Genomic DNA, 72,089 nt, shown 5'->3' with positions numbered 1-72,089 from the left:
CACTAGTTATGCCAATTGGAAATGCTTCGTGCAGGCTGATGACAGCTTTGTGTGAATGTTCTTGTATCTTTTGAAACATTGAAGGCAACCAGCATGCTTTTCTGAAAAGTCCCATTTATAAGAAAATAGCTCCAGTTCTTTCGGTCATATGATAGACTTTGCAGTTCCTCTCGTCATTATGTATAATTTTTTGACACCCCCCTGAATTTTAAGGTCTCTATAATTTCTTCTACTACAACCACCTGAGGGGTGTGGCTCAAGCCATCACTTACATTGAGCTTGCCCACCCCCGTCACTCATTAACCCCTCCCTTGCCAAGCTGCCATGTTCTTAGCTCCTGGAACATACCAAGATTATTCCAAGGTCAAAGCCTCTGTCATCTGTCGTGTAGATTTGGAATGTCCCTTGTCTCGCCTCTTCAGGGTGGCATTCACAGATCTCTAAGAGCCTGCCTACCATGGCTCCTACGTCTTGCAATCCTCTCTTTCTTAATCATTTTGATAACATTAGGTCCATGGCTTTCTTTTCTGTCTGCCTCCTCACTAATTTGCAATGTTTCTGTGAATGTAGGGTCTATCACTGCATCAAAATCATCTTTAACTGGGGTATGGTAGCTGCTCAATTAATATCTGTTGGATGAATTAACAGAATACGAATGGGATAATTAAATGTGTTCATTTTTAACTCTGTTAAAAACAACTTTTTTACCAATGAGAATATATGATATACCCTAAGCTCTAAATATGGGCATAGATCATCTGTTCTTTAGTTCTCTCGTACTTAAGTATTCATCTGGTGCCTTTGAATCATTCATTAATAAAGAAGAATGTATATTTTAATTTAGAATTAAATTGCCCACCTGGATCAGCATACAAGCTCCTGATTCTATGAACTACATATAATTTCAGAAGAGACAACATTGTTAAAAATAGGCTTTAATTTCCTTATTCTTGACCATTATTAGTAAAACTGAAGTTGATTCTTCTTGCTGTGGGGCTGTGCCAAGATTAGAAGTGATGATTTTCATCTTTGCCTCGTAAGCCTCACCGACTCAAGCTAACCCATACAAATTCAGCCTTGAATATTTATACATTACCTGAAGCTATGTGTGGGAGTCGGGGTTTGAGTTTGGCTCTCTGAACTTGTGACGGGAATACGTTATGTCAGATGGGAAATGTACAGACTTTTGTAGATATATATATATATATATATATATATATATATATATATATAAGCTTGTAGGTTTCTCTTTAAATAGTACTTCTCATATCCGAAGAAATGCATGACCTAGTAATTTGAGGTAGTGTCTGCTTTGTGATGCAAATGACAAAATGAAAATGGAAGTCTCGCTGAAATCAGAGGTGTGAGGCATGTGACCGCGGTAGAGGGGTGTACGTGCTGACCAGGGACACACTGCTGGAGGACAGGTAGGGAGTCCCTTAATTTGAGCAAAGTGAAAGCACACAATCAAAACATAGCAGGCTGAGCCTGACCAGGTGGCTCAGTGGATAGATCGTCAGACTGGGACACAGAGAACCCATATTCAAAACCCAAAGGTCTCCAGCTTGAGCGCAGGCTCACCAGCTTGAGTGCAGGGTCGCTGGCTTGAGTGTGGGAACTTAGACATGACCCCATGGGTGCTAGCTTGAAACCCAAGGTCACTGGCTTGAGTAAGGGGTCAATCATTTTGCTATAGCCCTCGGTCAAGGCACATATGAGAAAGGAATCAATGAACAACTAAGGTGCTGCAATGAAGAATTGATGCTTCTCATCTCTCTCTCTCTTCCTGTCTGTCTGTCCCTGTCTGTCCCTTTCTCTGTGTAAAAAAAAAGAAAAGAAAATGTTCTAATGCTCCAGCACTCCTGGAGCTGATCTTATTTCGGATAAAGGACTCAAGTACATCAATATCACACACAGAAGAAATGTAAAAAAATAACCTCATCATCCAAGCCATGTTTGCTGCAACTCCCCAACCCCCTAACCCCCAGACAAGACCCATTTAAAGTTCTATAGCTCGTCCCTGGTAAGACCTATTTAAAGTTCTATAGCTCGTCCACCTCTCAGGGTAAAAATCTGAGCTCGGCATTTGACTCCTGCCAATTCTGCTCTGTTCTTTTCCTGTTTACCCTCCATGCTCCTAGCAGCTGTACCTAACTGATACAACCCTCCCAAGTAGTTCAGTTATCAACATCTCTTTGTATCATTAAGTGATGTGGGGCTTATGTAATAATCTCTATCCACTGCTTGATACTTTTTAATTCAGTAACAAGAGTGAAAGTTTTAAAGCCTTGAAACAGAGTAATGACATGGAAACAGTCACTCTTTTCTTTTATCACCACGAACCTTCAGCCTTTAAAAGGAGACTAAGGGCTTTGTAGGTCACAATGGTTTGTTTGCAAGTTCTCATGAAGGAATGTGATATGATTCATTCCTTCCGAGAGAGGTATCACATCACATACACAAAATGAGACCATCATGGAGAATGATTTCCTGAGCAGACCTGCTCCATCTCCTTTGATCACATATTTGAAATCCTGCATGCAGAAATGGGGCCGGTGCTCTCTGGGGCAGGTCCTGCAGGACTCAGGACTGGCAGGCGGTGGTAATATGGAGCTGTAGCCAGGAAAAATCACATCATACGAAATGAGTTCATTCAGAGCATCGCCAATACTTCACCCCATGTGACTCACTCGCGCAGTCCTGTCCCCATAGAGTTTCCTCCTGTGGAGAAAGGCTGCCATGACTCCGTGCCTGGTGTTGCAGTCCCGGGCCCTGGGCCCTCTCTTGGTGCTGACACAGGCAAAGCCCCAGTGACTTCCTAGATGTCGAAAATAGACTAGTTCAGGACCAAGCACAGAATGAACTAAGATGCACACCAACTTATGATTATTAAAATAATTTTATTGTGAGAAATAAGAGCTTATTTTAAAAAAAGAAAAACAGGAGAGACAAGATGGCGATGGAGGAGGCGGACGTACCAACTTACACCTCCCAGAACCAAAGTGGATTACAAACTAATTTTAAGAACTATCATCTGGAAAAACCAACATTGGACTAAACTAAGAGGACTCTTCAACCAAGGAACACTGAAGAACCCTCACTGAGACTGGTAGGAAAAGCGGAAACGCGGACAGGGTTGCCCAGCTCCCCAGAGAAAACAGCAGCCGGGAGAGACTTGCCTGGTGGGAAGTGAGTTTAGCAGAGAGGAGTTCTCTCTCTGTCCTGAGTCCAGGAACAAAGCCCCAGCCTGCAGCACCAGAGCCTGGAAGAGGCGTATGGACAGTATTTAGCTGGAAACAAGACAGGATACTGTTTGTGAAATAGAAACTGATTTCTCAGACCCAGGATTCTTCTTAAAGGGTGTGCACAGAACACCTCTCTCACAACCACTCACCCAGTGCTTCAGGGGACAGGGAGAGAGGAGAGGACCAGAGTAACAGGAAGAGAGTGTCATCTAGGAGGCACAGAGAGAAACATTTTGAGAGACAGCCACCCTAACCTCTGGGATGAGTCACTCCCCAAATCTGAAGCAAATATTTCCCCTGGAAACAGCAATACCAGAAAAGGGAAGCAGGATACCCACCAAACAAGCTTTCCCGCGGCACTCAGAGCAGAGTCGCTTAGAAGGAGGGAGCCTTCCGGACTGCAGTAGTGAGTGTTAGGGTCTGAACTGCAGCACCCCTACCCACACGGCTGAGGGCTCACCTGAGGGCAGGCGGCGGCGGGACACAGAAGCATGGTTCTGTCATCAAGGGCAGAAGCAGGCTGGCCACCACTGAGGCCCAGGTGTGAGCTCAGTCTTGCATGGCTGGGGAGGAGGGGGTATGCAAAAGCAGTCAAGCCCAGCTGCGGGCCGTCTGTAATCCAGCCTGTGGGGGAAGAGCAGGAGCCCCAGAAGGGGCGGAGACCTGCCCTTGAGCAAGGGTGCAGGAGCACAGCCTTGCCCCCCCCCCCGCAGAACCAACACTTGTGGCCTGACTTGGGAGCTGACTCCTCCTGCAGGGGTGGAGCCAAAAGCACAGAACAGGCAAAGTCCCACTACTGAGCATGGGCAAGCAGTCCCACCTGACCTGTGGAGCCAAGGCTTGCAGTCGTCCCACAAGTGGGCTCCTCCTGCAAGGGCAGGGCAAAAGCCCGGAATCAGGTGGAGACTCGCAGCTGAGCGAAAGTGCTCACCCCTGCCCTCAGGGCCAAGCATAAACCCACCCGCAGGGGCAGGTGAAGGCCAAGGCTGTGGCTGTACACCCGAGCACGTGATCATAGCCACTCCAAGGAAGGAGAGGTGGAGACCACAGCAACAGCCCCACTGGGCAGGCACTGGCAACACCCATAACCAACCACCCTAGGCAGCAGCAGCAGAGGGAATGGCGGGCCTGCAAACAGACCACACCTAGGGAACACAGAGGGCACAAACAGTGGCCTCTAGTAGCCAAAACCTTCTTTTACACAGACAGAATGAGAAGGCAGAGAAATGCAACACAAATGAAACAAGAGAAATCCCCAGAAAAGGACCTAAATGAGTCAGATATAACCAAATTACCAGATGCAGAGTTTAAAATAACGATTGTTAGGATGCTCAAAGATATTAGAACAACAATAGATGGTCATTATGAACACCTAAATAAAGAGATAGTAAATATAAAAAAGGACATTGAAATAATAAAAAAGAATGAATCAGAAATGACAAATACAATATCTGAAATGAAGAACACAATGGAAGGAATTAAAAGCAGGATGGATGAAGCTGAGAATCGAATCAACAAGTTAGAGGACAAGATAAATAAAGGCATGGAAGCAGAGCAGACATAAGAAAAGAGACTCAAAAAGTCTAAGGAAACTCTAAGAGAGCTCTGTGACAACATGAAGAGAAATAACATCTGCATCATAGGGGTTCCTAAAGAAGAAGAGAAAGAACAAGGGAAGGAGACTCTGTTCAAACATATCATAGCTGAAAACTTTCCTCAATTAAGGCAGGAAAACATCTCACAAGTTCAAGAAGCACAGAGAACTCCATTAAAGAGAAACCCAAAGAAATCAACACCAAGACACATCATAATTAAAATACCAAAGCTAAGTGATAAAGAGAAAATATTAAAAGCTGCTAGAGAAAAAAAGACTATCACCTACAAAGGAGACCCCATAAAGATGACTTCCGACTTCTCAACAAAAACATTTGAAGCTAGAAAAAAATGACAAGAAATATTCAAAGTAATGCAGAACAAGAGCCTACAACCAAGACTACTTTATCCACCAAGGCTATCGTTTAAAATTAAAGGAGAAATAAAAAGCTTTCCAGACAAAAAAAAAAAAAAACTGAAGGAATTCACTACAACCAAACCAAGGCTGCAAGAAATGCTAAGGGGCCTGTTGTAAACAGATCAAAGGAGAAAAAGAATATAGCACAAGAGGAATACAGTTTTAAAGAATAAAATGGAATAAACAATTACATATCAATAATAACCTTTGCAGCATGCGTGGATATGGAGCTTCTGTTCTCCTCTGCCTGGAGAGTTGAGACCAGGTTGCTTTTCCCTGGAGCTCTGTGACTGTGGCATGGTAAAGAGAACCTTGGGATACACTAAGCTGGGTGGCAAAGGTAAATTCATAATACAAGTTGGCAAAAGGAGGAAAGAGAGCTCTAAATTAATAGTAGGTCCCAGCCTGAAATATGAGTGGGGCATTGAGGTAGGAGGAATAAAGGAATCACTATATATTAAGCAAAGCAGCAGAAAATAGGACTATCAACACCCACAACAGAGATCTTTGAGGGAAGAATAAAGAACCTGACTATTCAGGCAAAACATAGTTAAGTGGCCCTTGTGCAAATGAGATCAGTTTACCTGCTTCTTGGAAGAAATACCCTAGGCTCGTCCACAGTGTCGTAGATGGGGTCGACGGCCCTGGGCACCTTCAGCCTTCAGTGGCAAACCCCAGCATTCTGGGCAAGGTTAGGTCATAGGTGGCTGGAGCAGGCCTGGAAGAGACTGAACCCTCCCTTAGAGGAGCGAGGGGGAAGCCCACCTTCCAGTGTCCCTGTTTCCTCACAGCAGAGGTGTGTAAGCCTGGCAGGCTTTAGCTCAATGACCTTCCTTTCCACTATTGAAGCAAGACCCAGATGGCATCCTATGAGACACCTTTGGGGTGCTGGAGCCTTTAAGGGTGTATCCTAAAAGCTGGTAGTTCCCCCTGATCTCTATTGGGCTTTTTCTGCCTCTAGGTATCTTAAAAGCCATTCTCAGAAGATCTCGCTGAGGGGTTTGAGGATCCCCATCCGCCTATATAAATCTTTTCCATATATCTGGAGCTATTTGGAAAAAAGACAGAACAGTGTTATTAGCTAGATCTAATAAAGAAGGTAGATTTGGTGTCTCCTGTTCATCAGCTTTCAAAAGAAATGCTGCAAATGGCTTTTTCCAGTCTACCTGAATCATTACCAGCTAGAAGCAGCGGTCACTGGGACTTGGACATAAGCTGCAAAGTATAGAATGGTGACAACAATTCCAGTGCCATACGGACTTTTCCTGTGGGGAACTTTCCTGGACTCCTGCTCCCTGTGACAGCTCCTAACAGACTGAACTGTGGTTGGGTTGCATTTTTCAGGGATTTGGCATGGTGAGGGGGCCAACTTGGACTTGGGGAACATGTTAAGGACACTACTCATTTATGGATTCTTGCTGTATTGGCCAAGAGTTTGCTTAAAGGCATTTAATCACTGTAAAAAAAAATAGAGGACTAGATGAAGAAGATGGGGCACACATACACCATGGTATATTATTCAGCTAGGAGAAATGATGACATTGGATCACTTATAGCGGAATGGTGGAGTCTTGGTAGCATTGTGCGGAGTGAAATAAGCGAATCAGAAAAAAACAGGAACTGCAGGATTCCATACATTAGTGGGACATAAAAGCGAGACTGAGAGGCATGAACAGGAGTGTGGTGGCTAAGGGGGGTGGGGGGAGGGAAGGAGGGAGAGGGGGAGGGGAGGGGGAGGGGTACAGAGAGAACTGGATGGAGGATGGCAGAGGACGATCTCTCTTTGGGTGATGGGTATGCAACATAACTAAATGACAAGATAACCTGGAAATGTTTTCTTTGAATGTATGTACCCTGATTTATTGATGTCACCCCATTAAAATAAAAATTTATTTATATAAAAAAAAAAATAATAATAATAACCTTAAATGTAAATGGATTAAATGATCCAATCAAAAGACATAGGGTAGCTGTGTGGATAAGAAAACAGGACCCATACATATGCTGTCTACAATAGATACACCTTAAAACAAAAGATGCATATAGATGGAAGATAAAAGGATGGAATAAAATTTTTACGCAAATGAAAATGAAAAAAAACCTGGGGTAGCAATACTTATATCAGCCTTACCAGGCGGTGCCGCAGTAGATAGAGCAGTGTTTCCCAACCTTTTTTGTGCCATGCCCCACCTTAACCTTTCTAAAATTTTTATGTCCCCCCCATGTAACATACATAATTTTTAACATTAAAAAATTGATTTGTTCACTTAATAAACATAAATGATAGGTTCTAGGAAGAAATCACTATGAAATTGTTAACAAAACACAGTAAGTAAAATCTCAAAACATATAATGAAAAACAGAAATTTAAATTCCAAATAATTTTAATACAGATTTTTCTATATTAATTTATTATTTTAATTTAGTGTGATCCTTGCGCTTGATGCTTGCTGCACAGAGATTTTATATTAGGTTCCAATTTGGTTAGCTTTAGTCTCAAGTCTCCACGTTGTGTTATATCCAGCCAATTTCTTTTTTTTACCAGTAAATCATTTACAGCACTAAATCCACATTCAGCTAAAAATGAAGATGGAAACGGTAGCAATAGTTTTCTTGCACATTTGGTTGAATTTGGGTGTTTGATTTCTGTTTCCTCACAAAGCCATGCCATCGCTCCTTTGATATTAAATAAAGCTTTAACTGACGCATTATTTTGCAATTCTGCGAGTTCTTCTTGATACTGCATATTTGATATATCAGAAAAATCCACTAACATTGGCTGCATCATCCATGTTGGGAAATCAATTTATTTTAAATCAGAAAATCTTTCTTTTAAATCAGCCGATAGAATATTCAAATGATTGACAATAACAAGTAAAGCGGTATCAGTTACTTCACATTTTTGGAGCCAATGAAACTGTTTAAAGTTTTTGTTGTTAATATGTTTCTGACATAACTCAATATTGGTAATGAAACCAAATATCTTTGCTTTTGCATCCACAAGAGTTTTATTTGTTCCTTGAAGTTGCTTATTTAATATATTTAGTTTTTCAAAGATATCGGCTAAATAACTCACAAATGCTTTACCATCTATTGTTAACAGATACTTCATTTCAGGTTTGTCACTTAAAAAATCACTAAGAGTATCAAATAGTTCCATAAATCTTTTCAAACAGTTTCCTTTAGATAGCCATCTTACTTCAGTATGAAGTAAAAGTCTCACATGGTCTTCATTTTGTTCTTCACAAAATAGCTTGAAAAGATGCTCACATTTGGCACTAGCTTTAATAGCATTGACACACTTTATTACTGTATGTAATACTTCACTCAGAACAGGCGAGATGTTTTTAGCTACCAAGTTTTCCCTATGAATAACACAATGCACAAGAATCATTTCTGGATTCGCATCTTTCATCAATTTTAAGCAGCCATTTTTCTTGCCCATCATATTGGGAGCACCATCTGCAGCACAAGATGTTATATTTTTCATTGGTATATCATTGACATCTAAGTAGTTTTTTAGCTTATTATATATATATTTTTGGAGGTAGTGGTGCTTTCTAATCTTTTACAGAACAACATTTCTTCAGCAAAATGTCCCTTATCTATATATCTTACGTAAGTTATCAATATTGCCTCACTGTCTCTCAAAGTTGATTCATCCATTTGCAAGGAGAATTTTCTTGTTTTCAGCTTTTCAATAAGTTGTTTTTCAATATCCTCACTCATTTTGTCTATTCTTCTGCTAACAGAATTGTTACTGAGTGGCATAGCTTTTACATCTTTGTCATCTTTTTCAAGAACCGTTTTAAGAAATGCTGATATTGACGGTTTTATTAAATTCTCTCCTATAGTGTGATTTTCTCCAGTTTTAGCAATGAATAAAGAAATTTGATAACTAGCCTCAAGAACACGATTATTAGTTGAAGTATGAGCAGTAAATAGAGACTTTAATGTTGTTCTTTTTTCAAAATTTTTTCTTTAAAGTTTTAAAGTAACTCAAATCTGAATTAATATGAGCACTATGTTTCGCCTTCAAATGCGCCTCAAGACGACCTCGTTTCATTAATTCATTGGTCAAGCATTGCTGGCATAAAAGACAAAAAGGAATCCGCTCATTGTGAACAGTGGGTATGAACCCAAATTTTAAATATTCCTTTGAATATTGACGAGTTTTTTTCTTGCTTGCACCACTCATTTTATTATGGGCTATAATAAAAATAAGATCAATTAAAAACTAATATTAAAATATGTGTTAAAATATATTCAATGTGACATAGAGTAAACGTATACTAAAAATTCATATTTATTTAAATGTATATAACACATTTACTACACTACCACCGCAAATCAAAAGGTATCTACATTTTTTCCACTTGACAAAATTTTCTGGAAAGTTATGCTTCTAAAATTAAAATTGTCATGCATGCACTCTTATAGCCCCAATAATATTTATAAAATATTATTGCTTTCTAGCCCCAATGCAAGAAGTACTTAATAAAGAGTTTAATATTGATAAAACTAAAATCAAATACTTACCAATTATATCTGTACAATATATATATGTATATTTATTAAATCAATGAGCTTTTACAAGTTTTGACTGACACTTATTTCAAATTAACACCAACTGAATGATGTGAAACACTACAGAAGTTGCGATGGGCCAATTAGGTGAGAATACCTGCGTTATTTAGTGAGTTTTTAAAACGTCCGGGGTTCCCTGAGGCAGACGGCATGCTCCGCGGTGAACCCAGGACGAAGTTTACTTGACAACACCAATCACCCAGTTGATATTTTGGTCTCGTCAAACGAAATTATACTTAATAATTATTTACCGCAATTATTTAAGAATTGCATTTTTTGTTAAATTTGGCACTGATATCTAGCATTGCATTTAAATGTCCCAGGGCGAAAGAGTTAAAGTCATGTCGAGTCCATTTTCAAATTGCCCCCCTTAACTATCGAATTTCCTCCTGTGGGGCATGGGCCCCACGGTGGGAAACACTGGGATAGAGTGTCAGACTGGGATGCAGAGGACCCAGGTTTGAGACACCAAGGTCACCAGCTTGAGAACAGGCTCATCTGGTTTGAGAAAAAAGTTAACCAGCTTGAACCCAAGGTCGCTGGCACCAGCAAGGGGTTACTCGGTCTGCTGAAGGCCCGCAGTAAAGGCACATATGAGAAAGCAATCAATGAACAACTAAGGTGTTGCAATGTGCAATGAAAAACTAATGATTGATGCTTCTCATCTTTCTTTGTCCTGTCTGTCTGTCCCTGTCTATCCCCCTCTCTAACTCACTCTCTGTCTCTGTAAAAAAAAAAAAAATACTTATATCAGACAAAATGGACTTTAAAACAAAGACTATAGTAAGAAATAAAGAAGGTCACTACATAATGATAAAGGGAGCAATCCAACAGGAAGATATAACCGTTATAAATATCTACACACCTAATATAGGAACACCTAGGCACCTAAATATATAAAGCAGACTTTGATGGATTTAAAGGGTGAGATCAACAGCAATACTCTAGTAGTAGGGGATTTCAATACCCCATTAACATCACTTGATAGATCCTCAAGAAAGAAAATTAACAAAGAAACAGCAGACTTAAAGGACATACTAGATCAGCTCGATTTAATAGATATCTTCAGAACCTTTCATCCTAAAGTAGCAGAATATTCATTCTTTTCAAGTGCTCATGGTACATTCTCTATGATAGACAACATGTTAGGGCACAAAAGCGGTCTCAACAAATTTAAGAAGATTTAAATCATATCGAGCACTTTCTCTGATCACAATGGCATGAAATTAGAAATCAACCACAACAGAAAAACTGAAAAATATTCAAACACTTGGAAACTAGATAGCATGTTATTAAATAACGAATGGGTTCACAATAACATCAAAGAAGAAATTTAAAAATTCCTAGAAATGAATGATAATGAGTGTAAATCAACTCAAAATTTATGGGACACAGCAAAAACAGTTCTGAGAGGGAAGTTCATAGCATTACAGGCATACCTCAAGAAGCTAGAAAAAGCTCAAATAAACAACTTGACCCTGCATCTAAAAGAACTAGAAACAGAACAGCAGGGAAAGCCCAGAGCTACTAGAAGGAAGGAAATTATAAAGATCAGAGCAGAAATAAATGACAGAGGCTAAAGAAATACAGAGGATCAATGAAACCAGGAGCTGGTTCTTTGAAAAAGTAAACAAGATCGAAGAACCTTTAACGAGACTCACCAAGAAAAAAAGAGAGAGGACTCAAAATATATAAAATTAGAAATGAGAATGGAGAAATAACAACTGTCACAACAGAAATACAAAATATTGTAAGAAAATACTATGAAGAACTGTACGCCAAAAAACTAGACAACCTAGATGAAATGGACAAATTCCTTGAAACATATAATCTTCTAAAACTTAATCTGGAAGAATCAGAAAACCTAAACAGACCGATTACAACAAATGATATTGAAACAGCTATAAAAAAACTCCAAAAAAGAAAAGTCCTGGGCCTGATGGCTTTACAAGTGAATTCTACCAACTATTCAAAGAAGAACTAACTCCTATCCTTCTTAAGCTATTTCAAAAATTCAAGAGGAAGGAAGACTTCAAGCTCCTTTTATGAGGCGAGTATAATTCTGATTCCAAAACCAGGCAAAGACAACACAAAGAAAGAAAATTATAGGCCAATATCCCTGATGAATTTAGATGCTAAAATCCTCAACAAAATATTAGCAAACCAGATCCAGCAATATATGAGAAAAATCATATACCATGATCAAGTGGGATTTATTCTTGGGAGGCAAGGCTGGTACAATATTCACAAATCAATCAATGTGATTCATCACATAAACAAAAGGAAGAAGAAAAACCACATGATAATTTCAATAGATGCAGAAAAAGCATTTGATAAAATCTAGTACCCATTCATGATCAAAACTCTCACCAAAGTGGAAATACAGGGAACATACCTCAACATGATAAAGGCCATCTATGACAAACCCACAGCCAACATCATACTCAATGGGTAAAATTTAAAAGCAATCCCCTTAAGATCAGGAACAAGGCAGGGGTTTCCCCTTTCACCACTTTTATTCAACATAGTTCTGGAAGTCCTAGTCACAGCATTCAGACAAGAAAAGGAAATAAAAGGCATCCAAATTGGAAAAGAAGAAGCAAACTATCATTATTTGCAGATGATATGATATTGTATATAAAAAACCCTAAAGTCTCAGTCAAAAAACTACTGGACCTGGTAAATGAATTCAGCAAGGTGGCAGGATATAAAATTAATACTCAGAAATCAGAGGCATTTTTATACACTAACAATCAACTGACAGAAAGAGAACTTAAGGAAGCAATCCCCTTTACCATTGCAAACAAAAAAATAAAGTACCTAGGAATAAATTTAAACAGGAAAATTAAAGTCTTATACTCAGAAAATTATAAAACATTGATAATAGAAATCAGGGAAGATACAAACAAGTGGAATCATATACCAAGCTCATGGTTAGGAAGAGTAAACATCATTAAAATGTCTATATTACCCAAAGCAATTTATAAATTCAATGCAATACTGATTAAAATACCAATGACATACTTCAAAGATATAGAACACATATTCCAAAAATGTATATGGAACCAAAAGAGAACACGAATAGCCTCAGCAATCTTGAAAAGGAAGAATAAAGTGGAATGTATCACACTTCTGGACATCAAGTTATACTACAAGGCCATTATACTCAAAACAGCCTGGTACTGGCATAAGAACAGGCAGATAGATCAATGGAACAGAACTGAGAACCCAGAAATGAACCCACACTTTTATGTCCAACTGATATTTGACAAAGGAGGCAAGAGCATATATTGGTGTAAAGACAGCCTCTTCAACAAATGGTGTTGGGAAAATTGGACAGCTACCTGAAAAAAAATGAAACTAGACCACCAACTTACACCATTCACAAAAATAAACTCAAAATGGATAAAAGACTTAAATGTAAGCCTTGAAACCATAAGCAGCTTAGAAGAAAACATAGGCAGTAAGCTCTCTGACATCTCTCGCAGCAATATATTTGCCGATTTGTCTCCACAGGCAAGTGAAATAAAAGACAGGATAAACAAATGGGACTTTATCAAACTAAAAAGCTTCTGCACAGCTAAAGACAAACTACACAGTGGGAGAACATATTTGACAATACGTCTGATAAGGGGTTAATAACCAAAATTTATAAAGAACTTGTAAAACTCAATACCAGGAAGACAAACAATCCAATCAAAAAATGGGCAAAAGAAATGAATAAACAGTTCTCAAAAGAGGACATACAAATGGCCAATAAGCATATGAAAAAATGCTCAACATCGCTAATCATTAGAGAAATGCAAATTACTTATTTACTTTTTTTAGATTTTATTTATTCATTTTTATTAGAGAGAGAGGGGAGAGAGAGAGAGAGAGAGAGAGAGAGAGAGAGAACAGGGGGAGGAGCTGGAAGCATCAACTCCCATATGTGCCTTGACCAGGCAAGCCCAGGGTTTCGAACCGGCGACCTCAGCATTTCCAGGTCGACGCTTTATCCACTGTGCCACCACAGGTCAGGCTAGAGAAATGCAAATTAAAACCACAATGAGATATCACCTCACATCAGTCAGAATGGCACTCATCAACAAAACAACATAGAATAAGTGCTGGCGAGGATGTGAAGAAAAGGGAACCCTCCTGCACTGCTGGTGGGAATGCAGACTGGTGCAGCCACTGTGGAAAACAATATGGAGATTCCTCAAGAAATTAAAAATCAAACTGCCTTTTGACCCAGCTATACCACTTTTAGGAATATACCTCAAGAACAGCATAGCACTTTTCAAAAGGAGAAATGCACCATGTTTATGGCAGCATTGTTCACAATAGCGAAGATCTGGAAACAGCCCAAGTGTCTGTCAGTGGACGACTGGATTAAAAAGCTTTGGTACATATATACTATGGAATACTACTCAGCCATAAGAAATTATGACATCGGATCATTTACAACATGGATGGACCTTGATAACAGTATACTGAGCGAAATAAGTAAATCAGAAAAAACTAAGAACTATATAATTCCATACATAGGTGGGACATAAAAATGAGACTCAGAGACATGGACAAGATTGTGATGGTATGGAGGGGGTGGGAGGGATGGGTGGGAAGGAGAGAGAGGTGGTGGGGAAGGGGAGGGGCACAAAGAAAACCAGACAGAAGGTGACGGGAGATGATTTGACTTTGGGTGAGAGGTATACAGCATAATCAAATATCAAAATAATCTGGAGATGTTTTCTCTCAACATATGTACCCTGATTTATCAATGTCACTGCAGTAAATTTAATTTTAAAAAATCTTAAAAAAAAACCACATTATACTGAGCGAAGTAAGTAAATCAGAAAAAACTAAGAACTATATAATTCCATACATAGGTTGGACATAAAAATGAGACTCAGAGACATGAACAAGTGTGTGGGGGTTATGGGGAGGGGGGAGGAGTGGGAGAGGGCTGGGGGAGGGGAGAGGCACAAAGAAAACCAGTTAGAGGGTGAAGGAAGACAATTGGACTTTGGGTGATGGGAATGCAGCATAATCAAATGTTAAAATAACCTAGAGATGTTTTCTCTGAACATATGTACCCTGATTTATCAATATCACCCCATTAAAATTAATAATAAATAAATAAATAAAAGAAAAACAGACTTGCACAAAATAAAGGGTGAAATATTCCAACTCACTCCTGGGGCGCTCACTCACTGGGGGTGACCACCATGTAGCGGCTTGCCTGGTACTATTCCAGATGATACTACACATTTACATATGCACATGTGTGTGAACTGTTTAAAGGTTATTCTTACAGCAGAATCCTAAACAAATGCTGTAAGGAATAATTTATTTAATCGGTCCTCTACTGGTGGATGTTTAAATTATTTCCAGCATTTTTTTATTTATAAATAGCAGTATATAATGAATACACGTACTTGTGTGAGCTTAACTGCAGAAATGTAAGGTGAGCATATAAGATGTATCCTGGGGCAGGCTCAGGAGAATCAGGTGTGTGTTCACCTAAAATGGAACTTCAGGGTCAAAAGTAGAACTGAAAATGCTGGGCTCACCCAACAGCCTTGGTCAGACCAATTTATAATCCACCAACACAGAAGAGCTCCTGTTTTTTTCAAACTCACAATACTGAGCATTATACTAGTAATTGTCCTTGACTTGGCATAAAATTATTTGTACAAATATATATGTATGCGTCACACTTCCTGACCTCACAAGGATGCGATCTGGTCATGCCTAGCAGTGAGCTGAGCTACAGTCAGTAAACCGATGGGCCAGAGGGTGGGCCTAACACTCATTGTGATTTGCGTGCCCGCTTTCTGCCTTCGTTTCTCATCTGTGCCTGAAGAAAGATCATTCCTGAGCTGGGCAGAAATGCCATGAGGTCCATTTCTGATTTTTAATACTAACGGAAGGAAGGGATGGTATGAATTTTATAGAGTGGCAAGTGGTCCAGCTTGTCACGGGCTGGCACGTATTTGGCGGCGGGCTGTTCCTCAGACTCCGAGATGTTGTCCTCTGCTCTGTCGGCCCCTCAGCACCCAGGCCAGTGTGCATGGCTCGTCCCTGCCGTCTGTCCCTCTTTCCGCGGCTGTCCTCCCTGTTCCTGAACATGCAGTGTTCCTCATCTAGCATAGGTCCTGGTGGTCAAAATTAAAACAAAACTCAGTTTACTTTTATTTTCCTGAAAACACCCTATTTTATTCTCAAGATTTAATGACAGTTTTTTATCTAGAATTTCAGTTGAGTGTCACTCTATTTCCCTTCTACACTTCAGAATTTCATAAAAGTTTTCTGCTTGCTTTCCGACCATCATTTCTGTTTAAAAGAGGACAAGGAAGACTGATGTTGGCTCACTTTTTAAGAAAATATACCTTTGTTTTCTAGTAGCTTGTCATTTGGGGGGGGGGGAGCTTTTATAATTTGATTAAAACTGTGGTAGAAATTTTTTTTTTTTTTTCATTTTTCTGAAGCTGGAAACAGGGAGAGACAGTCAGAAAGACTCCCGCATGCGCCCGACCGGGATCCACCTGGCACGCCCACCAGGGGCGACGCTCTGCCCACCAGGGGGCGATGCTCTGCCCATCCTGGGCGTCGCCATGTTGCAACCAGAGCCACTCTAGCGCCTGGGGCAGAGGCCACAGAGCCATCCCCAGCGCCCGGGCCATCTTTGCTCCAATGGAGCCTTGGCTGCGGGAGGGGACGAGAGAGACAGAGAGGAAAGCGCGGCGGAGGGGTGGAGAAGCAAATGGGCGCTTCTCCTGTGTGCCCTGGCCAGGAATCGAACCCGTGTGGTAGAAATTTTTAATGTTTTTGTTAGATATTCCAGAAGCAGCATTAATTTACTAATATATATATACATTATTGAGTTCTTAGTACCAGGTATTAGATTTTCCATTCTCAGATTTTAGCACTTATAATCTAGAAAAAAATGATACTGAAATTTTCCATACTTCTATGTATTTTTCTCATTCATTTTTTTATTTCCTTGAATGTATTAACCATTATTTTGAAGTTTCTGCATTATTCACAGTTATTGTTGTTTTATGCATTTGGTTTGCTTTATGGCTAGACAGTCTAAAACGGAGAGAAGTTATAAGATCCCAAGGTGATAAGATTTCTGTACTTTAAATAAAAGTGCCTGAAGCACTGTCACTATTTCTGGACTTTTCAGGTAGGTGAGGGAAAACAGTGACTATGCATTTCCTGTCTGCTGATGCATTGTGGGAGGGACGTTACAGCAGGATTAAGGCCAGATGGGTGTTGAACGTAAAGGGAAGGAACAGAACCAAGCTACCCTAGGGGAAAGTGCTGGTGTTCGGGCGACTCCCAACCCAGGACATGCTGGGTGAGAAGCAGGACAAGACATGTCTTCTTCTCACTGCATATTTTAGGGACATCAACCAGACGGTGGCCGGGCAGGGCACCAAGATCCCGTGGAGGGTGAGGGACACTGTGGTTTCTAATTCACATCCAACAGCCTAAACCCAGGTGGTGTCGCAGAAGGGTGCACATGTTATCCACCAGACAGGACTTTGACAATTTGCTCTAAAACGAGACTATGACAGGCACTTTTACCTTAGAGGAAAATTGAGACATTATGGGCCCCATACACAGCCTTGTCACCAATATCTACTATCTCATTACATGGGCTCACCTCCCGGGAGCGCGTTGGAAGCTTGTGTTTACGTTACAGGTCATTGCCAGACACCTGGCTCCGCCTCAGTATCATTCCAGCCAAGTTGAAACAAAAATGCTTTTCTCTTTCATTTCCTGCTGACCGTGTCTGCGTTTATAACACCAGACAGGTGGACCCAGTGAGCAGAGATTCCTTCTTAGGAGAAGCTACTGTTATACAGGCCACTGTGGCCCCAGGATTTCTGGAGGGGAATTTAAACTAGGAGTATGATCATCTTGTGAGTCTGTTCAATTTTCCAGAACTGAGAAACATTTCTAATTTTCCTGGAAGGCAAGTTTGGCATTCAATTACAGTCCTTTTTACATTTTTCTGCCCTGGTGGTATATACACATTTCACCAGCTTCTAAAGAAAAAATTTAGCCAAAACGAGTACTTGGCCAGAGTGGGGGGGAAGTTGCAGACAGCAGATATATGCCCTTTCTGTACATCTCTAAGCTCGCTAAGGGTTGCCTCATTAGCCCCTTTTTAAATTTGTCAATAGGGGGACAAATATATTTCTGCAGAAGCCTGGCAATAAAAGGAATTTGTATATTTAAAGCTCCATGATTTTTATATTCGATTACGCTACCACAAGGCACCCTGCTGAGACAGCGAGTCTCACTCGAGGCTCTGGCACTCAGTGGACCGTGACTGGGACCCAGCCACTAAAGCTCACTCTCAACTCTAAGATGGATATTATACCTCAGGAAATAAATATGTACATTCATTGTATTAGACCTTATTTTAAGGAAAGTTATTTGTTCTAGTTAGAATTTTATCTAGTCTTTGAATACAACAGCCACATATCAGAGGCAATTACTAAAACAAGCTCAGTTATCTTTATTGGCAATAGATATCAGAGGCCTTTCTGTTGAAGGTAAGAAATACTCACATTTACACTTTCATTGGTGAAATCAGAAACTAATTTATTTGCCGAATGAATGATAAAATGATGTCTTATGAATAAAATCAGCAGTAGTCATAATCTGTAGATTGACTAGATTAGATTGGCATCACTCCTTGGACTTCAGATCACACAGTAAGCTCTGTAGTTGTATGCCTTGGCAGGCCAAAGCTTGCATCTTCCACAGTCCTGTGTCTATCGGGTGGGAGAAACACTGACGGGGTCAGGCAATGGAATCCTGCCTCTTCGGAACTGTGTCTTCTTATTAAGCAAACAGTTTAGCTGACTTGGACATCTAGCTCTCCTGGACCAGAGGGCTGGCAACTCTTCTGTGTCTGACTACTGAATGCATGTACTGTAGAAGCTAAAACTTTTAGAGCACATACATTTAACGAAAAATAAATAGTTTACAGATTTGTGCTTAAAGATTGTGCTTATCATGTTGTTTTAGTTTAAAGATTGTGCTTATCATGTTGTTTTAGTTCAGTTAAAAACAATAGCTAGTCCAAAATTCCTTATTTCATATGGTGGGACTAAGTAAGATTGAGTCCTTCACAGGGTGTGAATGCATGGTCCAGAATTGAATTAGAAGATGGGTTGTTCGTTGCATTGTCACGTCTGGAAACTGAGGCTGGATAGGCAAAAATCAAGGAAGGAATTGGGACAGGTGAAGTTAGCTGAGGATAGCATTAGAACAACTTTGATTCATTCCCTGGCCTCCTGAGAATAGCATCTGTAAGAGATCCCTTGAGTAAAGCTGTCAACTTATCTGGGGTATTTCAAAATGCTATAGAAGGTTACGGAGCCCATTGTCCTTGGGTGGGGTAGGGCGTTATGCATACGCCAAGGATTTCCTCCTCTGGTTGACAATCAGCTTGTCTTTTCAGCTTAATAAGAGAGCACAAAAAACTAATTAGGGAAAAATTGGCATCAGTAAAGGAGAAATACCTTATCTTCTCTTTCCTGGGTTAATGGAGTAGCTAAGTGGAGGGGTTTGAAGGGCTCCTCGAATGTTCGAAGGCCAGCTATTGACTGGAATTCCTGCTCTCTTCACACTGGCAGTGTCGGGTCAGCAGCGGGGCCACACGGCCGCCTGCACAGGGGTGTAGTTCCTCAGCTCTTCTCTCATGAGCATTATTCTTGGTTTAAGTCCATTAGGGTCTAGAAGGACAGAGGAGAATCTCAAGTTTGAGTTTAGAAAATAGATCGCTATATACTCCTTGCAGAGCCTACCAGAGTTTTCAGCATTAAGAAATTAAGTAATTATTCCACACACATGTTAACATTAATGAACGTGTACATTCAAAAGTGTTGCAATTTGTGAAACGTAATTAGGATATGTTAGTCTTATAAAAATCCCATTAGTTTGTATGTATGTTATTGGCTTTGAACATAAATATTTAAATGAAACACTCTGTTGAAGTAAGTGCTTGAATCTATATGCTTGAATATGTTAACAGAACCAGGAATTTAAAATACAGATCCATTTTTTTTTTCTGGCTGTATTTGAAATTCAGAAAAGGTGGTAAAAATTTGTTGTTTTTTTGAACCACCGCCTGATTTCAAAATCCCTTTGACTATGTCAGTAAGAAGTTTAAACATTGTTTCCTTGATAAAACTTCAGAAATTGCTCCCTCCTAAAATACCTCTAGCAGGATAAGTAGCAAGTGTTTATCAGACAATTGCCCATAGTCATTCCTTACTTGAAAATGCAGAGGCAGAAAGGCCCCAAGAACCACATCTAGATGCTGCACCTGAGACATCCCACTCTGTCCCCCACCTCTCACAGCCGCACACCCTGTGGCTGAGCCAGCGGAGTCAGATGGCCCTCTAGTGTCAATCCCCTCACAGATGTGGCCTGGGCAATTTCTCGTTTCCTTTTGTGCCTCTAGAAGAATTAAAAAGTTGATAGATACTCAGTGAGCGAGAATATGTATATACTGATTAGTATTACTCTCTATATGGTTAGAGTGGTTAAAGTGGAATGTGTCTCTTCTGAATGAATGACTTCTCTCTCTCTAGAAAACATGTACTTTTATTCTAAACCCCATCATAGAAAGCTGAATTAAATTTAGTGGAAGTCCTGGAGAAGGATACTGACGGAACTCAGATTCAGAACCCTCCTCAGGGCGGTGGGCATAAACTGCGTACTAAACGCAAGGTTATGTCAGACAGATTCATGACAGCTAATGATACTTGAAAATAAACCAGTAACAGCTGATGGTCCTATTATACTGATCGGCTATTTCATAGGCTTGACAGGTTTTATTGATGTTTCAGATTCTTTTGACTTGTAAGATTGGGTAGTGAAGTCCATGGGGTAAGCAGATGACAGTGTCTGAAAGGCCACAAGCAATTGAGTGCACTGTGAATCTGGGTACGTAGCTGGTTCACCTTATTTTCCAAAAACTTGACCCTGTTTAAAAGTTGCCTCTCTGAGTTCTAGAGAAGGTCTAGGAGGCAGAGAAAAGGGGCCCCAGGATGTGTGGATAGCTAAAATGCAGGTGAATTTTTAAAGACACTTACCTCATATTCTATGGATTTATCTTAAAAACAACAAAACAGGAAACAGATTTGCCTTTAAGTTTTGATTCTAAGAATGTCTACTACATGCTAATCATTGGATCTGGGTAATCAAGCCTAATAAGGTGAGAAATCATATGCTATAGATAGGCAAGAGAAACGATACGCTATAGAAAGCAAGAATTCTAGATTATTCCAAGTGTAGAATTTTTGCATTTAAAATTTTTCAACAGGAGTGACGTCACGGAAATGGCACCGTGAGCAGCGCGTCCGACAGATCTCCCCAAAATCTCAACAAATTTATCAACTAGAAACAGAGAAATTTATCCTCGGAGCATTCCGGAGTTCCACACACACACTGAAAGCAAAAGGACTGTTGCTGAGGAGAGAGTACACCTGTGGTGAGTCAACCCACACGTGCAGCTGCCCGCCCACACTCGGGGACGGCAGCCTGGGCGCTGGCGGCCGCCCCAGCATACCCTGAGAAACCGCGCACGCGCCTCGTGCCGTGGTCCCCGGCCACTGGCGTGTGGAGAAAACCCGCGTGCGCCCCATGCCGAGGTCCCCATCCACTGGCGTGCTGAGAAACCGCGCTCGCGCCCAGTGCCGCGGTCCCCGGACACCGGTGTGCGGAGAAACCCCGCGCGCGCCCCGTGCCACGGTCCCGTCCACTGGCGTGCTGAGAAACCACGCGCACCCCCCCCCCCCAGCCACGGTCCGGGAGGGGCGCCAAGGCTGTCTTTCCTAGTCAGGAGATTCTCTCCGTGGGCGGGGCACCTCACCCAGCCATTCAAGCTAACAATCAAGCGCTGGGGGGAGGGGCGCGCAGACAGCCTGAAATACTTTCTGGAGCACAGCTGCTGATCCAAACACTGAAATTAGCTTAACCCACGAAATCTACACATCCATGGGGCTCTAATTGATAAGATCTCTCCCAGTTCAGCACCCAAGACAAGAGGCGTGATATTTTTCAGTGCCTTTCGCTAAAGGGGCGGGGGCAACTTCTGATTGACAGAGCCTCCATATTCAGGGATATACCTAACAAGAGGGACTTGGCAGATATTAAGATCCATAAAGCAAACAGCGACTAGTGCTTCTTCTTCCCAGCCAAAACAGGCTACCAAGTGTGGAAAGCCTGGGTTGAGTGGTCCAACTGAATGATAGGCGCTGAACAGTCACCTTGACAACAATTGACTCCCAGCCCCACCTGATTACGCTGGAGGCTCTGACTGCCAGAGCCTTACCCAGAGCCTTGCGCTGAGTGAGGATAGAGTGGGGATTTCCCAGCTATTTGAGCCTCTTACTCCCCAGACAGAAGCAGTGGCAGCATCATAGCTGGATCACCAGGCTGCTAATTCAGGAAGGGGAGACTAGGAAAGAGACTCCAGGAAAGCAAACTATCTCATTGTTGGACTTTGCAAACGCCAACAAGCCTTGACTACCAGCGAGACTAAAGCCAATTATATGGCATTGCCATAGAATACCATCAACTGCAAATTCCTACCTAAGAGTGACACAGGGGCAGAACCTGGGGTACAGAGTCACCTACCAGGAAGAGGGGGAGAAAAGAAAAAAGGAAGAAGTTAACCTCTCAAAATCAAGAAAAATCCACAGACTTTATAATTTGTTCCACTAATTCTTTGTTGTTGTTGTTTCTTTCTTCTATCTTATTGCCTTTATTATTATTTCTATTTCTTCCACCTTGGTCCTTTTACTCTCTGCCCATCTTATGCTACCCTTTTCTTGAACTACACTACCCATGAGTGTTACATTTTATTTCTTTTCTTCATCCTAACTCTCCTTTAGGGTTACACTCCAAAACCCTTAACTCTCACTCTCTCCCCTTTTGGTTTTTTTTCCTTTCCTTTTTTTTCTTCCTTCGTTTATCTCTTACTCTTATTTTTTCCTTTCTATTCATTTCTTCTTTTCTCCTTTTACTTTTCCTCCCACTTAAGCCTCAATCATGAACAAATTATTTAATTTGGGACTCAAGTTTTTGTGGGGTTTTTTTTGTTGTTGTTCTTTTTTTTTCTTCTTCTGCTTTTGTTCTTGGTTTTCCTCTATTTGTTTGTTTTTGTGGCACTTTGGGCACTTTTTACATTGCTTTTTAACTCACTAGCATTCCTCGCAACCCAAAGTCTCCATTGTATTTAGTCTTCGCTCCACTTAATACAACAGATTTTTACTTATTTTTATTTTTATTTTGTCTTTTTTAATTATTGTTTTTTCTCTCCTTTTTTCTGTTTCCCTCTCATCCCTCTCATTATATCTCTTAGTCGACCATCACTTACAAGCAAATCATTTTATGCTTGTCTAAGATATTCTACCGCCCCCCTTTTTTTTTTTTTGTATTTAGTAGGTCCCTACTCCCTTTTTTGCCCCTTGAACTCTTCACCCCAAATTAGGCCCTCCATTATAGGCAGTTTTTGTTCCATTTAGCATAATATAATTCACAGGTCACCACGATATTGCCCTAAAGAGGTGAGAGGAGGGGAAGAGAAGAAAGAAAAAAGGGGGAAATAATAAATTATTACTTTTTTTGTGGAGTGTTTTCCTTTTTCTTTTTTTTTCTTTTTATTTTATATTAATTCCAATTAACACTATCATCAAGAACACCTTCAGATGCCAATAAGAAAAAGGAAATCGAACATTATGGATACAAAAGACAGAGAGGTAACACAAATAGATGTGGAAAAATCTATGGAGAAAAGATTTAACATATTGGAAGCCTTGGAGCCAAATGACAGAGAATTTACAATAGAAATCTTAAAAATACTCAAAGATATACAAGAAAACACAGAAAGGCAATTTAGGGAAATCAGAAAACAACTCAATGATCACAAAGAATATATTACCAAGGAAATTGAAACTATAAAAAAAAATCAAACAGAAATGAAAAACTCAATTCAAGAGCTGAAAAATGAGGTAACAAGCTTAGCTAATAGAACAGCCCAGATAGAAGACAGGATCAGTGAAATAGAAGACAAGCAACTTGAGGCACAACAGAGAGAAGAAGAAAGAGACTCAAAAATAATAAAAAACGAGAAAGCCCTACAGGAATTGTCTGACTCCATCAGAAAGAATAACATAAGAATAATAGGTATATCAGAGGGAGAAGAGAAAGAAAATGGAATGGAGAATATACTCAAACAAATAATAGATGAGAACTTCCCAAGCCTGTGGAAAGAATTAAAGCCTCAAATTCAAGAAGCAAACAGAACACCAAGTTTTCTTAACCACAACAAACCCACTCCAAGGCACATCATAATGAAGATGACACAAACCAATGACAAAGAAAAAATTCTCAAGGCAGCCAGGGAAAAGAAGAATACAACATATAAAGGAAGGCCTATTAGATTATCAGATTTCTCAGCAGAAACTCTACAAGCTAGAAGAGAGTGGACCCCAATATTTAAAGCCCTGAAAGAGAAGAACTTTCAGCCAAGAATGCTATACCCATCAAAGCTATCCTTCAACTACGAAGGAGATATAAAAATATTCAAAAATACAGAAAAGATGAGAGAATTTATCATCAAAAAGCCCCCACTCCAGAAAATACTAAAGGGGGTTTTCCAACCAGATTCAAAGAACAAAAGAAAACATAACCACAAGTAACAGCTCCACCAAGAAAACAATAAAACCAAACTTAAACTGTGACAACAAAAGAAAAAAAAAAGGGGAGAAAGGATGAAGATTAACAGTAGCAAAGGACGATGAAGCGCAGAAATACTCACAAGAAAGGGTACTACAATGAATATGGTAGGTACCCTTTTCATTACTTAATGGTAACCACCCTTGAAAAACTACCACAAAAACACTTGACTTAAAAAAGGTAGCAACAGAGGAAAGAAGTATGGAATACAAACAAACAAAAACAAATGATAGAAAAACAAAAGAGAAGAATCAAACAAGATACAAAACTAACAGAAAGCAATTTATAAAATGGCAATAGAACACCCACAAGTGTCAATAATTACACTAAATGTAAATGGATTAAACTTACCAATAAAAAGACACAGAGTAGCAGAATGGATTAAAAAAGAAAATCCAACTATATGCTGCCTACAAGAAACTCATCTCAGCAACAAGGATAAAAACAAATTCAAAGTGAAAGGCTGGAAAACAATACTCCAAGCAAACAACACCCAAAAAAAAGCAGGTGTAGCAATACTCATATCTAATAAGGCTGACTACAAGACAGAAAAAGTACTCAGAGACAAAAATGGCCATTTCATAATGATTAAGGGGACACTGAATCAAGAAGACATAACAATCCTTAATATATATGCACCAAACCAAGGAGCACCAAAATATATAAGACAGCTACTTATTGACCTTAAAACAAAAACTGAAAAAAATACAATCATACTTGGAGACCACAATACACCGCTGACGGCTCTAGATCGGTCATCCAAACAGAGAATCAATAAAGATATAGTGGCCTTAAATGAAATACTAGAACACCTGGATATGATAGACATCTACAGGACACTTCATCCCAAAGCGACAGAGTATACATTTTTCTCTAGTGTACATGGAACATTCTCAAGAATTGACCATATGTTGGGCCACAAAGACAATATCAGCAAATTTAAAAAAATTGAAATTGTGTCAAGCATATTCTCTGATCATAAAGCCTTGAAACTAGAATTCAACTGTAAAAAAAGGGGGGAAAAACCCACAAAATTGTGGAAACTAAACAACATACTTCTAAAAAATGAATGGGTCAAAGAAGAAATAAGTGCAGAGATCAAAAGATATATACAGACAAATGAAAATACGACATATCAGAATCTCTGGGATGCAGCAAAAGCAGTAATAAGAGGAAAGTTCATATCACTTCAGGCCTATATGAACAAACAAGAGAGAGCCGAAGTAAACCACTTAACTTCACACCTTAAGGAACTAGAGAAAGAAGAACAAAGACAACCCAAAACCAGCCGAAGAAAGGAGATAATAAAAATCAGAGCAGAAATAAACGAAATAGAGAACAGAAAAACTATAGAAAAAATCAATAAAACAAGGAGCTGGTTCTTTGAAAAGATCAACAAAATCGACAAACCCTTGGCAAGACTCACCAAGGAAAAAAGACACAGGACTCAAATAAATAAAATCCAAAATGAAAGAGGAGAGATCACCACAGACATCATAGATATACGAAGAATTATTGTAGAATACTATGAAAAACTATATGCCACCAAATACAATAATCTAGAAGAAATGGATAAATTCCTAGAACAATACAACCTTCCTAGACTGAGTCATGAAGAAGCAGAAAGCCTAAACAGACCAATCAGCAGGGAGGAAATAGAAAAAACTATTAAAAACCTCCCCAAAAATAAAAGTCCAGGCCCAGACGGTTATACTAGTGAATTCTATCAAACATTCAAAGAAGACTTGGTTCCTATTCTACTCAAAGTCTTCCAAAAACTTGAAGAAGAAGCAATACTTCCAAACACATTTTATGAGGCCAACATAACCCTCATACCAAAACCTGGCAAGGATGGCACAAAGAAAGAAAACTACAGACCAATATCTCTAATGAATACAGATGCTAAAATACTAAACAAAATACTGGCAAATCGAATACAACAACATATTAAAAAAATAATACATCATGATCAAGTGGGATTCATCCCAGAATCTCAAGGATGGTTCAACATACGTAAAACAGTTAAAGTAATACACCATATCAACAAAACAAAGAACAAAAACCACATGATCTTATCAATAGATGCAGAAAAGGCTTTCGATAAAATACAACACAATTTTATGTTTAAGACTCTCAACAAAATGGGTATAGAAGGAAAATATCTCAACATAATAAAGGCCATATATGATAAACCATCAGCCAACATCATATTAAATGGCGTAAAACTGAGGATTTTCCACCTTAAATCAGGAACACGACAAGGGTGTCCACTCTCTCCACTCTTATTTAACGTGGTGCTAGAAGTTCTTGCCAGAGCAATCAGACAAGACAAAGAAATAAAAGGCATCCATATCGGAAAAGAAGAAGTAAAGGTATCACTTTTTGCAGATGATATGATCCTATACATCAAAAACCCAAAGGACTCCACAAAAAGATTACTAGAAACAATAAACCAATACAGTAAGGTCGCAGGATACAAAATTAACATACAGAAGTCCATAGCCTTTCTATATGCCAACAATGAAATATTAGAAAATGAACTCAAAAAAATAATCCCCTTCACGATTGCAACAAAAAAAATAAAATACCTAGGAATAAACATAACAAAGAATGTAAAGGACCTATATAAAGAAAACTACAAGGCATTGCTAAGAGAAATAGAAAAAGACACAATGAGATGGAAAAATATTCCTTGTTCTTGGATAGGAAGAATAAATATAATTAAAATGGCCATATTACCCAAAGTAATATATAAATTTAATGCAATTCCCATCAAAATTCCTATGACATTTTTTAAAGAAATGGAACAAAAAATCATCAGATTTATATGGAACTATAAAAAACCCCGAATAGCCAAAGCAATCCTAAGGAAAAAGAATGAAGCTGGGGGCATTACAATACCTGACTTTAAACTATATTATAGGGCCACGATAATCAAAACTGCATGGTATTGGCAGAAAAATAGACACTCAGACCAATGGAACAGAATAGAAAGCCCAGAAATAAAACCACATATATATGGTCAAATAATCTTTGATAAAGGGGCCAACAACACAAAATGGAGAAAAGAAAGCCTCTTCAACAAATGGTGTTGGGAAAACTGGAAAGCCACATGCAAAAGAATGAAACTCGACTACAGTCTCTCCCCCTGTACAAAAATTAACTCAAAATGGATCAAAGATCTAAACATAAGACCTGAAACAATTAAGTACATAGAAGAAGACATAGGTACTAAACTCATGGATCTGGGTTTTAAAGAACATTTTATGAACTTGACTCCAATGGCAAGAGAAGTGAAGGCAAAGATAAATGAATGGGACTACATCAGAATTAAAAGTTTTTGCTCAGCAAGAGAAACTGATATCAAAATAAACAGACAGCCAACTAAATGGGAACTGATATTTTCAAACGACAGCTCAGATATGGGCCTAATATCCAAAATTTACAAAGAACTCATAAAACTCAACAACAAACAAACAAACAATCCAATAAAAAAATGGGAAGAGGACATGAACAGACACTTCTCCCAGGAAGAAATACAAATGGCCAACAGATATATGTAAAGATGCTCAGCTTCATTAGTTATTCGAGAAATGCAGATCAAGACTACAATGAGATACCACCTCACCCCTGTTAGATTAGCTATTATCAACAAGACGGGTAATAACAAATGTTGGAGAGGCTGTGGAGAAAAAGGAACCCTCATACACTGTTGGTGGGAATGTAAAGTAGTACAACCATTATGGAGGAAAGTATGGTGGTTCCTCAAAAAACTGCAAATAGAACTACCTTATGACTCAGCAATCCCTCTACTGGGTATATACCCCAAAACCTCAGAATCATTGATACGTAAAGACACATGTAGCCCCATGTTCATTGCAGCACTGTTCACAGTGGCCAAGACATGGAAACAACCAAAAAGCCCTTCAATAGAAGACTGGATAAAGAAGATGTGGCACATATACACTATGGAATACTACTCAGCCATAAGAAATCATGACATTAGATCATTTATAGCAAAATGGTGGGATCTTGATAACATTATACGGAGTGAAATAAGTAAATCAGAAAAAAACAAGAACTACATGATTCCATACATTGGTGGAACATAAAAACGAGACTAAGAGACATGGACAAGAGTGTGGTGGTTACCAGAGGTGGGGGGAGGGAGGACGCAGGAGAGAGGGAGGGAGAGATTTAGGGGGAGGGGGAGGGGCACAGAGAAAACTAGATAGAGGGTGACAGAGGAAAATCTGACTCTGGGCAAGGGGTATGCAACATAATTTAATGAGAAGATAACCTAGACATGTTTTCTTTGAATATATGTACCCTGAATTATTAATGTCATCCCATTAACATTAATAAAAATTTATTAAAAACAAATTTTTTTCAACAGCTTGCATACCTAAGGATCTAGTTGTAATAAAGCCCCTGGACTTGGTCCATTTTCCTCCATGTAGGCTCCATTTCTCACTTTGATAGCTTTAAGGGAGGTCTCCCCACTCACGGTCACTGATACCCCCACTCAACCAGGAGGCCCTTTCTGGACTCAGACTGTCTGACCTTATTCTGACACAGTAAGGACAGATAAAATAGATACAGCAGACACCTGCTCTAATACAGAGGGGGGGCAGGGGAATGGGGGGCCCATCCCTCAGGTTGGAAACAGAAAGTTGGTTCTGGCAGTCACGTCCAACACTTCATCCCACTTGTCACTTTGAAAGAGAGGACGACCGGTTCATGCTGGGAATTAGAAGGTGAGAAAAGGCTTTATGTTAGGACACTAAAAGAACTGCGTCCCCTGTGAATGACAGAATGTCTCTGAAGGAAGCCCACAAGACACAGTTCTTATAAGAGTTACGGGTTTCATGTCACATCATTGTCATCTTAAAGCTGGCCTGGGTGCCTTCTTTGTAATGACAGCCAAGAGTGGCTATTTCATAGTGTGATCTTTGAGGAGTGAAAGAAGGGAATCAAATCTTGTTAAGTTCTTGCTGAAATTCACCTCCAAGGCCACCCTAAATCATTAATTAGTGTTTGAGTAGGTTTTTAGGGATGTACCTTGAGTTACAAATGCTATTTCTTTTTCTCTGGTCCTTAGGAAGCAGCTGGTGCATTTTGATGAAATGTATTCTCCCTGATTTTCCTTATTGGAGCCTCAGTTGTATTGTCCAAGTTTCTTCCTCCATATTGCCCTTCTGTCCACTATAACAGCATCTAATTCACTGAAAGTTAGTATTTAAGGGAAAGTGTTTTTAAGGGAAAGAGGAAGAGACCACAGCCTGACTGTCAGGAGTTTATGTTGAGCTGATGACGAAAGTCAGCCTATAACAATTCCTCCACCCCACCCCACCCCACCACCATGTGTTATAAAGAGCAGAACAGTGCTCTCCAGGGTCTGACCTATCCCAAACTCGCTGACCTTTTATGGAACAGACTGGAAACCAAATTTACATGTCAAAAGATTTGAAACTTCTATTTGCGGATAGGGAATATCCAATACATTAATTGTCTCTAATTTAGAATATTTTAGATATTGGCATTTTAAAAGATATAACATAACTTCAGATCTACCTGGACAGGACTTTATCAGCAGAGTGGCAAAGGTCCTCAGGTTTGTGGGGGGTGGGAGGGGGGGCGTGGGGGCTGCTTTCATCTAATCTGCCGAGTGGTTGGGAAGGGGTAGCCCTGAGCAGCCGTTCCAGGCTCTGAGGAACTGGGCCAGGGGACTGCTGCTGCTGGAGGGAAATGTTCTCTTACATTCCTGCAAATGTACAACAGTGGAGCTGAGGGTCAGCAGTGTTCTTGTTTCTTTGGGTGTTAATGCACTCACTCCATCATAGGCATTATAATGGTCCCTCCACCATGGTTGTACTGTTCGGGGCATGAGAAAGAGAAAGCAGAGGTTAGCCCAATTCCATGAGGTTAAGTGAGGAGTAAGCAGCAGAACTAGATTTGAACCGACAGAGCCTGACCCTGGCGGGGGAGGCCCAGCTCTCAAACCCTGTGGGTTCCTGCCCTGTAACCATGGCAAGGCAGTGCCTGAGCCTCTGACACAAGAGTCTAAAATTTAAGAGTCTGTTTTAAACACTGCACATGCCTTCTCTCAAGTTCTGAGCCATGTTAAATCTACTGTGTTTGCCTCATTCTGGATCTGACATCACCCCACAGATTTTCCTTAAGGTCTTAAGCAGGCAACTTAAAATGTTCTGTGCACCATGTACAGAATGGATGGACTGGTGTGTCCATACCAGAGGACCCTGCTCAGGGGGAAGGAAGGCACTGCTGACACACACAGTCAAAAGCATCCTGGTGAGAAAAGTCAAATACAAAGGCTACCTGCTGCTCGATTCTAGATCTATGACATCCTTCAAAGGCAAAACTCCAGGGACAGAAATTAGAACATAGGTTCCAGGGGCTAGGGATGGACAGGGATAATTGGTGACAAAGGGACACAGGGAATTTGGGGATTGATGGGAATAATCTTTATCCTGGTGGTGGTAGTGGCTATTTGTACCTTTTGTCAAAACTCTAAATTGTTTTATATATAAATTCTATCTCAAGAAACTTAATTTTCAGCCTGGCCTGTGGCAACACAGTGGATAAAGTGTCCACCTAGAATGCTGATGTCACAGGTTTGAAACCATGGGCTTGCCTGGTCAAGGTACATATGAGGTTGATGCTTCCTGCTCCTCCCTTCCTTCCTTTTCTCTCTCCACACCCCCCTAAAATGAATTTTAAAAAAAGAAAAGAAACCCAACTTTTCTGAAATAACAGCCGCCTAGAACAACGTCTAAATAGCCAAAATATTATTTCAGTGTGTCCATTTGTGATTATTATAAAAGGTGCTATTACAAAAACATACATGTATTGGACACTGATAATGTAATTTCTTTACACAAATACAACATTACATCGGCTGGCCTACCACCAGAAGGACATAGTGGCCCTCAGGGTACCTTTGGCTGACTCCTCCGTTTTCTTTAACAACATTTCCTCGTCCACCACAGGGAATCTAAGAATCACAGGGTATAGTTGTAGATGAGAAAGAAGCCAATAGAGAGGAGGACAAGATGGCCACGGAGTAGGCGGACATTCCAACTCCCACCTCCCAGAACCAAAGTGGATTACAACTTAATTTTGAAAACAGTCATCTTGTAAGACCAACTTTGGACTAAACTAAGAGGATTCTATAGCCAACGACCACTGAAGAACTTACACTGAGACTGGTAGGAAAGGCAGAGATGCGGAAAGGGCTGCTCTGCTCCCAGGAGTGAGTAGCAGCCTGGAAGGACTCTCATGGCAAAGAGGGTGACTCGGAGAGTTGTAGGTCCTCAGCCCCAGGACTGGAGCCCCAGCCTAGATCCCCAGAGCCTAGAAGAGGCGTACGCACTGCATTTGGCTGCGAGCCTAGATACTGTTCCCCAGAAGGAGACAGAACTCTCAGACTCAGGCTCCGCCTTAAAGGGACCGCACAGAAAACCTCGCTCACAGCCACCATCCTGGGGCTACAGGAGCAGGGAGTGCTGAAAGCACTGGAGTTGCCAGAAGAGACAGTAATCTCTGAAGAACAGGGAGAGACACTTTGAGGGACAGCCAACCTAACCCCTGGGCTGAGTCACTCCCCAAATCTAAAAGTGAACTTTTCTCCAGGGAGCAGCAACACCAGCAAAGGGAAGAAATTACCCAGCCCACCAGAGGCTCTCCTGCTCCAGTTAGAAAAAAACAGGCGCTTAGAGGCAGGCAGCACATTAGGGACACAGGTAGTGAGTGCTGAGGTCTGAGCTACACCATCCCCCCACGCTGTTGAGTACTCACCAGGAGAAGGCAGGCCCGCGGTGGCGGGGCACATTTGCAGGGGCTGGGAGGTCTGCGTGAGTGAGCGAGAGCCCGCCCACCGTGGCAGAGGCCAGGGCGACAGTGGACATGGCCCGAGAGCACACATGCAAGCCCACTCGTGGCACAAGACCAACCTCAGCGGTGGAGCCAGGGGCGACTGCGGAGGCAGTCCGAGCAGGCGCACACAAACCTGCCCATGAAGGCAGAAGCCACAGTGGCTGCTGTGGAGGTCCGAGCTGGCATGTGAGCCCACCCTCAGCAGCGGAGGCCGAGGCACTGTGGAAGCAATCCAAGCAGGAGCGCATAGGCCAGAGCACGGAGGCAGAGGTGGTGGCCATGGCTGCAGCCCGAGCACATGTGCACAAGCCCACCCACATTATAAGCTCACCCTCAATGGCGGAGGCTAAGCGACTGCACAAATAGTCCAAACAGGCACACGCAAGCCTGCCTGTGGAGGCAGTATCCACAGTGGTGACTGGAGCTTGCAATAAAGCCTGCCGGGGTGGCAGAAGCCAAGATGACCGAGTAGGGTGGGAGGTGGCAGCAGTGCTGGTGGTGGGGCAGCGGACAGATCACACATCAGGAACACAGAGGCCATATCCACTGAATACTGTGGCCATACCCTTCTGAGTGCTGAAAAAGAAAAATAAATAAATAAAAAGTCTGGATAGAATGAAATCTGAGGCTAAGGGGCAAGCTACATCCAATACTGTACCTAATCATTGAATTACAGTACTGAGCCCAACAAGTAGCCAGCAATAAGAGGTGGCAGAAAGTGGATCTCAGGGAAACATGAACTTTTAAACAAATTCCTCTCAGGCCAAGAGTAGATAAAAGCTAGCCTAGGAGTGCAGCTGATAATTACAACAGCACCTGGGCCCAGCAGAGGCAGCCACAAGATCTAAATCACCTGTAATTCCAAAAGGTTGATTAGAGCCAGTCATAGGCAGTGACCGCCCACTGATTTGCTCCGGGCTCTGGCCAGGGCAGTCCAGGGCAGGCAAACCCAGAGGCCAGATATGGAGAGTATCAGGTCAGGACCTAACAACCCTTGTTAGAGTGGTAGCCTAAGGAAAGGCTCCTCCCACCTGAACCAACTAAGACATAGAAACCGCCGACACAGATATCAAAAAGAACAGTGACAGCATATAAGTAGCCCACAGCGGATTACAAACAACAGCTGATGCCAACCCAAGAAGACCTAGAAACAACACAACTAAAATTGGAGGCAGACAATACCAACCCTAGACTTAGCTAGCTACACAAATAACACACGCAAAGGAGGAGTCTATACACAGACAAAATGGGAAGACAGAGAAATGCAATCCAAATGAATCAACAATAGAAATACCCAGAAAAAGAACTGAATGAGATGGAAATAACCAAATTACCAGAAGCAGAGTTTAAAATAATGGTTGTTAGGATGCTCAAAGATCTTAGAGCAACAATGGATGAACATAATAAGCACCTAAATAAAGAGGTAATATGCATCAGAAAGGACATTGAATTCATAAAAAAGAATGAGCCATAAATGACAAACACAATATCAGAAATGAAGGCTACACTAGAAGGAATTAAAAGCAGTCTGGATGAAGAAGAGGATTGAATCAGCAATTTAGAGGACAAGATAAGCAAAGACATGGAAGCAGAACAGTAAAAAGAAAAGAGGATTAAAAAGTCTGAGGAAACTCTAAGAGAGCTCAGTAACAACATGAAGAGAAATAACATCCGCATAATAGGGGTTCCAGAAGGAGAAGAGAAAAAATAGGGATAGAGAACCTGATTGAAGAAATCATAGCTGTAAACTTCCCAAAATTGATAAAGGAAAAGTTCAAGAAGCACAGAAAATCCCACTAAACAGGAACCCACAGAGACCTACACCAAGATACATCATAATTAAAATGCCAAGGCTAAGAGATGTTGGGGACCAAATAAATAAACAGGGTACTTTTGCAACCTGGACAGAGGTGTTGGGCCCAAACCCCACCTCATTAGCCTAGTTAACAAAGAGCTACACCTGATTCTCATTTGTATCACCCATGTTTTCCGGAGGAGGCTGGAAGCTAGTTTCTTATTAGTGTAAAGTAGATTTGGATGGTATGGTGGGGGTTGTCTTTAAGTTGCCTTGGAAACTTAATTGAATTGCTGATGGACCACATTTTTTCTATGAATAAAAGTGGATGTGTTTCTGGGAGCAGGTACGTTATAGCTAAGGAACAGTAGAGACTGTTTGCCGTGGTGTCCTCCTGAAGCCGTGTGTGTGTGTGTGTGTGTGTGTGTGTGTGTGTGTGTGTATCTTTAAGTCCCTGTCTATCATTTATTTCAATTCCATACCTTTTCCCATTCTAAGACCCCATAATAGACTCGTCATGGCTGGACCACGACAAATAGATTAAAAAAAAGAATACTAAATACTGCAAAAGAAAAGCAGTTAATCACCTACAAAGGAGCCCCCATAAGGATAACATCCAACTTTACAACAGAAATTGAGGCCAGAAGAAAATTGCAAGAAATATTTAAAATAATGCAGAAGAAGAGCCTACAACCAAGATTTCTTTATTCAGCAAGACTATCGTTTAAAATTGAAAAAAAAAAAACTCAAAAACAACAACAACAACAACAAAAGCCCCAGGAATTCATTACAACCAAACAAATGCTGCAAGAAATGTTAAGGGGCTTGTTGTAAACAGAACAAAGGGGGGATAAATTTAGTAAAAAAGGAATGTCGATTTTAAGAATAAAATGGCAATAAACAACTACATATCAATAATAATCTTAAATGTAAATGAATTAAATGCTCTAATCAAAAGACATGGGTAGCTGCATAGACAAGAAACCAGGACCCATACATATGCTGTCTATAAGAGACCCACCTCAAAACAAAACATATACATAAACAGAAAGTAAAGAGATGGAAAAAATATTTCATGCAAATGGAAATGAAAAAAAAAAAGCTGAGGTAGCAACACTTATATCTGACAAAATAGACTTTAAAACAAAAGTAAGGAATAAGAAAGATCACTACATAATAATAAAGGGAACAATCCAACAGGAAGATATAACCATTACAAATATCTATGCACCTAATATAGAAGCACCTAAGTAAATAAAGCAGATTTTGATGAACATAATAGGCAATATCAACAGCAATACTATAAAAGTAGGGAATTTCAATACCCCACTAACATCACTGGATAGGTCCTCAAGAAAGAAAATTAACAAAGAAACAGCAGACTTAAAGGACACACTAGATCAACTCGATTTAATAGATATCTTCAGAACCTTTCACCCTAAAACAAAAGAATATACATTCTTTTTAAGTGTTCATGGTACATTCTCTAGGATATACCACATCAAAATGAGTTCCATAAATTTAATAAGATTGAAATTATATCAAGCATCTTCTCTGATCACAATGGCATGAAACTAGAAATCAACAACAATAGAAAAATTGAAAAACACTCAAACACTTGGAGACTAAATAGCATGTTATTAAATAACAAATGGGTTAACAGTGAAATCCAGGAAGAAATCAAAAATTTTCTTGAAACAAATAAAAATGAACATACAACAACTCAAAATTTATGAGACACAGCAAAAGCAGTCATGAGAGGGAAGTTCATAGCATTACAAGCATACCTTTAGAAGCAAAAAAAAAAAAAAAAAAAAGCTCAAATAAACAACTTAATGCTGCACCTCAAAGAACTAGAGAAACAACAGCAAGTAAAGCCCAGAGGAAGAACAAGGAAGGAAATAACAAAAATCAGAGCATAAATAAATGACATAGAGGCTAAAAAAAAATACAAGAGATCAGTGAAACCAAGAGCTGGTTCTTTAAAAAGGTAAACAAGATTGATGAACCTTTAACCAGACTCAACAAGAAAAAAAGAGAGAGGACTCAAATAAATAAAATTAGAAATGAGAATGAAGAAGTAACAACTGACACAACAGAAATACAAAATATTGTAAGAAAATACTATGAACTGTATGCCAAAAAACTAGACAACTTAGGTGAAATAGACAAATTCCTTGAAACCTATAATCTTTTAAAAATCAATCTGGAAGAATCAGAAAACCTAAACAGACCAATTACAACAAATGAGATCAAAACAGTTATCAAAAAACTCCCAACAAACAAAAGTCCTGGGCCTGATGGCTTCATAGGCGAATTATACCAAATATTCAAAGGAGAATTAACTTCTATCTTTCTCAAGCAATTTCAAAAAATTCAAGAGGAAGGAAGACTTCCAAACTCCTTTTATGAGGCAAGCATAATTCTGATTCCAAAACCAGGCAAAGACAACACAAAGCAATAAAACTATAGGCCAATACCCCTGATGAATTTAGATGCTAAAATCCTCAACAAAATATTAGCAAACCAGATCCAGCAATACATGAAAAAAATCATGCACCATGATCAAGTGGGATTTATTCTTGGGAGGCAAGGTTGGAACAATATTTGCAAATCAATCTATGTGATTCATCATATAAACAAAAGGAAAGATAAAAATCACATGATAATATCAATAAATGCAGAAAAAGCATTTGATAAAATCCAGCACCCATTCATGATCAAAACTCTCAGCAAAGTGGGAATACAGGGAAGATACCTCAACATAATAAAGGCCATCTATGACAAACCCACGGCCAACATTGTACTCAATGGGCAAAAATTAAAAGCAATCCCCTTAAGATCAGGAACGAGGCAGGGTGACCTCTTTTACCATTCTTATTCAACATAGTCCTGGAAGTCCTAGCCACAGCAATCAGACAAGAAGAAGAAATAAAAGGCATCCAAATTGGAAAAGAAGTAAAACTATCATTGTTTGCTGATGATATGATACTATACATAGAAAACCCTAAAGTCGCAGTCAAAAAACTACTGGACCTGATAAATGAATTCAGCATGGTGGCAGAATATAAAATTAATATTCTGAATTAGAGGCATTTTTATACACCAACAATTAACTGTCAGAAAGAGAAATTAAGACAACAATCCCCTTCATTATTGCAACAAAAAAAATAATAAAGTACCTAGGAATAAGTTTAACCAAGGAGGTTAAAGACTAGAACTTAGAAAATTACAAAACATTGCTAAAAGAAATCAAAGAAGATACAAGCAAGTGGAAGCATATACTGTGTTAATTTGATAGGAAGAATAAACATCATTAAAATGTCTATATTACCCAAAGCAATCTATAAATTCAATGCAATTCCTATTAAAATACCAATGGCATACTTCAAAGATATAGAACAAATATTGCAAAAATTCATATGGAACCAAAAAAGAGCACGAATAGTCTCAGCAATCTTGAAAAAGAATAAAAGGGGTGGTATCACACTTCCTGATATCAAGTTATACCACAAGGCCATTGTACTCAAAACAGCTTGGTACTGGCATATAGATCAATGGAATAGAACAGAGAACCCAGAAAGAAACCCACACCTTTACAATTCATGTTAGACAGAGGATGTAAGAACATACAATGGAGTCAAGACATCTCTTTAACAAATGGTGTTGGGAAAATTGGACAGCTACCTGCAAAAAAATGAAACTAGACTACCAACTTACATTTAAGTCTTTTATCAATTTGAGTTTCTTTTTGTGAATGGTTTAAATCATTAAACCATAAGCATCTTAGAAGAAAACATACACAGTAAGCTCTCCGACATCTCTCGCAGTGATATATTTGCTGATTTATCTCCATGGGCAAGTGAAATAAAAGACAGGATAAACAAATGGGACTATATCAAACTAAAAAGCTTTTGCACAGCTAAAGATAATATGAACAAAATAAAAAGACAAACCACACAATGGGAAAACATATTTGACAGTATGTCTAATAAGGGGTTAATAACCAAAATTTATAAAGAACTTGTAAAACTCAACATCAGGAAGATAATCCAATCAAAAAATGGACAAAAGAAATGAATAGACACTTCTCCAAAGAAGACATACAGATGGCCAATAGGCAGATGAAAAAATGTACATCACTAATCATTAGAGAAATGCAAATTAAAACCACAATGAGATACTACCTCATACCAGTCAGAATGGCGCTCATTAACAAAACAACACATAATAAGTGCTGGTGAGGATGTGGAGAAAAGGGAACCCTCCTGCACTGCTGATGGGAATGCAGACTTTTGCAGCTACTGTGGAAAACAGTATGGAGATTCCTCAAAAAATTTAAAATGGAACTGCCTTTTGACCCAGCCATCCTACTTTTAGGAATATATCCTAAGAACACCAAATTACTGATTCAAAAGAAGAAATGCTCCCCTATGTTTATGGCAGCATTGTTTACAATAGTCAAGATCTGGAAACAGCCCAAGTGTCTGTTAGTAGCCAAGTGGATTTAAAAGCAGTGGTATATATACACAATGGAATACTACTCAGCCATGAAAAAGAAGGAAATCTTACCTTTTGCAACAACATGGATGGACCTGGAAACTATTACGCTAAGTGAAATAAGCCAGGCAGAGAAAGAAAAATATCATATAACCTGACTCATTTGAGGAATCCAATGAAAAATGTGAACTGAGGAATGGAATAGAGGCAGAGGCGGGATCAAAGGGACCAGAGGGAAAGCAGACAGAGGGAAAGGGGATGAGAGGATGAGATCAGAGAAAGGAAAGAGATTGGTGAAATTATATATACATAACACAGCATTATAGAGAGCAGGAAAGCAAATCCTGGATTGAAGGGGGGAGGGCATGGGGAGTGGGGGGCAAAGGTGATGTTGAGAGGAACACAGGGGTAGGGGGATGTATTTGGCGGGATACTTGAATCTACATAAACACAATAAATTAAAATCGATTAAAAAAAGAAAGCAATGGCACATCTGAACATAGGTACCATGGCCACAGCTCTATATATAGATTGTACAAGAGCCCATAACTTGCTTTAGGAAGTGCACAGTAGGATGGGCATTCATCCAGGCACAGTTAAGAAAAGAAAATATGTTGTGTGGGTCCAGAAATACAGCAACAAAATCCACCAAAAATAAAATCTCAGTAGCTTAAAATGCACCAGTATTACTGGTGTATCCTACCCATCCTGCACCATCAATAAGAGCTGTCAGCTCATCCTAGCTTTGGAATCTCAGCTAAGGGAAGAGCCACCATCCCAAACATGGCTGGTAATGACACCAGAGAGAAATAGTGCAAGAAAGTATTTATAAGTTTCGACCTTCCAACCACAAGTGACACATGGGACCAGCGCTCACACACGCTTTAACCCAAGACAATCTCAACCACTCTAAATTCAAACAAGTGAAAACGTTCAATCCTATCTATCAAAATTTTGCATAGTTCAAGGAAATCCCATTGGTTTTTTAACCTAAATATCTTTCTTTTCCTCATTTTATAGTTTTTTTAAATTAACTACATTGCAATAGTATTTATATACAATTAAAATGCACCAATTTTTTGAAAAGTATATATAATCATGTAACTGCCATTAAAACAGAAAACAACTTGCTCACCTCCCCAAAGCTCCCCTAAGGACCCATTTGCCACTAAATACAACACTGTGCCAAAATTAATTTGTAATTTTACATCACTGAGGCTTTATATTAAGTCTTAAAGAATGAATGTTGGAGTCTTTTACTACATTTTTTTTTCAAAGTCATTTCAGCAACTATATAAAAGCCCCTGTCATTTCATTGTAAATAAGTCTATAAAGAGTGTGCAGATCCGTGTGCTGTCATCTTGGACCCGCCTCCTCAGGGAGAACTTGGTGCCCAAACATTTTTTATTTTGCTGGGAATAATGGTATGATCATGTATTTTTCCCCCATTCTCTGTTCATAAGGTAAATTACAGTAATTTTCAAATCTATAACCAACCTTGCCTTAATGGAAAATTAACTTCACTTGGTCGTAATGCATGACCACATTTATATATTTCTGGATTCAATGTCCCTTTTAAAGGATATTTGTATCTACTCTTTTCTTGTGATGCCTTTTTTCTGTATTTTGTACCAGGCCTCATGAAATAAGATGCGATGCATTCTCTCTTCCTCTGTTTTCTCCAAATGTTTGTGTAGTGTTGGTATTTATTCTTTCTTTACTCTGTGAGAAAAGTCACGAATGACACCACCTGGATTCTAGACTTTGTGGGATGTTTTTGTTTACAAATTTGATTTCTTGAATATGGATGATGTTCTGAGCTGAACTGCATTCCCCAGGAATGCATACAATGACGCTCTAATGATCAGTACCTTGAAATATGATGGTATATGGAGACAGGTCTTTTGAAGGAGGTCATCAAGTTAAAATGAGACCATTAGACTTCATCTCATATAACTGGCACCTTATATGGAAAGATGATGGGAGAGACAGAGGAGAGAACACATGGTGGAGACAGAGGAAGAAGACAGCCATCTACAAGCCAGGACAAAGGCTGGATTAGAAATTGACCCCACCATACTTTGTTATGGCAGCCCTAGCAAACACATGCAGAGGCCTGCTAAGAATTTCTATTTCTTCTTGTGTCAGCTCCATTATGTACCTGTTTCAAGAGTTTGTCCACTCCATCTGAGTTGTCTGTCACATTGGTGTATAGTTGCTCGTAATAGCCTCTTATTTTCCACTTAATATTTCTATAATCTATAGGAATATCCCTTCTTTTCATTCCTGATATTCATAACATGTCTTTTCTCTATATATTTTGGGTTTAATTTGTCCTTTCTCTAACTTTTTAAGGTGGATGGTCAAATCACTGACTTTAGAGTTTATGTTACCTTGTAACATAGGCATTAAAAGTTGTCACTCTGCCCAAACACCACTTTAATGGCATTCTGTGGCTTTTTCACTTGTTGTGTTTTCATTATCATTCAATTCCAAATACTTTCTGAAGGACCTCTTGACATCTTCTTTGAGCTACAGGGTTGTTCAAAGTTGCTTTCTAAACCGGACTTAAATGGTTGATGGGGATTTGTTTAGCTGGTTGGTTTCACCCTGCTGTTTGAAGTCCTATTGATGTTAGCATCACTTAAATTCTCCGTGAGATGAAGGGAGTAGGTTTGGTCCCAGACACTGCCTGTTACATGCATCAGAGCGGCTTACTCATGGAACAATTTACCAGCAGACCAAATGGTGTAGAAGTGACAGTGACTATTGTTGGGACACAATCCTCTGTGGGTCTCTCACAGTTTTGCAAATCTGGTGAATGAGTCACGAAACTGTGTGATATCTTTTCAAGGAAATGTTAGTGGCAGCCACCCTTGGGAGAGAGAGATTGTGTGTCTCTCTGGAGTGCATGCAGGCACCCTCCCTCACTGTTCCCTCTAGGAAAGGTACCATCTCCTCCTGAAGCAAAGGACAGTTGTGCTCATTCCCATTTATGAAGCTTGGCTTCCTTAGGATCTGGGTCCCTCTCCTGTAACCCAGTCCACTGCTGTCCACAGCTCTTCACACGGCCAGTGGGAACTGAGACTCAGGAAAACAACCCCAAACACTGAGACTCGGGTCACACCGACCGCTGCAAATAATAAAGTGTCCTTGGCCTCCAACCCAGCCATCCTGTGCCTTCTGCCAGCTACCAGAAACTACTGCAGGCAGACACGTTCACAGACGAGCAGGGAGAGTTCACTCAGTGTCGGGATACCTCAGGGGGCTAAGTTTCTGGCAGATCAGATTAGACTTTGAAAGGCTTGTTTTCCAAGTGTTGTGAGTGTGGGTCTGGCATTAAGTGTAGCCCCACGGCTGAGGTGTGAGACTGTTATGGGTTCTCGATCAGATGCCTGTCATACCTGGGAAGGGGTCTTATCTCTGGGAGACACAGACATCTCCAGGTGTGTGCGTGTTATGGCTTCCTGTTCCCTGCTTGGCCTTGGCAGTGTCCTCCTACACAAAGGCTTGACAGGTCCATTCTGCTGACGTTTGAGCTCTCTACAAAGTCCAACTCTCTAACACTGTGCACCCCACAATTCCACCTCTGTGACTGCCCCCGGGTCTCCTCCCAACCGTCCCTCCCCGCACTGCCGTCCAGGAAACCAGAGTGAGTAGGTTCCACGTGCCTGTGTCCATTCAGTTGGGGACAAAACTGTGCACTGTCTGGACTTCTTCGGTTCTCAAGAGGATTACGGCAGGAAGGCCGGTCCCACAACACTGAAATCCTTATCGGCAGCAACCTCACCCTCAGTATTTGAGAGTTTTCCCCTTCAATCTTTTCTCTGGTCATTGATCTATCATTTCTGAATAGAAAGTGTGTTTTCTAATTTCAATTTTTTTTGTAGACTGTCCTTCCTCCGCCTGAATACTAAACACAATTCCCAACCTTTCATCCTTAACATAATTATTTTTTTCTCTTGCTGTACATTTAAGCTCACAAATTAGGGCATATGTTAAAATACCTAAGCATTTGAATATAAGTTTTTCATCTAAAACTAATAATTTGCTCCAGTTCTATGAATAATCCATGTTCTCTGCTCCACCAGTAATTCCTTTATTTTCTTAAATGAAGGAATACAAATTTAATTTAATGCTCTGATCAGTTTAGACTCAGTCTATTAAATCCCACATTTAATTTTCACCAAAGTAGCGCTCAAGCTTGCACTGTCACTAATTTACCAAACACCTTCCCACAATCCACGACACAGAGCTGTCAGTTACAGAGGGGGGCGTAGGACGCTTGACTCCCTCCACAGTGAGCAAGCACCGTGAGCCCTGAGTGTTTCTGACTGAGGAGAGAAGGAGGGACCTCATTGGATGACACATATGTCATTTATAACTCTGTCTGAGGGAAGCACTCACCAGAAACTTCAGTTCTGCTTAATGGGAGAATGATAGTGAGTCTCTTGAGAAAAAAAAAAGTGTATTTAAATGGAAATACTTTGTCAGATTCTATCATTCTCTAGAGTCACCAGAGATTACCCTGGTTGAAAATGATGATATTGTTTTTCAAAGAGATGTCTTTCTGGTTCCAAAACTAAAGTTTAAAACACATCCATTTGGACTAAGGCAATGGACAAGGACTGTCCCCAATGTCAGCAGATAACTCTGAGATTTTCTTCTACATGTCGGTTTTCCTTATGCGCAACTGTATTTTTTAAAAAGAAAAATATAAATGCTGCCTGGGATTTAAAAAATAATTCTATGCAACTAGCTCAGTTCCTAAGAGACAACTGCTGCACAAAGAGAAATAATGAAAATGATATACCCACTACATCTTCACCCTGGACAATCTTACTGAGGTGAAAGGACACTGGCCCTTTTTGCTTTGATACTTGGAAAATAAATACCTAACAACTTGAAGCTATTGCAGAGGGAAGCTCCAGGTGTCTCTCTTGGTCCCTTCTTGTATTCATAACCAAGTCATTGTTCTTCTGTGGCTATTTAGTCCATTTTGTGGCAAAAAGGGAACACATTAAATGGGAACAAAATATGTTCCCTTCTTTCCAATGCATATCCTCATTATGTTCTGTATTGAAAATCAGACAATTGGGGATTGGAAGAATTCATATTAAAATGTCCTTGCTGCCCAGAGCAATGTAGAGATTCAGTGCCATCCCTATGAAAATTCCAAGGGCATTTTCACAGAGATGGGACAGTCCTAAAATTTGCATTGGCTTTTCAGGGTCTTTGTGGATCCACACAATCTTGAGGAAAAAGAACTAAGTGGGACGTATCACACATCCTGATTTCAAACTATATTATACAGCTTTTGCAATCAAAACAGTATAGTATTTGTCATTAAGTATAATAAATATAGATGAATGAACAGAATAGAGAGCCCAGAAAGAAACCCACATGTATGTAGTTGGTTAATTTTCAACAAAGGAGCCAGAATATACCATCAGAAAAGGACAGTCTTTTCAATAAATGGGGTTGGGAAAAATAGCCAAACAAGACATACTTGTGGCCAACAGGTACATGCTATTCATTCATCAGAGAAATGCTAATCAAAACCACAATGAGATGTCACCTCAGAGCTGTTGGGATGTCTAATGTAATCTAGTACAGCCACTAAGAAAAAAGAGCACAGTGATTCTTCCAGAAATTAAAAATAGACTGCTGAAGCCGACAGTAGTTCTACCTTCCAGGTATATACCCCAAGGGAGTGATATCATTATCTCAAAGAGCCATCTGCATGCCCGTGCTCATAAGCATTATAAACAATAGCCAAAGTATGGAAACAACTGAAGTGTCTATCGAAGGACGATAAGAGAAACAAAATGTGGTGCATATACACACATACTGGAATATTATCCAATCATAAAAAGCAGAAAATCCTCTCATTTGCAACAACATAGATAAACCTGGACAGCCTTATGCTAAGTGAAGCAAGCCAGACAGAAAAAGTTAAATATTGCACAGTGTCACTTATATATGGAATCTAAAAATAAAAATGCATTAAACTGGAGGTAGGGGACAGGGGGACAGATTTGTAAAAGGGTACAAAGTGTCAGTTATAAAATGAATGAGGGTTGAGGAGCTAATGGACAACATGCTGGCTATACTTGTTAACACTGTATTCTATAATTCTAACTTGCTAAGTAAAACTTACATGCCCTAACTGAAAAGAAAAAAAGGATATTCTCTTCTCTCAGAAACACAAGGACTTCTTTGCGCATGCCTGTGTAACCTTCCCCCACTGACCAGCCCTTCTCCTGAAAGACACACACATTTGTTCTCTAAACTGATTTGAAGGCAATAATCAGTTTAGTCTCGAATCCAGCTCTGGCAGTGAAAGCCATTCTGTTTCCTAAAGGCAATGTTGACTAGGTCTGTTCCGACCCATTATGTACTGACTGTGTAATTTAGCTCGCAGTGAGCAGCCTTTGCTCCATGTTCTTGAAAGGGAACTGTTTTTTATTCTAACTATAGATAAAAGTTTATGTTCCTCAAAAAATAGCAAAAAAGAAACAGTAATTATCCACAACTCTTTACCTGCCTAGCCCTACTGCAGATATTTCTGCAGGAGCAGTCTAATTCCTTGGGATTTTAAGTGTGTCTGTGGCTTGATTTGGGCACCAGAAAATTAGGCATTATATCCGGGCCTTTAAGCATTGTTGAGAACCAAACTGTTGAATCTAATTCTCTCTTCCACCCAAGGTCAGTTACTAAAACACTCCTTCCCAGGACATTTGATGCTAAAATGTTTCCTAGCTCCATATAGACTGCTACATAAATGTTGCTAAAAGCTTTGCTGATTCTAGTCACCAGAGACTGGAAGGAACTCAGACACCCTCAGAGTGGAGTGGACACACAGCCTGGGGTGTAGGCACACGATGGACTATCACTTAGCCATACAAAAGGATACACGACCCATGCACACATGTAAATGAGTCTCTAAATGGGACCATATGGCCTTTACTCCCACTGGTTTTAGACTACTAAGAAAGGCAATATGGTCAGCTGTAGAGGGATAGGATCAGTGGTTGCTTAAGGTTAAGGACTGGGGGTAAATATTAGCTGAGAAGAGACCAACCTTGTAAGGTGGTTCAAACGTTTGATGGGTCGTGACTTGAAGTCATGATGGCATGGTATATACCTTTGTTAAAGCTCATAAATCTACCCTAAATATGGATGCATTTTATTTTATGTGTGTTATGCATGAAACAGGTGGCCTTTCAAAAACTAATTTATGTCAACAACAACAACAAAAAAATGTCACCTACTTTCAAATCAAATCACCACGTGGGACCAGGCGGTGGCGCAGTGGATAAAGCATCGGACTGGGATGCTGAAGGACCCAGGTTCGAGACCCTGAGGTCACCAGCTTGAGTGTGGGCTCATCTGATTTGAGCAAAAACTCACCAGCTTGGACCCAAGGTCGCTGACTCAAGCAAGGGGTTACTCGGTCTGCTGAAGGCTCATGGTCAAGACACATGAGAAAGCAATCAATGAACAACTAAGGTGTCGCAATGTGCAACGAAAAACTAATGATTGTTGCTTCTCATCTCTCTCTGTTCCTGGATGTCTGTCCCTGTCTATCCCTCTCTCTCTGACTCTCTGTCTCTGAAAAAAAAAACCACAAACACACACACAAAAAAACAAAGACAAATCACCACGTGGAAGAGATCTACTAGGGTTGAGGCTGGCTTTCCTTCTCAGAACTTGCTCGTCTCTGCCCTGAACTGCGCAGTTTTCTTTATTGGCTCACCATGGAGGCTACACACCTTTCTGTCAAGACATTCTCTCTAGGAACCAATTTAAAACCCTGCTGTTTGAAACCGACTGATAACCCTGCCGAGACAAGTTAAAAAGTGATGGACGTATCCCAACTGGTAAGTGTAAACATGTATTTCATGGTCACAGAATAATTCTGTCATCATACGTAAAACTTATTAGATAAATTATTAAATTTTGGATACACCGAGGGGACTGCCACAGGACACCAACTGAATTGCTAGAGCAAGAGCAATAATTCAGACTGCTGAATCTTTTGGGTAAACGATTCTGAACACGTGAACAAACCTCGTTTTATGTACCATCGAAGGGCTTCTTTCTAGCACACCACTAGAACCTTATTCTATAATGTAGTAGACTCTATTATTTAAACATAGGAAGAATGCATGGGGGCCAGTGATGTATGGCATAGATGTGGTGAAATATGGATGGGTGTCCTGAACCACAGCATCGGGCTTCCAGTGCTCTGGGACAAAACCCCCAGGAACAGAGGCTGAAAATCAGCACAGTTCTCTTTGTTCACAGTTCTGTAGGGCAGCCATTTGAGCCAGACAGGTTTTCTGCTGGTCTCACCTGGGGCCCAGGTGTGGCTGCAGCTGGATGGTCTACAGTGTGTTCCCGCGCCCACCTGGCATTAGTCCCGAAGCTCGGTCAGCTGGGCCCGTGCCCCGTGACTCCCCCACCTGGGGTCTTCATAGGAGGCTCTAGTTTCTACTCCCGTGGGACTCTGTTATCCCAAGGTCATCTGAGACCAGGGCTTCAAACTCCTACAAGAGCACTTCTGCACTCATCTGTTGGCCAGAGCAGTGGCAGTGGAGAAGTAGACCCCATCTCCAGATGGGACAACAAAGTACTTGACAGAAGGGTGTACGGAGGTCAGTGGAAGGAAATACTGTCCATTTTATGAAATCTACACAAATACTGGTAGTGTAAAAAGATGAGGAACTTCTGACCTAGATACATGTAGTAAGTTACTTGATGTCACACGCACGTAATCTGAATGTGAACTTAGAAGGTGGCGGCATCTAGGCCCCAGGAGCTCATTTAAAACACCTGAGGGAGGACAAGACAGTCTGTCTTTGCATCACAGTTCATGATGCAGAGTTTAAAAGGCAGGATGTGTCCATGTAGCAGCATTAAGAGGAAAAGCCTCACTGTTACAGGTTGCAGGAACCAGGACCAGGTGTAGAAGCAGACGCGAATACCCGAGCACTGAAAATGCTCCCTCTCTACAGGACTTCCCCAGTGATGTTCAGGTCCAAGTCCAGGAAGCATACCCAGGGCTATCCCACCGGTTTGCTATCAGGAGCCCAGTTTCAGATTGTAGCAATTCGGCGAGTAGCCTCATCTCCGTGGACCTCGTCAATAAATAAGGATGATCGCACCTCCCAAAGTCCATGTGGTCCTCACGTGAGGTAGTACAAAGCTTTATGTTTCATAAAGTGAGTTCAATGTACAATTTCACGCAAGGAGGATCGCACCTCCCACTTTATTAGGAGGTAGGCAGAGTAGGGTTTTGGTCACAATTATGTAGATTGCTGGGAACAGCATGACTCCTGAAAGACAGAGGCCAGCAAATATACAGGCTGGATGTCTGGCTGGTGACCAGGCGCTTGCAGGATGTGAACAAGCCTGGCTGACCCTCCTCTACTCAGGCCCGAAGTGGGAACAGCAGAGTAAAGGGGGCCTGGGGTCTGTCCTCACTTCCTTGTCTCGCTGCTCCTTGGTCTGTTCTCTGGAGCACAGGAGTCTTAGCCCAGAACCTTCTGCATTGCCTGTTGTCCTTCAACGACTTCGCTGCTTCCTTCTTTAAACATCAGCTGCCCATGGTTATTAACCCAGCTACAATGACCACTGAGGAGGCGGCTAATTACCAGCCTCAGCCAGGCATATCACACCCCGTCCCAGCACCTATGTCATGGGGGTCATTGAAAACAATTCTCCATGCATCCATGGTCACTACAATACATCCCTCAACGTCACTGTCCGCTGCCCCTTGTTCCGCCTGCATGTCAGCAATTAACGTGTGTAATCCCTATTATGTGGGATTTGAGATGCTGTGCCAAGGATGAATGTCATTTCTTTATAGAGAAAAGGTTAAAATCGTTCATGTGCCTTGTGTTAATCAGAATCAAGTGTGTGGGACAAACGAAGACCAATCAGTGCTGCACAGGGGGTTGATGAAATACGGTTCTTCCCACCTCAAAGTGTTTGTACATGTGGGCCCCTGAGAGCTTCCTAACCAACTGAAAAGCACTCGCTGCACTTGATCTGAAGCAGGAGATTATGCTTCCCATTTCTTCAAGGTTGAGGACAAGAAATTTATACATCACATCACTTCCCCCTACACACCCCTGCTCATGTTGCCTACCCAAAATGCATTTCGGTTTGTTAGTCCCAGGTTCCAAGCGCAGAGCATGTACCAAAGAAAGTGTTGGAGGAGATGAATTCAAGTCCCATAGTGCCAGCACTGATGTAAGACACTCCACTCCCCAGGAAAGCAACACGGTGCATCAACATGGTGTTTGTTTCTAAGGCACTGATCACTGAACCCTCTTGTCCCCCAGAGCCTGTCTGTTGCACAGTTAACAAAAAGGGGTAGTATTATTGGTAAAAATGGCCCAAAGCGGGGTTTAATACAAATATTTAGTTTCCTGTGTACCAATTTTCTCATCTGTAATCTATAAATTCTGAGAAAAATGATCAACACTCATTTCATTTACAAAACTGGTCCTTATGAACTTTAGAAAGAAATATCATTCCAACTCTTGTTAAAAATATCCAATCATTTAAGATAACATAATATGATGCACTATCTTTCTATAAATAGACACTGTGTTGAGATTTTTTTTTTTTTACTTGTAAAGTTTATAAGGTTTTGTCGGCTTTGTTTTGCTTTTTAAATTGAAATAGACCTGGTTAAACTCCTTTTAGTAAGCTCATGCCTATAGTACACAATAGCCAAGTTATGGAATAATGCAAAAACAATGTTTGATTTGATTGAGGCCATCAAAAAATTCAAGGAAGACATATCAAACTGATAATATTATAAAATTAAGCAGCCATAGCTTCAACATAAGTAATATGGTCAGAAGCAAATAGGATATTCTAGTTGTGGCTAAAACTCACAATCCCTGAGAGGAAAACAACATATATGAAAATCTCAAATAGGAAAAAGATAGATGGCACAAGGCAGACACCCTGAAGGATCAAGTGATAGATGACAAACAGAAGAAGCATGCAGAACTAAAACATGAAAACGCAACAGTTGAAAAGGACAGCCTTTGGTGTAATGCATAACCCCTGCTCCTGGGGAGACTCCAGTAACCCTGACGTCGTGAGTTTTCACTCAACAACCACCCACACTGATTGATCGGGACGCCTGTGTAAGACACCTGGCTAGATGCTGGAAAAACTGACAAATGGTTCCTTTCTCCATTTTACCGTATTATAAGGATGACAAACAAGTAGTCAATTGCAACAGAGCATCACGGACAATGGCAGACTCAGTGTCTGTGGGAACTGGAAGGGAGGAGAAGGGGAGGAAGACAAATCAACCTGTTTAAATTCTTTCATATTGAAAAAATGATAAAGATTGAACCGCGCACAGAAGTTGGGCAGGGTAGTGCCGGCAGTGTGCACGCTCTGTGACAGGAACCTAGGGCAGAGGGAGACATGGTATCAGGTACAGATGGAGTGGTCTGCAAGGACCAGGGACATGATGTCATCAACACTGCAGCAGAGTTAGGACCTCACCCTGAAGGAAACCACTGAACAAGGCCCCAAACATTTTCTGTTCAGGAAGACGTCTCAGCAAGGCTTATGGAAAATGGAACTGAGACGTTTAAGGCTGCAGGCAGGCCGGGTAAGACCCTGGGTCCAGAGTCATCAGAAAAGGGTTAGATCATTTTAGAAAGGAGTACAACAAGCTGAAAACTGTCAGTGTTTAGATCTTTGATTCTAGAATTTCCACCTTCCACTTCCGAGAGTACTTTGGTACTGAGGAGGATTCACCTCCAAATGATCTAGTTAGTTCTGATGTCACAGATATAACAATTACTGGAATTACAGAAGTCATAGTTTTTAATTTTTCACCTTATAATGGTTGGATTTTTGGCATTCTGTCATAATTTTACTTTTGTAAAAATATCAGGTGGTTATTTTGTTTACTTCAAGGGTGAAACCCATTTACTGAATATTTTCTTTCTCACAAAGGACAGCTCTTTAATGGCCACTTCTGTTCCATTAAAACTCCAAATACAAGCCTCTCAATCATCCCCCTTTCTGATTTTATTGTTAAAGTATAAAATCAAATGTACTCCACAGAAAGTATGGGTGAATACCTATTTCCTACTTTAATGAGATTTCAGAAAACATATAGTGAAATTCATAAAACTCAAAGGTTTTTAAGTATTTTTCCCCCTTTGGGAATGTGAACGACATCTTCAGGTTCTACTTCCAATCTAGCAGAGGGCTTACACCTCCTCCTCCTCCACCCAGCCTTCCTTCCTAACAGGAAGTGTTAGGAAGTGTCTCTAACAGGAAGAAACCAGATGGGAGTGTGTGCCCCCCCCCCCCGGCTCCCTGGCGGCTCTGCTCTGGGTACCTGCGTTTTCGCAGCTGCGGAGATTCAGGTACCCAGAGTGAAGCTGGGTCAGCAAAGGAGCCAAAGGAGAAGAGAGATTTCCAATGAGGATGAAAACATGGTTTCTAAAGAAATTTGCCGGTGGCACCCGACAGTGGTTGAGATTATTACAACCAACGGCAATGGCGGTTCTGTATGATCTGTAGGTTTACAATACCACTCTTTTAACACACATCTTTTAGTCCCATTATGCTTATGCGAGGAAGTGAAAATTCATGGGTTGGCTCCAACATACCGTCATGAATCTCTGGGAGGAATTCTCCTTGCAGAGGAAACCCCTAGAGAATTATGGTGACTAGTCCTCTCTTGAATTATGGTGACTAGTCCTCTCTTGAGTATACTCAAGAGAGGACTAGTCACCATAATTCTCTAGGGGTCAGAGAGACCGAGAATTCCATGAGGGGCCCCCTACCCAGAAATACCACCGGCTTGCATTACTGAGGGTTTGGGTCTATTGGCCCTTAGAAGACAGGAGCATTTCGGGTCCATTTGGTTTCCATTCCAAATTAATTTAAAAAAAAACAAAACTGAATCATTACAAAGATGAATATAACTGCTCTGGACTGGGGCTAATCAGTAAAGAGACACTTCAGCACTGAGAAAGTTCCTGTCCCCGTTCTCATTTGTATTTTTTTCCTGCATTAATTAAAAGTTGGTTTCCATCCAAGTATCAAAGAGAAGGAAGAGAAACAAACACTTTAGAAAATTAATAAGGTCATTGAATGAGTCCTGTGATAAAAACCTTCTTGAGATGTTATTTTTGAAGGTTTTTTCTTGTTGTTGTTGTTCCAAATGGAAATAAATGTTCCAAATGGAAAATTTCAAACTTTGCAATGGAAATATTTTCTAATATATGTGCATCTTTCCCCCCAAAGTTTTGTATTTTTTAAATAAGTTTAAATAACAATTTTTTATGTTAGAAAATAGTATTCTAGGCAATGAATAAAATCAAGACTTTGGGAAAATAAGACACATGGCCCAGTTTCATGAACAAAAACAATAGAGAGATGGAGGGAGGCAGAGAGGGGAGGGAGAACCTGTAGATACTCAAGAGAGGACTAGTCACCACATATGGACAGTATTGGAATCCCAGTCAAACAAATGAAATGTAAGAATGTATGAGACAAACAAGGAAATGGGAACACCAACTAGACGTCATCTGAAGGAATCATCAACATGTGACAGGAGAAGGTGCAAATGGCACTGTAGAAATCTTGTCTCATATTTAGAGCTAAATATAGGAATGTTTACAAATGACATGATTTATGGGGTTTGCATAAAAATGACCTGGGCAGGGGTGGGTACTGATAACACTATACTGTTTATGAACCAGAAATGCTTGAAGAAGAAGCTGATAATGTAAATAAATCCGCGTTCCCATCTCTTCTACTTCTGTAAAAGCTTGAAAAGTCCTATAATAAAAAATATTTTGAAAATAATGTCTAGTTCCACTTCTGTGACTGACTAGACACAAAAAAATCATGAGAAAGTCAGTTAACAAAAGTGAACCCCTTTTGTCTCCTTATTGGAAAAACAACAGATGGAGTCAGTTGAACTTTGAGAAACTGAAAATCACAGTACTTGAATGTGAATTCATCACAATTATGATGAAAAAAACAGACCCATCAACTGCTAAAAATATTATTTTAAGGAGCACTGAATAATGATCCATTGATTTGTCTGTTTATTCAACCAGTACTGAATGCTGGTCAGTGTACCAGAAATAAAGGCAGAGAATTCTGACCTTATTGTCTAATAGTGTATAAAATTAACATAATTGACGCAGTAGCATGAAGCTCAAAGCATGTGAGCTAAACTGGACTTCTGTTTCTCTACTGTAGAAAAATGATTTTAGACAACACCCCCACTCCCCAAATAGCCTTATTCTCCACTAAAAAGAAGGCAGTTCTCATTCATGTTGGCCAAGGAAGAAAGGACTCCCTTTCATGAAGCCGGGAAAACATACCCCTCCCCGTCAGGACAAGAAGCACAGGGCATGTTAAGGAGAGAGCAATTCAATAAGGTGTCTGTGCTCCTCCATCCTTCCCTTTAGAAAAATGAAAACATATCACCAGGGAAACACTAGTCCAGGAAACTGGAAGAACATACAATGGGGGACATGCTGCTGCTCACAGCACAACCCCGCCTTGATGCTTTGGGGCTCACCAGCCCTGTCTGCCACTGCTCTGCAGGGCTCTGTTGGTTACAGGGACCAGAAATGGGCCAGGGTGAGCACACTGACTGCACGGGTCAGACCCGAGCTGCAGCTGTGTGGACTGAACCTGGGGCCCCAGAGAGAGGGCCCTGGTTTGCAAGATGCCCGTTTAATTAAAATACACATGGTGTCATGCTTCTAACTCTTGGTGATGGTTGACAAAATGGGGTACGTCCTAATCTCCCTCATCTCTCCCTTCTCTCTCCCTAGACCCGATGATACACACCAGATATGAACACTTTAAAATGTTTGGTGACGTAGCATACGTCGACTGGCTGCCTGTGCTCAGGGTGGTCACTGATTTCTTGTTGAAATGTGAAACATTAAGTTAGGAAGCTAAGAGACATGACCTTATCCTCACAAAGCTTGTTTTTTCTTCTTTACAATGTCATGTATGACTTGTGCGTGGAGACAGAGAGACAAGTAGATGCCTTATCGAATGCAGTTGTGTGACAAACAGATTTCAAGAAACTGAGAGAGACATTAAAATGCAGACATCACTGACTGGAATTTACAGGTGTGTCTTCTAGTGACTACTACATCTTCTAGTAACTGTGCTTACCTACAATCTTTTAAATATTACATTTTTTTAATCTCTGGGAGCATTGAAGATTCCTGAATTCATGGGCACATTATTAGTCTGTAGCATTCTCTACACTCTAGTTGAAAATCGGGATGGTTTCTTGCAAGCCCCCTTCACCACAGGAATAATTTCTACTCCATCACTGCATATACGCCAAGGAGAAGCACAGATGAGGGAGCTATTTTTAATTTTTAAAAATTTGGATGCTTGTCACTGTTCAGATCAGCTTTCTTCAACCCCTTGGCTCCAGCAGGTGTTCCTGTTTTCCTCCGTTTTTATGAATCTCTGCCCTGGATCCACCCCCATCGGCACCTCTCGCCTGGCTCCTCAAGATTTGCCATCTCGCTGTCCTATTAGAAATGCGGAGAAAACACGTTCTGAGTGGAGCCCCTTATTGATGGGAAGAGCCGGACCCGGGACAGATCTGGGTCACTTTGGAGTGCACAGCCAGAATGGTTTATGGACCCACAATCCTAGAACCCTCCCGGACCAGACATGCAGCTCCCTACTCTTCGCCAGAGTGGCCCTCACACGTCAGGGAGCATCAGGGTCACCTGGAGAGAGTGTTAGATTACAGGAGGCTGGCCGCAGAGACACTGCGCATCAAAGAGGGAGTGTGATGTTCTGAAGGTCTGACACATTCCCAGGTGGGGCCAGTGCCACTGGGCAGGGCCAACCGCTCTAAGAAGTCTCTGCGATTGCTGTCTCTTGCTGCTGTTTCTATCCAGTTTACACTGATTTCTCTAGTTCCAAAGTGGTCATTCCCCACCAAAAATAGTAAATAATAATAATGGTGTGCGAGATTTCATTTCTTTTTAATAGATATTTATGTTAGTTATGTTCCATAGAAGTAATAACAAAAAACAAAAGCTTGGACTACAGGTGTGGCACTCAGAGAGGTTAAGGCAGCTGCCCAAGACGAATCAGCTAGTAAGCAATTAGGATCTGTGTAGGTCATGTCCTTGGTCCCTTCCTGCTCAGGGTCTGACCCTCAGACCAGCAGCACTGGTCTCACTGGGTAGCTTGTTAGAAACAGAAACTCCGGTCCCACCCTGGACATAACTGAATCAGATCTGCACTTTAACAACTCCCCCCCCCTCCCCCGTGAGAATCGCATCCTTCCCAGGAGAAGCCTATTATGTTAGGGAGGCTCGGTGGTGTGGGATAGTGTCTCTCAAAGATAACCTCAGTGAACTGCCTTCCCCCCACCAACACGAGTGACAGTTTTCCCTTTTCTGCCCAAATCTGAAGCTTCCTTGGGCTGGCCTGTGAATTTTAGTGACGTGTGTGTGTGTGTGTGTGTGTGTGTGTGTGTGTGGTTCAGTTGCTTCCAAGCCCCAAATGCCGCACGGGCGCAATGCTACTTGTTAAGGCAGGATGTTATTCATATCTAACTCTTTGGTGATTAGAGATGGAGACTAATGTCTTCATCTAATTTTAATTACAAAAGCACATGAGAGACCAAGGTTATCGTTTTAATGGAAGGTTAAATGATTGTGGATCTTGCTTTTGTATTGGAGGTATTTTATCCTCTGAGGCCCCTCCCAAGGGGGCTAACCTAAAATTGCAACCCAATAACAACTGCTTACTTACATTAAATTGACTAATAAAACATGCAACTAAGGTTCATTTCGAGCATTTGACTAGCTAAAATTGGATTAATATCCTTATTTTCAAATAGCATCCTTCACCATAGATCAGAGAACCTAGTAACAAATATTTTTATTTTTTAAGCTAAAAGAAAGACTCAGACTAAGAAAAAAGAAAGCTATCAATACTTTGCCAGAGGACTTCAAACAGGCATGTAGATCCACAGAGTAAATTAAATTTTTTGTTACTATCTCAGACTCATGATCCGCTCCCCTCTAACCTTCATTTCAAATTGCCACAAAAGTGCCATAACTGGGTCAGGGCATGCTTGCTCGGGGGAAGAAAGACATATTAAAGCACATTCAATTATGTCTCAGACATCAGGAGCATGTGAAGCAAATGTAATATCCTGGTGGATGATTCGGGCGTGATTTTCTGCTGCATCCCAGCATTCCCCCTCGGCTGTCAGCATGTGCCTGTGTTCCCCAATGCTCACCAGGGATGCTCGGACCAAGTCCCCGGAACTTACTTTTTACCATGTTTGCTGTGTCTCGTGGATAGTTTTGTCCTGTCTATCAAAAGGGCCCTCACAGGAGGTCGGCCATGCTTCTCACTAGGGTCCAGTCCAAAATCACCACAGTTCTAATATCTTTGGAAAAAATCCAGCTGGAATGTTGAGGGACAGCAAACGCTAGACACGGTAGAATATTTGCCAAAATGTACCAGGTCGCAGGAGGCCACTGCAAGGTGAGTATGTGGGACACGGCAGGTGAGAGCTGACCTGCCTATGGAGGGCTCGGAAATAGCTCAAGGCCAGCAGGAGAACCGGAGCCCAGCACCCAGCAAGCCCACCTCCACCACTCACAACTCATCTGCCAGATGACTGGCACCTAGCTGGCACAGTCAGCAGCTTCTTGGGTCAAATAGCCCCCAACCGCAGTCTCACGATGCACACGTACAACTGGGCATGCAGTGAGCCAAAGAGTCAACAGAAGAAACACTGCGAGCAAGCAAGCAAGCAAACAAACAAACACAAACCCCTGGACCTGAGTATAAGGTCTTCCTATAAAGTAGCAAGACTGATTTCATAAGCCAACAAATAGGTCTCATGGCAACATGGTTACCAGGTTAGATACAGATGTAGCTACATACATAGAGTCCATGCATTAGAGTAAATTAAATTCAGCAGTCAACCCTGCCTCTAATCATGTTCATGAGATTTTTCTTAACAAGACAATCTCAGGCTGCCCTTTATTGGAAAGACCAAGAGAAAAGAAGAGCATAGATTAAGTAAGACATCGGCTACCCTATAAATTGTCCCACCTAGAGAAGAACAAAGGAAAAGACAAGACAGATACATACGCAATGTCACGCTGGGGCCCTGTGCCCAGATTTGCATCGCTGACACTGTCTTGTTCCGTCATAAATCATCTTTTAGTGACAGTTATCCACCACGGTGTCAATCTCCAAATGTTACCAAGTATGCCAGAATGCAGCGAGCTTCCTCTCCACAACTGCTTATGGATAGACAATCCTGGGTTTTTATCTGTAAATTTTCAACTATTTTATATTTTCAGTCTGCATGTGTGTGTCCCGGATTCATGGACCTCAACTCTCACTCTTCTGTTCTGTGGCACTCTCTGAAGTAGAGGTACCTCCTTCCGAGGGCACGTCCCTTTCTCTCATGAGTTCAGTTCACCTGCTCTGGAGAGACTTCCACCCTCTCCCCCCTCGCCCTCCGCCCCCATCCCATTTATCGTAGCTTTCAACACTGTTATTTCCAGACTTCGTCCTCATCCGCTTGGGATGTGCTTACTTAGAGAATTTTCTGACTTTTTTTTTGGTTATTCCTGTGGACATTCTTCAGGGTTATTGCGTCTTTCCTGGGATAGGGCAGCCCCAACTGCAGGCAGCACCCCAGAGGGGCACTGCAAGATGATACTGAGTTAAAAGCTCAGAATTGTAACAATCAGAGCATCATCTGTAAGTAACATGTCAGTGGTGAGCTGTCAGGTCAAACTGCAGGAAACCCACATGTTAATAGTCAAAATGCTCAGAAAATAATTCTCTAACCTCACTAACTCAGGATGGTCCAAGTAAATATTTCTGTGGGTGGACTGCTGGGAAAAGGTTTTAGAATCAACCATGAGAAAGAAAGGGGCTCTTGTACATTACAAGTCAGTGCCGGGGGAGATCTCCACTGCACTACCTTGAAGGGGAGAAAAATTCAGCCCCCTGTCGGCACCTCGCACCTCGGGAGTGTGTTCCACGGGCCACTTCCTTCCCCTGTCATTGAACACAGCTTACATAATTGAATCTGGAGTTATTCTCAGAAATTTTAAATTAAGGAAGGAATGGTTTTAGCTCATCCTGATATTAATTTCATGATTCACCAGAGGCTGTCAGATTAACCCAGAATGGAGCATAAGCTCTTGTAGCTCTTGCCTTCGTGGGCACAAGTTTTATAAGTCTGAGGAGCATGCCTACAGGAAATAATAAGTCCCATCAATCCTGCAGCTAATTCTCACCTCCCACTCTAAGTGTTAAGAGTATGAGTGTGTGTGTGTGTGTGTGTGTGTGTGTGTGTGCGCGCGCGCACGCATGCACCCTGTTGAGAAACTCACTAAGGGGCAAGAAGTGAAAAACTTTTAACGCACAGTTCCCTGTAATAAAATCCAAGTCACAAACTGTGTCCCATTTTAGTCCTCCTAATCTATAAAATGAATGATAACTCATTATCCAATAATGGTGACTCATTCGCTGCCCAATTATGTGATCTCAGACAAGTGATCCAAACATGTCCCAGGCTCTCCATCTGTCACCATGACGCAGGGACAGCACCACACCCCCAGAGTCAAGGAGGGCATTCCCGATAACGAACCGTGGAAAGGACGCGGCCCACAGTAAGCACGCAATAAACACCACTCATTAATCAGCAACCCAGTGTACACGTATCCACAGGTGTCTCCTAACAGCCTTCTCCACTACACACAACAGTTGATCCCTAGGACTAGGAAGCTTAATGGGAACAGAGCCGAGCTGTCAAATCTAAATGCAGTCGGGCTTGCTTCATGTTTCAAGCACTAAATTATATTTGACACTTCGTTTTCAAATATCAGAGTAACTGAGTGTAAGCCAAACCCCCCCCACACACACACACCTTAGAGAGACGTCCTTCTGAAAGAAATAAAGTCTTTCCCATTATTATTTGGAAAACAGTACGTTTAAAATGGATTTTTGACACATTCTTCTTGTATAATCTCACATTTTTGCAAATGCATATTATTCAGGATCACTTAATGAGACCTGAAAGGTAATCAGTACAGTTCTACATGGTGACAGGATTTCTACTAACACTGGAAAATGGGTTTTAGAATAGTGAATGGAGAATGCTGGGAACTGGGGTTAGAAAAACAAACTTGGGAGATGACATCAGAGTAATGGCGGAGTAGGAAGCGATACCGATAAATCTCCCCCAAACCTCAACAAGATCTTCAACCAGAAACAGAAAAACCTATCCTTGGAGACTCCAGATGTTTCGCAATACACCCAAAGGTATGATCGAGCGAAAAATTGGCTAAATATATAACCAAACCCCGAAGGAAATAGGGAGTAAGAAATGCTCCGCCTTCCTCACTAACCTAAACAGGGCGGCTTTCTCTGGTAACTGTGAATATAGAAACTGAGGCGGGCAAAGGGGGTGAATAGATCCAGGCCGCGGCACAGAGATCCAAGCCAAGGAAAAACTGTTCCTGTGACAACCTGGGCAATACAGCTAACACTCGCGCCAAACCCAGACAAAGAAAGACAAGCGGAGCAGCCATTTTACCTGATCCCCTGGTAGCCGCATAGTGGGCGAGAGATTCCTTCCAAAGCCCCCAGAGGGTGCGCCCGTGTTACTCCACAGAGAGTCAGAGTCAGAGGCCTTTGTGTGGGCCGAAAGCCTCCGGGCTGCCCCAGCACCCGGGGAGAGCCACACACGGGGAGGAAGCGAGAGCTAATTCCAACACTGGAACTTTTCAGTGCGGGCGGGAGGTTTCATTCAGAGCGCGAGACTCCGACCTCACATCCTGGTCTGCGCGCACGGAGAGTGGGAAGGAGACTCCTCCCAGCACCTCCGGAGTGGGAGCCCGTGTTGTCCCACGGAGGGGCAGAGTCAGGGGCCTTTGTGTGGGCTGAGGGTGGAGTCACGGGCTGCCCCAGCACCTTGAAAGAGCGGCACACGGGGACGAGCGAGAGCCAATTCCAATATTGGACTTTTCAGTGCGGGCAGGGGGTTTCACTCAGAGGGCGAGACTTCCGGTCTAACATCCTGGTCTGCGCGCGCAGACCCGCCCGTGTTACCGGACAGAGTGACAGAGCCAGAGGTCTTTGAGTAGGCAAAAGCCCCGGCTGATTATGCTAGCAGCTCTGACTGACTGAGCCTTACCCAGAGCCCTGTGCTGAGTGGAAATAAGAGTGGGGAGTTGACCGCTCTTTAAGCCTCTTACTATCCAGGCAGAGGCAGCAGGAACCCCATAGTTGGATTCTCAGGCTGCTGGTTGAGGAAGGAAAGACTAGGAGAGAGGCTCCTGGAACACGGACTCTCTCACTGTCGGAGCCTATAAATGCTAATGAGCCTTGACTGCCAACGAGACTGAAGCACAATACATGACATCGCCATAGAGACTTATCAACTGCAAACCTCTACCTGAGTGTGCCAAAGGGGCAGAACACGGGGTACAGAGTCGCCGACCAGGAAGAGGGAGAGAAAAGAAAAAGCAAGAAGATAACCTCTCAAAATCAGAATAATCCGCAGACTTTATAACCTATCCCATTTTATTATATTTGTTCGTTTGTTTCTCTTATCTTCATCCTTGATTTTTTTTCTTCTTTTTTCTTTTTCTTTCCTCCTCCAATTTGGTCGTTTAACTCCCTACCGGTCTTACTCTCTCCTCTCCTTGAACTACACTACCCATAAGTGTTACATCTCCCATTATCTTTTCTTTCCTCTTCCTTTCTCTCTATGAGGGTTGCACTCCAAAACCCTTAACTCTCTCTCTCTGTCTCTCTCTCTCTCTCCTCTTTTTTCTTTTTTCTTCTATTAGTGGTTCCCTCTTTTTTCTCTCTCTCTCTCTTCTTTTCTCCCTCTATATTAGTTTTTTCCTTTTTCCTTTACATCTCCTCTCATTCAAACCTCAATAACAAACAAGTTATTTTATCTGGGACTCAAACCTATGTTTGTGGCATTTTGGGGGGTTTTTACTTCACCTTTTTAACACACTAGCAGTGCTCCCATCCCTGGCTCTCCATTTTATCAAGCTCTTGTTCCACTAAATACAATAGTAATTTTTTAATTTGTTCCCCCATTTTCCTGTTTCCTTCTTACTCCTCTCATCATAACTCTTAGTCAACCAACACCTAAACGCAAATCATTTTATTCTTGATACAAATTTTTTCATTATTTGCTTTTTGTGGGTCCATACCACCACCCCTTTTATTTATTTTTTTTCCTTGCCCCTTTATTACTTTTCCCCAATTCAGGCCCTCCATTACAGGCATTGTTTGTTCTATTAAATACAATATAATTCACAGTTCACCACAAGATTTTCTCAAGAAAGAGGGGAGAGCAGAGGAAAGAAAAAAAGGAGGGGGGAATAATTTCCTTTTTTTAAATTTTTATTTTATTTTATTTTTCTTTATTTCATTATTAATTTTTAAAAAAAAACTTTTTTCAATTTTTTATTTTTTTAACTTTTTATTTTTTATTAAATCTCATTAATACTATCAACAAAACCACCCTCAGATGCCATTAAGGAAGAGAAAATCGAATGTCATGGATACAAAAGAAAGAGAGGTAACACAGAAGAGGAAAAATCTATGGAGAAAAAATTTAATATATTGGAAACCTTGGAGTTAAATGACAGAGAATTCAAGATAGAAATCCTAAAAATACTCAGAAATATACAAGAAAACACAGAAAGGCAATTTAGGGAGCTCAGAAAACAACTCAATGAACACAAAGAATATATGTCCAAGGAAATTGAAACTATAAAAACAAATCAAACAGAGATGAAAAACTCAATTCACGAGCTGAAAAATGAGGTAACAAGCTTGGCTAATAGAACAGGCCAGATAGAAGAGAGGATTAGTGAAATAGAAGACAAGCAACTTGAGGCACAACAGAGAGAGGAAGAAAGAGACTCAAAAATTTAAAAAAAATGAGATAGCCCTACAAGAATTATCTGACTCTATCAGAAAGAATAACATAAGAATAATAGGTATATCAGAGGGAGAAGAGAGAGAAAATGAAATCGAGAACATACTCAAACAAATAATAGATGAGAACTTCCCAAGCCTGTGGAAAGAACTAAAGCCTCAAATTCATGAAGCAAACAGAACTCCGAGTTTTCTTAACCCCAACAAACCTACTCCAAGGCACATCATAATGAAATTGGCACAAACCAATGGCAAAGAAAAAATTCTCAAGGCAGCCAGGGAAAAGAAGAATACAACATATAAAGGAAGGCCCATTAGACTATCATCAGATTTCTCAGCAGAAACCTTACAAGCTAGAAGAGAGTAGACCCCAATATTTAAAGTCAAGAAAGAGAGGAACTTTCAGCCATGAATACTATACCCATCAAAGTTATCCTTCAAATATGAAGGAGAAATAAAAACATTCACAGATACAGAAAAGATGAGGGAATTTATCATCAGAAAACCCCCACTCCAGGAATTACTAAAGAAGGTTCTCTAATCAGATACAAAGAACAAAAAAAAATAAAGCCACAAGTAAAAGCTCCAAGAAGAACACAATAAAACCAAATTTAAACTGTGACAAAAACAAAAAGAAAGGGGGGAGAGGATGGAGATTAACAGTAGCAAAGGACGATGGAGTGCAAAAGTACTCACAAAATAGTGCGCTACAATGAACAGGGTAGGAACCCTTTTCATTACCTAAAGGTAACCACCATTGAAAAAACTACCACAGAAGCACATGAGATAAAAAAAGATAGCAACAGAGGAAAGATGTATGGAATACAACCAAATAAAAACAAAAGATAGAAAAACGAAAGAGAAGGATCAAACAAGACACAAAACTAACAGAAAGCAATCTATAAAATGGCAATAGGAAACTCACAAGTGTAAATAATTACACTAAATGTAAACGGATTAAACTCACCAATAAAAAGGCACAGAGTAGCAGAATGGATTAAAAAAGAAAATCCAACTGTATGCTGCCTACAGGAAACGCATCTAAGTAACAAGGATAAAAACAAACTCAAAGTGAAAGGCTGGAAAACAATACTCCAAGCAAATAACATCCAAAAAAAAGCAGGCGTAGCAATACTCATATATGATAATGCTGACTACAAGACAGCAAAAGTACTCAGAGACAAAAATGGCCATTTCATAATGGCTAAGGAGACACTGAATCAAGAAGACATAACAATTCTTAATATATATGCACCAAACCAAGGAGCACCAAAATATATAAGACAGCTACTTATTGACCTTAAAACAAAAACTGACAAAAATACAATCATACTTGGAGACCTCAATACACCGCTGACGGCTCTAGATCGATCATCCAAACAGAGAAACAACAAAGATATAGTGGCCTTAAACAAAACACTAGAGCACCTGGATATGATAGACATCTACAGGACATTTCATCCCAAAGTGATTGAGTATACATTTTTCTCCAGTGTACATGGATCATTCTCAAGAATTGACCATATATTGGGCCACAAAAACAACATCAGCAAATTCAGAAAAATCGAAGTTGTACCGAGCATATTTTCTGATCATAAAGTCTTGAAACTAGAATTCAACTGCAAAAAGGAGGAAAAAAATCCCACAAAAATGTGGAAACTAAACAACATACTTTTAAAAAATGAATGGGTCAAAGAAGAAATAAGTGCAGAGATCAAAAGATATATACAGACTAATGAAAATGACAATACGACATATCAGAATCTATGAGATGCAGCAAAAGCAGTGATAAGAGGGAAGTTCATATCACTTCAGGCATATATGAATAAACAAGAGACAGCCCAAGTGAACCACTTAACTTCACACCTTAAGGAACTAGAAAAAGAAGAACAAAAACAACCCAAAACTAGCCGAAGAAAGGAGATAATAAAAATCAGAGCAGAAATAAATGAAATAGAGAACAGTAAAACTATAGAAAAAATTAATAGAACAAGGAGCTGGTTGTTTGAAAAGATCAATAAAATTGACAAACCCTTGGCAAGACTTACCAAGGAAAAAAGAGAAAGAATTCATATAAACAAAATCCAAAATGAAAGAGGAGAAATCACCACGGACACCGTAGATATACAAAGAATTATTGTAGAATACTATGAAAAACTTTATGCCACTAAATTCAACAATCTAGAAGAAATGGATAAATTCCTGGAACAATACAACCTTCCTAGACTGAGTCAAGAAGAAGCAGAAAGCCTAAACAGACCTATAAGTAGAGAAGAAATAGAAAAAACCATTAAAAACCTTCCCAAAAATAAAAGTCCAGGCCCTGACGGCTATACCAGCGAATTTTATCAAACATTCAAAGAAGACTTGGTTCCTATTCTACTCAAAGTCTTCCAAAAAATTGAAGAAGAAGCAATACTTCCAAACACATTTTATGAGGCCAACATAACCCTCATACCAAAACCTGGCAAGGATGGCACAAAGAAAGAAAACTACAGACCAATATCTCTAATGAATACAGATGCTAAAATACTAAACAAAATACTAGCAAATCCAATACAACAACATATTAAAAAAATAATACATCACGATCAAGTGGGATTCATCCCAGAATCTCAAGGATGGTTCAACATACGTAAAACAGTTAACGTAATACACCATATCAACAAAACAAAGAACAAAAACCACATGATCTTATCAATAGACGCAGAAAAGGCTTTCGATAAAATACAACACAATTTTATGTTTAAGACTCTCAACAAAATGGGTATAGAAGGAAAATATCTCAACATGATAAAGGCCATATATGATAAACCATCAGCTAACATTATATTAAATGGCACAAAACTGAAGGCTTTCCCCCTTAAATCAGGAACAAGACAGGGTTGTCCACTCTCTTCACTGTTATTTAACGTGGTACTAGAGATTCTAGCCAGAGCAATCAGACAAGACAAAGAAATAAAAGGCATCCATATCGGAAAAGAAGAAGTAAAGGTATCACTTTTTGCAGATGATATGATCCTATACATCGAAAACCCCAAAGAATCCACAAAAAGACTACTAGAAACAATAAGCAAATACAGTAAGGTTGCAGGATATAAAATTAACATACAGAAGTCAATAGCCTTTCTATATGCCAACAATGAAACAATTGAGAATGAACTCAAAAGAATAATCCCCTTCACAATTGCAACAAAAAAAATAAAATACTTAGGAATAAACATAACAAAGAATGTAAAGGACTTATATAATGAAAACTATAAACCATTGTTAAGAGAAATTGAGAAAGATATAATGAGATGGAAGAATATTCCTTGTTCTTGGTTAGGAAGAATAAATATAATCAAGATGGCTATATTACCCAAAGCAATATAGAAATTTAATGCAATTCCCATCAAAATTCCAATGACATTTTTTAAAGAAATAGAGCAAAAAATCACCAGATTTATATGGAACTATAAAAAACCCTGAATAGCCAAAGCAATCCTAAAGAAAAAGAATGGAGATGACGTCAGAGTAATGGCGGAGTAGGAAGCGATACCGATAAATCTCCCCCAAAACTCAACAAGATCTTCAACCAGAAACAGAAAAACCTATCCTTGGAGCTTCCAGATTCTTCGCAATACACCCAAAGGTATGATTGAGTGAAAAATTGGCTAAATATATAACCAAACCCCGAAGGAAATAGGGAGTAAGAAATGCTCCGCCTTCCTCACTAACCTAAACAGGGCGGCTTTCTCTGGTAACTGTGAATATAGAAACTGAGGCGGGCAAAGGGGGTGAATAGATCCAGGCCGCCGCAGCAAAAACGGCCGAACCAGGCTGTGGCTCAGAGATCCAAGCCGAGGAAAATCTGATCCTGTGGCAACCCGGGCAATACAAGCTAACACTCGCGCCAAACCCAAACAAAGAAAGACAAGCGGAGCGGCCATTTTATCCGGTCTCCTGGTTGGTGCACAGTTAGTGGAAGAGAGATTTCTTCCTAAGCCGCGGAAGTGGGTGCCCGTGTTGCCCCACGGAGAGGCAGGGTCAGAGGCCTTTCTGTGGGCTGAAGGCAGAGTCTCTGGGCAGCCCCAGTGCCCTGGGAAAGCCACGCACGGGAGGGAGTGAGAACTAATCCCAACAGTGGAGATTTTCCGTGCTGGAGGCTGTTTCACTCAGAGGGAACCGCGGCCGGCCTCATATCCTGGTTTGCGCGCGCAGATAAGGAGTGAGCGATTCCTCCGAGTGCCTCGGCAGTGCGCGCCCGTGTTATCGCAGAGAGGGTCAGAGTCAGGGGCCTTTGTGTGGGCCAAAGCGGAATCTCGGGCCGCCCCAGCGCCTTGCAAAAGCCGCACACGGGGACGGAGCGAGACTCAATTCCAACGCTGCAACTTTTCCCTGCGGTTGGGGGTTTCACTCAGAGCGTGAGACTGCTGGCCGGATATCATGGTTGCAGACAGTGAGTGAGAGTTTCCTCCAAGCGCCCCCCAGAAGTGGGTGCCCGCTTGTGTTACCGGATAGAGTGGCAGAGCCAGAGGTCTTCGAGTGGGCGGAAAGCCCGCCTGATTATGCTAGCAGCTCTGACTGACTGAGCCTTACCCAGAGCCCTGTGCTGAGTGGAAATAGAGTGGGGAGTTGCCAGCAATTTGAGCCTCTTACTATCCAGGCAGAGGCAGCAGCAACCCGATACCTGGACTATCAGGCTACTAATTGAGGAAGGAAAGACTAGGAGAAAGGCTCCAGGAACACGGACTCTCTCACTGTCGGAGCCTATAAATGCTAATGAGCCTCGACTCCCAACGAGAATAAAGCACAGTACATGACATTGCCATAGAGACTTATCAACTGCAAACCTCTACCTGAGCGTGCCAAAGGGGCAGAACCCGGGGTACAGAGTCACCGACCAGGAAGAGGGAGAGAAAAGAAAAAGCAAGAAGATAACCTCTCAAAATCAAGAATAATCTGCAGACTTTATAACCTATCCCATTTTATTATATTTGTTCGTTTGTTTCTCTTATCTTCATTCTTGAGACCTTTTTTTCCTCCTCCAATTTGGCCGATTAACTCTCTACCGGTCATACTCTCTCCTCTCCTTGAACTACACTACCCATAAGTGTTACATCTCCCATTATCATTTCTCTTCTCTTCCTTTCTCTCTATGAGGGTTGCACTCCAAAACCCTTAACTCTCTCTCTCTCTCTCCTTTCTTTTTTCTTCTTTTAGTGGTTCCCTCTTTTTTTCTCTCTCTCTCTATCTTTTCTCCCTCTATATTAGTTTCTTCCTTTCTCCTTTACATCTCCTCTCATTCAAACCTCAATAACAAACAAATTATCTTATCTGGGACTCAAACCTATGTTTGTGGCATTTTGGGGGGTTTTTACCTCACCTTTTTAACTCACTAGCAGTGCTCCCATCCCTGGCTCTCCATATTATCTAGTTCTTGTTCCACTAAATACAATAGTAAGTTTTTAATTTGTCCCCCCATTTTTCCATTTTCCTCTTATTCCTCTCATCATAACTCTTAGAAAACCAACACCTAAAAGCAAATCATTTTATTCTTGACCCAAATTTTTTCCTTATTTGCTTTTTGTGGGTCCATACGCTCTTTTTTTTTTTCTTTTTTCTTTTTTTTTTTTTTTCCTTTTTTTTCTTTCTCTCTTTTTTGCCCCTTTATTACTTTTCCCCAATTCAGGCCCTCCATCACAGGCATTGTTTGTTATAACTCACAGTCCACCACAAGATTTTCTCAAGAAAGAGGGGAGAGGAGAGGAGAGGAAAAAAAGAGGGGAGGAATAATTTCCTTTTTTAAAAAATTTTTATTTTATTTTATTTTTCTTTATTTCATTATTAATTTTTTTTAAAAAAAACAACTCTTTTCGATTTGTTATTTTTTTATTTTTTTTAACTTTTTATTCTTTATTAAATCTCATTAATACTATCAACAAAACCACCCTCAGATGCCATTAAGAAAGAGAAAATTGAATATCATGGATACAAAAGAAAGAGAGGTAACACAGCTAGATGAGGAAAAATCTATGGAGAAAAAATTTAATATATTGGAAACCTTGGAGCTAAATGACAGAGAATTCAAGATAGAAATCCTAAAAATCCTCCGAGATATACAAGAAAACACAGAAAGGCAATATAGGAACATCAGAAAACAACTCCATGAACACAAAGAATATATGTCCAAGGAAATTGAAACTATAAAAACAAATCAAACAGAGATGAAAAACTCAATTCACGAGCTGAAAAACGAAGTAACAAGCTTAGCTAATAGAACAGGTCAGATAGAAGAGAGGATTAGTGAAATAGAAGACAAGCAACTTGAGGCACAACAGAGAGAAGAAGAAAGAGACTCAAAAATTAAAAAAAATGAGATAGCCCTACAAGAATTATCTGACTCCATCAAAAAGAATAACATAAGAATAATAGGTATATCAGAGGGAGAAGAGAGAGAAAATGGAATGGAGAACATACTTAAACAAATAATTGATGAGAACTTCCCAAGCCTGTGGAAAGAACTAAAGCCTCAAGTTCAAGAAGCAAACAGAACTCCAAGTTTTCTTAACCCCAACAAACCTACTCCAAGGCATATCATAATGAAATTGACACAAACCAACAGCAAAGAAAAAATTCTCAAGGCAGCCAGGGAAAAGAAGAATACAACATATAAAGGAAGGCCCATTAGATTATCATCAGATTTCTCAGCAGAAACTCTACAAGCTAGAAGAGAGTGGACCCCAATATTTAAAGTCCTGAAAGAGAGGAACTTTCAGCCATGAATACTATACCCATCAAAGCTATCCTTCAAATACGAAGGAGAAATAAAAACATTCACAGATACAGAAAAGATGAGGGAATTTATCATCAGAAAACCCCCACTCCAGGAATTACTAAAGGGGGTTCTCTAATCAGATACAAAGAACAAAAAAAAAACAGAGCCACAAGTAAAAGCTCCAAGAAGAACACAATAAAACCAAATTTAAACTGTGACAACAACAAAAAGAAAGAGGGGGAGAAGACGGAGATTAACAGTAGCAAAGGTCGATGGAGTGCAAAAGTACTCACAAAATAGTTCGCTACAATGAACAGGGTAGGGACCCTTTTCATTACTCAAAGGTAACCACCATTGAAAAAACCACCACAGAAGCACATGAGATAAAAAAGATAGCAACAGAGGAAAGATGTATGGAATACAACCAAATAAAAACAAAAGATAGAAAAACGAAAAAGAAGGATCAAACAAGACACAAAACTAACAGAAAGCAAGATATAAAATGGCAATAGGGAACTCACAAGTATCAATAATTACACTAAATGTAAATGGATTAAACTCACCAATAAAAAGGCACAGAGTAGCAGAATGGATTAAAAAAGAAAATCCAACTGTATGCTGCCTACAGGAAACTCATCTAAGTAACAAGGATAAAAACAAATTCAAAGTGAAAGTCTGGAAAACAATACTCCAAGCAAATAACATCCAAAAAAAAGCAGGTGTAGCAATACTCATATCGGATAATGCTGACTACAAGACAGGAAAAGTACTTAGAGACAAAAATGGCCATTTCATAATGGCTAAGGGGACACTGAATCAAGAAGACATAACAATTCTTAATATATATGCACCAAACCAAGGAGCACCAAAATATATAAGACAGCTACTTATTGATCTTAAAACAAAAACTGACAAAAATACAATCATACTTGGAGACCTCAATACACCGCTGACGGCTCTAGATCGGTCATCCAAACAGAGAATCAACAAAGACATAGTGGCCTTAAACAAAACACTAGAGCACCTGGATATGATAGACATCTACAGGACATTTCATCCCAAAGTGACTGAGTATACATTTTTCTCCAGTGTACATGGATCATTCTCAAGAATTGACCATATGTTGGGCCACAAAAACAATATCAGCAAATTCAGAAAAATTGAAGTTGTACCAAGCATATTTTCTGATCATAAAGCCTTGAAACTAGAATTCAACTGCAAAAAAGAGGGAAAAAATCCCACAAAAATGTGGAAACTAAACAACATATTTTTAAAAAATGAATGGGTCAAAGAAGAAATAAGTGCAGAGATCAAAAGATATATACAGACTAATGAAAATGACAATACGACATATCAGAATCTATGGGATGCAGCAAAAGCAGTGATAAGAGGGAAGTTCATATCACTTCAGGCTTATATGAACAAACAAGAGAGAGCCCAAGTGAACCACTTAACTTCACACCTTAAGGAACTAGAAAAAGAAGAACAAAGACAACCCAAAACCAGCCAAAGAAAGGAGATAATAAAAATCAGAGCAGAAATAAATGAATTAGAGAACAGAAAAACTATAGAAAAAATTAATAGAACAAGGAGCTGGTTCTTTGAAAAGATCAACAAAATTGACAAACCCTTGGCAAGACTTACCAAGGAAAAAAGAGAAAGAACTCATATAAACAAAATACAAAATGAAAGAGGAGAAATCACCACGGACACCGTAGATATACAAAGAATTATTGTAGAATACTATGAAAAACTTTATGCCACTAAATTCAACAACCTAGAAGAAATGGATAAATTCCTAGAACAATACAACCTTCCTAGACTGAGTCAAGAAGAAGCAGAAAGCCTAAACAGACCTATCAGTAGAGAAGAAATAGAAAAAACCATTAAAAACCTCCCCAAAAATAAAAGTCCAGGCCCTGACGGCTATACCAGCGAATTTTATCAAACATTCAAAGAAGACTTGGTTCCTATTCTACTCAAAGTCTTCCAAAAAATTGAAGAAGAAGCAATACTTCCAAACACATTTTATGAGGCCAACATAACCCTCATACCAAAACCAGGCAAGGATGGCACAAAAAAAGAAAACTACAGACCAATATCTCTAATGAATACAGATGCTAAAATACTAAACAAAATACTAGCAAATCGAATACAACAACATATTAAAAAAATAATACATCATGATCAAGTGGGATTCATCCCAGAATCTCAAGGATGGTTCAACATACGTAAAACGGTTAATGTAATACACCATATCAACAAAACAAAGAACAAAAACCACATGATCTTATCAATAGACGCAGAAAAGGCTTTCGATAAAATACAACACAATTTTATGTTTAAGACTCTCAACAAAATGGGTATAGAAGGAAAATATCTCAACATGATAAAGGCCATATATGATAAACCATCAGCTAACATCATATTAAATGGCACTAAACTGAAGGCTTTCCCCCTTAAATCAGGAACAAGACAGGGTTGTCCACTCTCTCCATTCTTATTTAATGTGGTACTAGAGGTTCTAGCCAGAGCAATCAGACAAGACAAAGAAATAAAAGGCATCCATATCGGAAAAGAAGAAGTAAAGGTATCACTTTTTGTAGATGATATGATCCTATACATCGAAAACCCCAAAGAATCCACAAAAAGACTACTAGAAACAATAAGCCAATACAGTAAGGTCGCAGGATACAAAATTAACATACAGAAGTCAATAGCCTTTCTATATGCCAACAATGAAACAACTGAGAAGGAACTCAAAAGAATAATCCCCTTCACGATTGCAACAAAAAAAATAAAATACTAAGGAATAAACATAACAAAGAATGTAAAGGACTTATATAATGAAAACTATAAACCATTGTTAAGGGAAATCGAAAAAGATATAATGAGATGGAAGAATATACCTTGTTCTTGGCTAGGAAGAATAAATATAATCAAGATGGCTATATTACCCAAAGCAATATACAAATTTAATGCAATTCCCATCAAACTTCCAATGACATTTTTTAAAGAAATAGAGCAAAAAATCATCAGATTTATATGGAACTATAAAAAACCCCGAATAGCCAAAGCAATCCTAAAGAAAAAGAATGAAGCTGGGGGCATAACAATACCTGACTTCAAACTCTATTATAGGGCCACGACAATCAAAACAGCATGGTATTGGCAGAAAAATAGACACTCAGACCAATGGAACAGAATAGAAAGTCCAGAAATAAAACCACATATATATAGTCAAATAATTTTTGATAAAGGGGCCAACAACACACAATGGAGAAAAGAAAGCCTCTTCAATAAATGGTGCTGGGAAAACTGGAAAGCCACATGCAAAAGAATGAAACTGGACTACAGTCTCTCTCCCTGTACAAAAATTAACTCAAAATGGATCAAAGATCTAAACATAAGACCTGAAACAATTAAGTACATAGAAGAAGACATAGGTACTCAACTCATGGACCTGGGTTTTAAAGAGCATTTTATGAATTTGACTCCAATGGCAAGAGAAGTGAAGGCAAA

This window comes from Saccopteryx bilineata, chromosome 1 (assembly GCF_036850765.1).
Source record: "Saccopteryx bilineata isolate mSacBil1 chromosome 1, mSacBil1_pri_phased_curated, whole genome shotgun sequence".
Lineage (NCBI taxonomy): Eukaryota > Metazoa > Chordata > Mammalia > Chiroptera > Emballonuridae > Saccopteryx > Saccopteryx bilineata.
This window is presented reverse-complemented; position numbering follows the sequence as displayed.